This window comes from Mus musculus, chromosome 9 (genome assembly GCF_000001635.26).
Source record: "Mus musculus strain C57BL/6J chromosome 9, GRCm38.p6 C57BL/6J".
Classification (NCBI taxonomy): Eukaryota; Metazoa; Chordata; class Mammalia; order Rodentia; family Muridae; genus Mus; species Mus musculus.
In genome coordinates this window covers 50,451,313-50,521,183 of record NC_000075.6, presented here as the reverse complement: position 1 = coordinate 50,521,183, position 69,871 = coordinate 50,451,313, and the positions used below count along the sequence as shown (strand labels likewise).

The window sequence follows — 69,871 nt, the reverse complement described above, 5'->3', positions numbered from 1 at the left end:
GTTCTATATATTAATATATACATCATAAATATACTGTTTCTCTTATATAACATTACATATAGTATTGCATATAATTATATAACATACCACAGTTATATGTAATGCCACTACTGTGAATGACTATTTCCTGAAGAGGTGGGAGAGATAGAGGAACAAAACTGTTAGTGAGCAGTAGAGAGAGGCAGATCTAGACATGCAACTGTGGTGACGGGCGTGAGAGAAGCCTGCGGTATGGGAGACGAGTCATTGTGGTCGCTAAGTAGGGCTGACAGCATTGTGGTGTGCAGCAGCCTGGAGCTTCACTCCCATTCAGTCCTGGAATGCATGCCCAGCCACATGATCACCTTGGTTCTGAGCAGGGACAAGAAGACTAAGATGAAGAACAGATCATTTTCTGGACTCGACCTACTCCAAAGACCTCTATGGTCTGTGTTGCCCCTGGGGGCTACTTTGGTATTCGTGGTCCCCAGCCCCAGGCCATGTTGAAGCCTCAGGTTCATGTGCAATGCTGTGGTCTTACAGCAGCCAGGAGGTGTGTTGATGTCCCTGGCCCAAGTTACTACCAGAGACCATATAGATAGAAGTCCTTGGTCTGGGCCTCCACCTGAGGCCATGCTGATTTCTGGGTCTGTGCTGTTGGCAGAGGTGTGTGTGTGTGTGTGTGTGTGTGTGTGTGTGTGTGTGTGTGTGTATGTGCATCCTGATGGGAGTGGCCTATGGTGCCACCTGAGGCCTTGGTGATGTCCAGGTCTGTGCTGCCACCAAGGGCCATGTCTAGGTCCATGGTCCTACTCAGCCAGTGGGCCATGTTGATGTTGGTGGTCTGTATTGCCACAAGAGACCATGCTGGGCACCATGGCATGTGCTGACTCCAGAGACCAAGTGTAAGTCCATGGTCTGTGTTCCTACTATAAAAGGCAAGGAACCTATTTTTGTAATGGTATTGATGACTGCAGACGAGGGTTGAGGCGGAGGGATATGGAAGGCTTCTGTGACAACCCCTGACCTCACCCCCTTTAAAAAAAAAAAGTAGCAGCTTAGACAGAAAGCCACTGAAGAGAACACTTAAAAATTGTGAAATGTAGCTCTCTGCAATTGATGGCGTCTGGTGGAGGTGGGGTGGCAGGTCAGGAAGGACTCAGTTTTCTGTTTGAGTCTATTCTCCATGTGTTTGATGATGCTCCAGTGAATATATGGGTAATGGACATGTTCTTGGTTTTGTATTGCTTTTTTTTTCTTTTTCATCTTTTTTTTTTTTTTTTTTTTTTTTTTTTGGTGGTGGTGGGGTAGAGGTCACAATGGTTGGGGGTTATGGACCTGGGAGGATTGAGAAGAGAGTGTTCTTGGAGTTCATGATGTAAAATTTCCAAGTAATCTATAAAAATATGAGAAAAAGAGAAAACTTAGAGGGGCACAAAGTCTGGATAACATATTTCTTTTTAAATGTTTATTTCCTTTTAATTGTATATTGTCTATTCTCTTTTAGTTTGTATTGGTGTACTTCCCATTTGCAATTTATTTATTAAGTGATCTTAAATAGCTTAAATTTTTTAAATTTAAACTTATCAATAAAATGGGAAAATGCCTTCTTTAGATGGTTCTTAAAACACAAAGTACCTTTTAAAGTAATAACAGCAATTTTACCTTTCAAGCAAACAATACAAAGTATTGCACACGAATGACATTTTTGACAGCTAAAACATACTAAAATTTAGCTAAATGGGCATTTGCATTGTCAACATTTGTAATAAAAGTCCCTGTTTACTGTCCACAGATCTGTTTTTCTGCAGATGTTTCTAGAGTCATAATCAGTGCATGAGGAATCATCAGGTGGCAATATTCTGAGAATCCAATGTGTACTAGTTATGATCTGAAGAGAAATACAAAGCCTTGTGTTTAAGAAGTGTAGAATATAAACAGGATGCAAGATAACAACTGCTTGTACAAAGCAAGCAAATACATTCTTGAGAATTCGATCATAATGAAAAGACAGTGAAGAATACCAGGAATATAGTTCAACTTTCACTGGAGATACTTGTGCCTCTAGCATAGCTAGAAGTCATCAGGGCACTCAATCTACTAAGAAAGTTCGTCTCTAGGGGCTGCAGAGGTGGCTCAGAGGTTAGGAGCACTTGCTGCTCTTGTTTGGTTCCCAACCTCTACATCACAACAACTTGTAACAGCAGCTCCATGGAATCCTGCGCCTCCTTCTGGCCTCCATGGGCATCTGCACCCAAGTCAGGCTTTGCAGCAAGTGCTTTTCCTTAGCAATCTTGCAGGCCCAAAGAGCCTTTTTCTATTTGCTCTCCCATTAAAATCTGTCTGTCTACTTTATATAATAGGTGTATGTATATAATATGTTTTTGCTAACATATGTAAACATGGAATTAGCATATGCCTATTTGTTAAATAGACAAATATATGGCAAAGTAACTGTTAAAATTTTATCTTGGCATATTTTTACACTTGGCATATATTTTTAGATTTGATTCATTAGAACAATTTGGAGCTCAAGCATTGGTCCCCAAGTGGCTACTATTTAGAGCAGTGTCCTCAACCTGTGGGTTGCAACTCCTTTAGATGGCGAATGACCTTTTCAGAGGGGTCACCTAAGACCATCAGAAAATACAGATATTTACATTATAATTCATAACAGTAGCAGAATTACAGTTATGAAGTAGCAATGAAAATCACTGTGCTGTCAGGGTGGCCACAACATGAGGAAGTGTGGCAGCATTAGGAAGGGTGAGAACTGCTGTGTTAGTCACACTCTCTACCTGTACACCGGAGCCTTAGACTAGATGCTTTCCAAAGTTTCTTCTTCCCCCTCTTCCTTCTTTTCATCCTCCCTCCCCCAACTCTGCCCAGACTCCTCCCCCAGCTGTGTATCTTCCCCACTCCTTTAAGACCAATTTGTGTCATCCAAGTATTCTTGGATATGTTGTTTCCCATTGGAGCATAGTTGACTTCCTTGGGGCAGCTCTCTTAGAGGAAACTGTCTCTCTCCCTCTCCTAGCAAGTAACAACTGCCAATAGTCCTACAGCGAGGGGTGAGATTGTGTACCCACTCCCCTCTCCATGCAGGGATTTGGTCTGGCTTGGGCTTGCGCAAGGTTTATGTATACCGTTGCAGTTGCTGTGAGCTCACATGTGTAGCCCCGCGTGTCCAAAGGCAATGTTTCCTTATGGTCATTGACTACATCCAGTTCTTACACTCTATCTTCTCCTGCAATGATTCCTGAGCTCTGTGTGTGTGTGTGTGTGTGTGTGTGTGTGTGTGTGTGTGTGTGTGTGTGTGTGTGTATTTCATCTGGACCTGAACATTCTGCAGTCCCTTATTCTCTGCACCTTGGCTAGTTGTGGGTCTGTGCTAATCACCATTTCCTATAAAGAGAAGCTTTTCAGATGAAGGCTGAGAAATGCATTGATTTATGGGTATAGCAATAAGTCATTAGGGGAGTTTAATGCTGTCTATTTAGTAGAATAAAATAATGAGTTCTCTCCTAGGGCCTATGACCTGTCTAACCATAGCCTGATAATGGTGCCAGGGTTGGGTTTTATCTTGTAGAACAGGACTTAAATTCAATTGGAAAGTCATTGATTATTGTCTTGGTTACTGTTCTATTGCTATGAAGAGAAACCTTGACCAAGGAAACACTTTTAAAAACGCATTTATTTGGGGACTTGCTTACATTTCAGAGAGTTAGCCCAGGGTCATCATGTCAAGGAACATGGTAGCAGGAAAGCAGGTGACTGAGAGCTCTATATCCAGACCTGCAGGCAAGAGTGGGGGAGGGACAGAGGAAGGGAGGTAGAGGGAGATGGAAAGGGAGAGGGAGAGGGGACGGGAGAGGGAGAGAGAAAAAGGAGAGCTGAGGACTTTTGAAATCTCAAAGCCCTAGTGACACACCTCCAACAAGGCCACACCTACTACTACATCTCTAACAGTACCCAGCCAACTGGGGACTAAGGGCCTATGGGGGCCATTCTCATTCAAACCACCACAGTTTCTCTCAGTGCACCAATGGATGTTTGTGGGTCTATTGCACCAATGTGTGTCTTTCTAGGACAGTCATTTTTATAGCTTGCAGGGTTCACAGCTGGGTGTGATGCATAATGGCTTCTTCCCTCCGGTAGTGCGCACAGCACCTTCCAGCAATGGGAGAGTAGATGGTAGGGATGAAGCTTCCGGGTCAGACCCAGTTTGATTTCATCGTGTCTTATGACTCAGCATGTTGTGTCTTTAGCAATAGGGTTTTACCATCAAGTTTTGGAGGTTACCAAGAGCAATGACAATATCCTATAATGTTTAGGGGTGAGGGTTGGAGCTATGGGGGTCACTGACCAACAACTACAAAGGAAGTAACCCACTCCAGCACCAGGCTTTTAATTTGTTAGTCTGTGGTGTTTAGCAGGGCATGTACTGCCAGATCCCCTGGAACTGGAGTTTCATATGGTTATGAGCCACCATGAGGCTGCTGGGAATCAGACCCAGGTCTCCTGGAAGAGCACCCAGTGTTATTAACCACTGAGCCATCTCTCCAGGCCCTCTGCTTTTATTACATGGTTTAAAAAATGTTAACATAGACATAATCACTTATGTAGTTTTGGGGGCACACATGCCACGATGTGCATGATCAGGAATCACTGTGTAGGTTCTGGGGGTCAAAATGCAGGCCATCATGCTTGCCAAGAAGTATCTTTATCCCCTGGTCCCTGTATCAGATGGCTTTCAATGCCAAATAAGTAAATGTCCTTAATTTAGAGAAGAAAGTCCTTGATGATACTTAGTGTGGGTGTTAGGAGATGGTGTTTAGAATCCAGGACAAGAGAGGTAATGGACAGAAGAAGCATAAGTGGTGGTCAGCAGAGTTGCTAGGGTGAGGATGTGAGACGCATACCTGATCTGCCTGAGATTGATTTTAACAGAGTGGTGCCCCGTAAGAGCATCATGGGAAGTAAGCTAGAAATACAGGACAGGGCAGCCTGCAGGGCTTTGAGTGGAAACAGTCTATTTCCTTTCAGGAGTAGGGAAGTTTTTGGAGATTTTGTTTCACTATTATATTTTTAAAAGATAACTAGATGACAAGGAAGAAAAAAAAGCTGTGTGAAGTGAATCTAGCCGTGAAGCCGAGGGGTGTCGGTACTGTGGTGGTGGCAGGAGATACAGATGGGGAAGAGAACTGAGCGGTGCTGTGAAATGCCTTCTGTGGTGCCGAGTATTTTCTTAGATGATTTTTTTTTCTGGTTTTAAGACCTTGTTTCAAAAATGAAATTTTAGACATGACAAGGCTTCCCACGGTAGTCATGAATGACCTTGAATACTGGATCTAACCTTCACCTCCCAAGTGTTGGGAGCACAGGCATGTGGCTGTACCTGGCCTAGGTGCTTTGTATTATTTTATCCTTGTAACCATCCTGTTGGGCCAGCAAGCTAGTTATCTACTGTTGCATAACAAATAACATAGCTTACCCATGACTCAACGCAGTGCAGCGCTGTTATCTCAGTTTCGGTGGGCCAGCAAGTCAGGGATGGTTAGCTTGTGACTTCTGGTCCAGGGTTCCATCCCAGACCTGACCAGGAAGGAGCTACTTCCCTGCTCACTCGGGCAGTGGACGGCTGAACCCAGTTCCTCAGCTTGGTTGAACTTAGACCTCAGGCTCTCCCTCTTTTGAAGCCATGTCCTATCCTGATGACTGCTTCCCCAGAGTGAACAAGGGAGGCTCTGTCAAAAAGCCAGAGTCACCATTGTGTGAATCTCCTAACCATTTCTGTATTCTACTCTTTTGAAGCAGATCACTAGGTCTGGCCTATACTCAAGAGGAAGGAATCACACATGCATTGCTAGTGGGTGAACTATCACCCAGAGATAACTAGGAGTGAGGCTGGAAAGGGGAGGAAAGCTCATTTCTCTGAGTAGGTGTCTCTTTGGTAGTGGTTGTTTGCAGAGGGAATTGTGGGGGGTTGAAATAGAAAGTTCTTGAAGGCACAGTTCTTGGGAATGAACGGTCCTCAGCCTGAGCATGGGGGCACCATACTTTTAACCTTGGTGAGGGTGGGGAGGATGACAAAACAAAACAAAACAGAACAGCCACCAAAAGCTCTAGGGGAGAAATTGAGAAAAAGTAATCACTACATCGTGGGTTGAATTTTTTTGTTTGAGGGCGTTCTGGCTCACGCGCATGCATACTCACGCACAAGAGCAAGCACACTTGGGGAAGCCAGAAGACAACCTCAAGGGTTGTTTCTGAGACAAGGTCTCTCACTGACTGAGGCTTGTCAAGTAGGCTAGGCCTGTGAGTCCCAGGAATCTGCCTGTCTTTTCCTCCCTAGTGCTGGGATTGCCAATGTGTGCCACCACCCCTGACTTATTTTTATGTGAGTTCTGGGTTGGGTCTCCATGCTTGTGTGGCAGGCGCCTTATAGACTGAGCTATTTCCTTATGCCTTTCCCATCCCCAAAACTTCTCTCAAACTCATGGTGTTCCTCTCCCTTGAGCTCTGAGGCTACAGGTATGAGCCACGCTGCCTGGCTTCTTAACAGATCTTGTGAGCATAATGAATGAAGGTTTACCCATCACTTGTATTATTTTGCGGCAACCAGCATTGAGTTATAAAAATGGCCAAACAGAGCTCTGCACGGTGGCACATGGCTTTAATCCCAATGCTTGGGAAGCAGAGCCAGACAGATCTTTAGTGAAACCTGGTCTCAAGCAGCCAAACAAACAAATACAAACAAACAAAACCAGGTGGGTCTGCTCAGTGGTATACCAGTGGCCACTAGTATGCAGTTGCTTACGTTTTCAAACTCCTAGATCTTAGATTCTTCCTGGAAGTAAAGTACCTTAAAGATGGGAAACAGATTGGGAGAGACAGTGTTTTCTTTCCCTTTCCCTTTTCCTTTTCCCTTTCCCTCCCCACCCCCCCTTTCTTTCTACCTCTTGTTTTTATCTGAACACAGAACTACAAATGGATATCTCACAGATGTGTCAGGCTTAGCCTTTCCCAACACAGGGCTCTAATTTCTCCTTGCCTGCCGGTCTTCCAAGGCCACTACCATCAATTCTTCTCTTCATGTCAGAAAGCTGGGCATTGTCTTTGATCCCCCAACCCTTCCCACACTGATGCTACCTTCTCACTTCTGTATGTGACCTATCAGAGTCCTATGAGCTCTGCCTCCCAAATGTGTAGTGTTTATTGTCTAGTTTTCTGATGCCATTACCCTAGTCAAACCTGCCACCACAGTAGGCATGGTAACACCTGCCTTTAATCTTAGCACTCAGAAGGAATGGCAGGCAGTTCTCTGAGAGTCCAAGGCTGGTCTCATTTACACAGCAAGTGTGAGGCCAGTCAGGGTTACATAGTGAGACCCTGTTTCAAAAACAAGACAAAACAACAGAACCTGCCGGCATTCTTGCTTGCTTAGATTCTGACGTTGCCTCTTAGTCTGCTTTCACTTGTTTCCCCTTCACACTTCCTTCTAAAGAGGATCTTCCTAAAAGAGTGACTCGGGGGCTGGAGAGATGTGGTTAGGAGCGCATCCTTCTCTTCCGGAGGACTGGAGTGTGATCTCCAGCACCCATGCACAGGCTTACACTTGCCTGTAACTCCAGCTCCAGAGAATCCGCCTTCCTCTTCTGGTGCTCACACATCCACTCGAGTGATTCTCAGCTTGCTCTCTCCTCCATTATTGCCCCCTGGAAGCACCCTCTTACTTTTGGAATACAATAAAACTCCACTCTGCTTCCCAAAGTCTGAATGGCTCAGCCATGGCCTAGCACTTCATGGAACCTATAAATATCCTCGCATGGACTTTAAGTCATCTGTAGGCTTGTAATATCTAATATAAAAATGTAGGTGAATAGCTGTTACACTGTTTTGTTTAGTGGGCCTGGATATATGTTCAAAACGGATGCAGTCCCTCCACCAAGGTATTTTTGATTAGTTCTTGGTAGGATCCATGGTTGTAGAACCCACAGACACAGGGCCTGACTACATTCACCCACTGAACAATGAACACAGCTGCCATCTCTGGGAGCCTGGTTGACCCTGGCTTGGTAGATGTTTGAGAACCATTTGGAGCATTAAGTAACTTTTTCTGTACTTTAGAGAACAGCCACCAAGACCTGTTTGTCCCACTCACTTGACCTTCCATTTCCATTCTGAGTCAAGCCTCTTTCCTTAACTACCAATGTGGAGTTTTCAGTCTCCTCTTTCACAGCCCTCCTCATGCCCACACCAGCCTTAGCAGCCCTGGCTCCTCTTACAGAGGAACACAGTGGGAGGGCTTCAGCGGTGGCAATGGCAAGCTCTTTTCCAGCTGTCCTTGTAGGTTTGCTTCAGGGTGAGCCCGGGATGATCTCTATTTCTGGCCTAGAGAAAGCAGGGAGTCTTGTGGAGAGCTGAGATGAAGACACTGTGCTTTGTCAGCAAAGATGGACCTGCTGTCTTCACTTAAGGACACCAAGGATGGTAATCTTGGTGATTTTCTAGTTAGTACTAATGAGAAGGCAGGAGCTCCAACCTTCTTTATTTGTATGTATATGAGTATCAGCCTGTATGTATAGATGTATTTATATGTATGCCTGGTACCTGTGGAGACCAGAAGATGGTGTCAGGTTACCTGGAATGGCGTTACAGATGTTTATGAGCCACCATTTGGGTGCTGAGAGCCACCCCCTGTCCTCTGGAAGAGCAAGTAACCACTGAGCCATTCCTCCAGGCCAGGGTGCCATTCTTGAAGGAGAAGTTTAGGGTGGAGTGGCTCAGTAGAGCGCTTACTAGACAAGCTTGTGGGTTGGACTTCAGATTCCAGATCCTATGTGCTAGGTGAACATGGTGGCCCATCTGGAATGGGATCTATCCCCAGAGTAAGCTGGGACTAGCAATATTGGTGAGCTTTGGTTTGATTGTGAGACCTTGCCTCGGTGGCTAGTACCTCAGTTAGTAAGAGCAGTCGGGGATGATTTCTGACATCAGCCTTGGGCCTCCACAGGCACCTGCTCAAATATGCCCACATATATGCAAAAACAGTTTTACACACACACACACACACACACACACACACACACACACACACACACACACCCCACATCAAACACACATGAGAAATGGAAAGAGAAAGAAAAAGGGGCTCTTGAGATGACTCAAGGTCAAGGCCCCTGTCACCAAGCGTGATTACCTGAGTTCAATACCCAGAACCCACATGGTGGGAACCAAATGGTTGTAGGAAAGAATGGACTGCTGCAAGTTGTCCTTTGATGTCCATGCACCTGCCAAGGACTCCCTACTGCCATGCGCACACAGAGTAAATACAATGCAAAGAAGAAGAAAAGGTAGGTTATACGATTCCATTCCCACTTGAGACTGCTGTTTCCATAGTTGCAACAGTTCAGGCTTTGGCACCATGGCTTGTGAATGAGTATTGTGCCCTCCATGGTACATTTGCTACACTTCAGCTAATCACTGATCTCTGGAGGGCAGTACTCCTTTCCAGTTCACTGACAAATCTGAGGTTCAAGCGGCGTAAGAACCTCTTCTTTTGGGGCAGGGTCTCCTGTAGTTTTGAGGTCCTGAGCCTCCTGCCTCTCCCTCCTTTGGGAATTACAGTGTACCGCCTCACCTCACCAAGTTCAGAATTTTGCTGAAGGTCATCCCATAAATGAAGAACCAAGGTTGAACTTGGGTCTTGTTTGCTTAAAACATGAGTGAGCTTGCACATATGTATGGGAATAGTCACACACACACACACACACACACACACACACACACACACACACAAATACACATGCACACATGCACACACAGGTACATGCACACTTTCCAAGGACATCAGGTAAAATGACTATTTAAAAACTTTCCAAGCTGTTTAAATTTGTATTACATGCATATTTTATTCCTTCAGAGGCCTTTTGAGTTTGTTGGGCTCCAGCTTCTGCCCACAGTTATTTTTACATAAGTCATATGTATAAACAGAAATGAACATGGAGATTTTGCATACATTGGTTTATTTCCCACTTCCATCAAGAGTACATATCTAATCGCAGTACACTGATTTGTATGGCTGCAATGTACATAAAATCAGTGTGGAATGGTGCACATGTGCTAGATTTACTGAGTTATAGCCATGGAAAAACAGCCCAGCAATCAGAAGTAAAATAATTTTCATTTTCATTTGTCTCCCTTGACTCTCATCAAGGGAGATGCAGTCTGTAACCCCGAGCGGCCTCTAGGAAGTCCCGGGACTTCTCCTTCAATGGTCCTGAACTCTGTGCCTCAGTTTCCAAAATACCCAGCCCAAAGTTTACTTTTGCTCATTTCTCTTGGCCCCCTGTTCTCACATGAGCTCTTAAATATATAGAACAACCTAATCTTCCTTCCCTATTATCCATTCTTTGAATTCGCTGTAAAAGGACAGATCTGGGAGCAGACCCAGACAGCTGGAAGACATTCTGCCTAGAAATGGGTGAAGAGGTGAAGCTGGGGCTGGAGGGAGGGACAATGGTGCAAAATCCTGCAGTAGCTACTTTCTCGAAAAGTCGCACATTTATCATTTTGGCCCTTGTTCCAGACACCATTTTGTGCGTATTTATATTGTCTGTAATGCTTGGTTGTCTTGTCCGTCAGTATTTACTTTGATATTGTTTGAGGCATCAAATAGCAACATTTGGATGGTGTACACTTGGTGCTAGTCACTGCCTTGGGTGTTTTGTGTGTATAAATTTACTTTCCCTTTACAGAAGCCTGTTAGATGGCCACTACTACCTATCCAACGAAGCCAAGTCACACAGAAATTAAGTCACTTTTACAGGGTTCCACAGCTAATAACAAGCAAATAAGACTGGACCCAGGCATGTGGCTACAGAAGTTTTTATTTAACCACTTAACATGCTGCTATACATTGGGGCTGGAGAGATGGCTCAGCAGTTAGGAGCACTGCCTGCTCTTCCAGCGGATCTGAGTTCAATTTCCAGCAACCACATGGTGGCTCACAACCATCTGTAATAGGAGCTGATGCTTTCTTCTGGCACATAGGTCTACATGCAGATAGAGCACTCATATACATAAAATAATTAAATAAACCTTAAAAAAAATCATGCTACCTGTCTTATGAAAGAGTAGATTTTCACTTAATTACTAGTACTGTAAGCATTTACTTTAAAAGTAGCCTTATATGGTGGTGCACCGTAATCTTAGCATTTAGTTAGATGAAAAACAATAAAAGTTAATAATCCACAATTTGCTGGGCAATTCATGGTGGCGCACGCCTTTAATCCCAGCACTCGGGAGGCGGATTTCTGAGTTTGAGGCCAGCCTGGTCTACAAAGTGAGTTCCAGGACAGCCAGGGCTACACAGAGATACCCTGTCTCGAAAAAAAAAAGTCCAAAATTCTAGATTTTCTACCTGCTTTTAATTATTGGCATAATAACTGGCCTGTTGACCTGGTTTGGGGCTTCTAAGATCTTATGAAGATCTTGGAAGTAATTGGGTTTGGAAGGCATTGGTCTTTTTTCTTTCTTTCTCAGACAGGAGGATCACACCCTTTAGGTGGGTAGATGATTTTGTTCCTAATGACTGAAATTATTGATTTTATAAAGCACAAAGCTATACACAAAGCACTCATGTGGGAAAACAAGGTTGAACAGTGAATGACAACTTTCTTCTCTTCTTCCCGTGGCCAAGGTGCTGCCCATGGGCTTCCTCACCGCTACGCTTATGCATTTGCAAGCTGTCAACATCCAACGAATGAGAAGAGTGAGTACAAATAAGAAACCAGGACCGTGTTCCTGAAGCTGCCCGTGCACAGACCACTTTACAGCTTTCCCATACTCTGCCGCCTGCTGAGCTTTACTGCTTATGAACCACTTCCTAGAACAACCAAGCATGGCAGTTACCTAGGTAGATCCTGGGCTGCTTCAGTTCTGCCTCCTGGGTCCACGGGTGATTCTCTTGTGGAATACTGCTTCCCTCTGAGCCTGGGCTCTGCTTTACAGTCTAACGCAGTGCTCCTGGCAGGAGTGCTCCCAGCAGGAGTGCTCCCGGTAGCCCTTGCTAGTCAGTCACATGTGCCATAAGGAAACACCTATTTACCTTCCCTGACTACATTTTAAAACTAGGTCTGAGGGTCTGGACAAAAGTGCTTGGGTCTGGGAATCACTGCACAAACCACTCAGACACCAATCTCAGTCAAACAGGGCTGGTTTATTGAAAGCATACCCCAAGACTGATCAATTGGGGGGGGGGGGGCGGGGGGAGGTGTAGTCAGACTTGGGAGCTAAACTTTGCCCTTGAGTCAAGATGCTCTAGGGCTTTTAAGACTAAAGTTTACAGACATCTGTGCCAAGTTATTCCACCAATCAGGATTTAGGGATAGAGGACGTCCTTAGGAACATGCCTTTGTGATACATTTATCCTGTTCTCATTGGTTGGGGGTATTCAACTGTGGCAGATTTGCCTTGCCTAACATTTATGTCTTAATCTGCCAACCAGGATGTCAGTTACCCACGTACATGTCTCTGCCAAATAGGATGTCGGTTCCTAGGGAGGTCTTGGGAACTTTACTCAACCCCTACTCAAAATGAGACCCTTATTTCAAATGACCTCTTATATTGGTGCAGGTGTCTCTCTTGTGTTGGGGTCCATTTGGGATCCATCCTATGGGCAGCAAGAACCACAAAAGCTCATACACAGGTACAGGAAGTACTGCCTGGCAGTTGGTTTGGATCCAAGCTTATTGTGGCAAACTATACAAAGCAGTTCTACCTGACGTCTATTGTGACTCGTTTCCAAGAACACCAAAGTACAGAACATAACAGAATATACAATCCACTTGGGATGAGAAAGTTTCCTAGCACAAAATGACCAGCTATGCAGCTAACAGTTACCTAGGCCTTAACAGAGAGACAGCTCTCAGTAGTTAAGAACATTTGTAGTTCTTGCGGAGGATCCAACGTCCTGTCCTGATCATCCACATTGTGGTTCACAACTATTCATGATTTCAGCTCCAAGGGATCTGACATTTTTCTAAGCTCTGTAGGTACCAGACATGCATATGGTGCACATACATTTGAATAGACAAACACTTATAGATGTAAAATAAAATAAAAATTGAGAAAAATAAAATATTTATTTATTTGAAAAAATCAGGATTGGGTAATGCAGAGAACCCCAGGTTGAGACCTGGAAGAGAGCTGAAACACTAGGGCTGAGCATTGTTTAACAGATAGGGAAACAAGGCAGAAGACAGCACAGAAGTTTGTCTACGGTCACCTTCCTACTTATCAGAAGGTCAGGCCTGTTGACTCAGATTTCCTAATCCCATTTCCTTGGTCAGCTGCCTGGCTGAATTCTGCTACCCAGATTTCTTTGCGTCTAAAAATGTTTTGAGAGTTTTTTTGCCACGACTGCACCCTGAGACAAAGTCAGTGTTTGTCACAACGTTCACGTTGAACCTGGCAGGAAGACAGGCTGAGCCACGAAAGGTAAATATGAAACTGCTCCCGGCTTGCTGGGTCAGGATTCACCAGTGTTTATTTTGGAGATGGTACCAAGCAGTGGGGCCTGGGAGAAAGAGTGCCAGAGAATACAGCTTGTGTATCAGCAAGGGACACCTGCTCATCATGTGACCTGGTGAGCTCTTTTTTTTTTTCTGGGCAGGAGAATCCCTGATAATTTAAGAGCTATTCAGGAATTCCAAGGTGTCTTCATTAAGGGGCAGGCTCAGAAGTGAGTAGAACAGCCTTTAAAAGCCAGCTTTACTGTCTTCTTATTGACTAAGCAATGTTCTCTCTTTGTCTCTGTCTTTGTCTCTCTCTCTCTGGTTTTTTTTGAGACAAGGTATTGCACTGTAGCCCAGGGTATTCCATGTAGCCTACTCTGGCCTCAAGTTCATGGCAATCCCCTCGTTTTAGCCTTTGGAGTGCTGGGAACCTGGAGATGCATCTCCACCCCTGGCTTGGTGTAAGGCTTGAATGAGATGATCCATGTACAGTCTATACTTGTTCAGGGGCCGGGCAGGGCTACCAGTAAGCACTTGGTGAGAAAAGAGAAACCAAGGAACAAGAGGTTCCAAGTACTGGTCTCTCCACCACACCAGCCATAAAGATGGCAACACCAGCCAAAACTTTAAAAATTCTGCAATCTATTATCAACAACAACAGCAAAGAAGAAGCAAGCAAGCAAGCAAGCAAACAAACAAACAAACACAAAAACCAGCTATCGGGCAAAAATGCTAAATTTGGCATTTAACAGAATCTTTAAGGTCACTGGTTAACTGCTAAGAAATCAGGAAAGAAAACTCTGTGGCCACACAAAGAATGCAGTCTGCAGTTATATTCAGTGGCAGCAGTCAACACCAGCAGTTGTACAACTGAGAGAATCAGGTTTCCAGAGTCAAGATACTGTAATAGTCGGAACACCCAGTTTACAACAGAAATTTACAAAGGGAAAAAACTGAAGCAGACATTGTTCCCAAGGAAGACCAGCCACTGGGCCTAAGAGGCAAAGACTTGATGTCAACATCTTAACTATGTTCAAAGTGGGGACTGAAACAGCGACAAAGACCAGAAGCCAGGAAAATGTTTCTGCACACAGAATAGAGGTGGGCAGAGAGAGATTATAGAAAGACGCCAAATAGAACTTTTGAAGCTGGAAGGTGTAACAGGTAATATATATAATATATATAATAATAATATATAATGTTGAGGTTCACCTGCAGACTTGAGGAGGCAGGACAATTGGAGAGCTTGAAGAGAGGTCAGTTGAAATGATCTAGTTTGAGGAGCAGGAAAAAAAGAAAAAAAGAAAAAAAATGGTCTCTGGGATGCAAACGCACTGACATATTTATAGTTGGAGTTTCAGAAGGAGACAGAGAAGGAAGCTGAAAGAGCAAAGAAATGTGGATTGAAAATGACCAAAGTTTATGAAAGGCAAGACTGTCTCCATTCAGAAAACAACAGACTACCAGAAAAATCAAAGACACACGCCGAGAGGCTGCGTGATCAGGGCTACAGTTGACTCTGTAGTTACTGCTTCTGCCGTGAACGATACTGTCATCATTCCACACTCCAGGAAGCAGGGGTGGCTCCCATTTCAGCCAGCTACGGGGGGACGGGGGGACGGGGGGACGGGACGGGACTCAAATCCTGGTGTACATGTGGAAACCAAGCATCTGCAGCAGGACTGTGTTCCTGCCCAGCCTCTCCCCATCTCCGCGGCCTCTCTCTCCTTTCCTGCCTCCTTCCCTCCTCCCAGGGTCTTGCTATGTATCCCTCGAACTTCCTCGAAGACCAGACTGTGCCCAAACTTCCCATTAGTCCTTTCTCCAGCCTCCAGAGAGCTGGGGCAAAGGGAGGACTGCTGTGCCCAGGTATTAGCTCTGTGCTTAGGGGTTTCAGAAGCTCTCTGACCCCTCAGACTTATCTTTAAAAGTGGACAGAATAACCAGGCGACTCTCAAGATAGCACATTTTGGTGAGGCTTGCCCGTGAGGCACACATTAAAGCAGCTAACAGACTCAGCACAGAGAAGAGACTAATGTTATGCGGGACCTTATGCACACTGTGAGCTGGTCAGACTTTTGTCAGCGTGACACAGGCCAGGGTAATCTGGGAGGAGAGAATGTAAGCAGAGGGACATTTTCTTGATTAATGATTGAGCTGGGTGGTGCTCACCCCTGGGTCCTGGACGGTATAGAAAAGGAATTATTAAAGGAAAACTTTTATTTCTTATTACAGGCTTATTGTTGGAAATAACTTTTTTTTTTTGGTTTCACGTTGTACTATAAATATTACAAGCATTTTCTTTTTTGGCCCATTTCCTGGTATAAATTATCATCAAGGAAGAAATGACCAGCTTTGACTGGACAAAACAAAACTGAGATAAATTAACCTTGCATCTGTCCTTGAAAACACACACACACACACACACACACACACACACACACACACACACACACTTTTATTCCTAGTTCTAAAAACAAAGTTAGGTAACACTTTGTATTTTATCACTCATTAAGGGTTATCTTTCAATTTAGCACATTTCGGTATTCTTGTTCAATATATTGTTTATTTGACTTAGAAAAAAAAAGTCATGTGTCCTGTCATTGGCTTCTGAGGCACAGTTTTCATATACTTCCTTCAAAACCTACCGACTGGTCTGGGCACAGTGGAAATCTGCTAGTAGCCACAGGATGATCACTCATTTCTCTTTTTCCTACAGTCACATAAGTCACATAAGTCCTTTGCAACCTGAGTAGGTTTGGCCAGAAATCTGAAATCAGTTTGAAAGTAAAGAAGGATCATTCCCTCCCCACCCCCACACCCAGGAGGCTCATGGGAATACCTTTGGCAAGAAACACAAGTTCAGATTGGCTGTCAACAGGTTAAACTGAGAGTCAGAACTTCAGGTTACACGCAGGATGGATGGACTAAGTATTTACAAGAAGCGGAATTTGTGCCCTGAAAGATCCAGGCAAGCATTTGTATCCCTCAAGTGCACTAGTGTTGCAGGTCTGTGGTCCAAGGTGGTGGAGCTGCGGACTGAGGACATAAAACCTTCATTCGGGTATGTTTAAGCACTGGCCTGAAATGAGCTCGGGAGGATGACCTGGAGGTTGGAGATCTGCTTCCCCAGTTTTCTTTAGAAGAGGAGTTTACTAATGAGAAAAACAAGCAGGATATGGAGGGCACCTGCCAGGGGGCTGCCGAGAGTGCGGATGGCCAGGCTTTTGGCTGTGGTCTTGGCTGTGGTCACGGCTGTGGTATTGGCTGTGGTATTGGCTGTGGTCACGGCTGTGGTGTTGGCTGTGTCCTTGGCTGTAGTCTTGGCTGTGTTCACAGTTGGAGTCGTGTTTATGGTCTGGCTGGTCTCAGAACTCTCAGGAATAGGGGTTGAGGCTGAGGGTTGTACTGGGGGAGAAACAAAAATCAAGGAAACAATTTATCAAGCCTCTGTTTGGAGGTGGGTGGGCCCTAGAGAAAGAGGCTAAAGACAGGCAAGATGGCTCAGCTGGTAAAGGCATTTGTCACTGAGTTCAACCTCATGTAAAAGTGGAAGAGAACTGACCTCAAAATGTTGACCTCTGACCTTCACACACGAGTCGCATATGTACACATATGTACACGTGTGAAAAAAAAATCTTTTTAAGACAGTAAAGCCAGAGATCACGAGCAAACGTCAGTCACCACTTCTCCAGTGCCACACAGGGAAGGGAACTGTAGTCGACTAAAAGGTACAGCTTGTTAAGCAATAAGTCACTAAGCCTCCGTCCTTAAGGTCTCCCTGATCTTTTCTCCTTCATTTTACTTTATTTGTTTTTTAAAATGCATCTTAAGTGTTTCCCTGCATGTCTGTATGCGCATCACACACATGTAGTGCCCTCAGAGGCTGGAAGAGTGTATCAGATTTTCTAGAGTTGGAGTTAGATCGTTGTGAGCGCCACTTGGGTAATGAACCTGGGTCCTCTGGGAGAGCAACTATATGTTCTCAACTGCTGAGCTGAGCCATCTCTTCAGCCCCTACAGAGTCTGTTGAGAAGAAGAAAAGATCCACCAAAGAATTAAAAAAAAAAACATGAATCTGTTAGTTGAGATATATCAAATATCTTGATACTCTTACCTGGAATGCAAATATGACCCAAGGTTGTACACTTTTTATAATTTACTTGCTTAATCAATGATGTGGGAGAAGTCAGTATCATGCAGAAGCAAGAATGGTGACCTCTGCTTTAGTTAGTGGCAGATGCCCTGTCTGAATCCTTGACTTTGTTTCTCTGGCCTGCAAGCCACAGGCTGTTTCCCACGTAGGTTCTGGCTACATGCTGGTACTCAGCAATGATCGCAGAGAAGCAAAGAGAGCCAGGCCTTCACTTTTAGGGACTTGTCTGATGCCAGAAAGCCTGGAGCTTGGAGCACAGACACTTCAAGGGTGTCTCACCCTTAGCTGGGAGTGGGGCCCACAACCCCAGCTCTGGGTAGAAGGGCACTTTGGGGGAGTGGAGTAAGGGCAGAGACAGGGGAATAGCTGGGGCTTGTTGGCCAACAGTGTAACTGAAAAAAAAAAAGGGAAGCTCTAGGTTCAATGAGAGCCTGTATTTTTAGTCACAAGAAGGAGAGCCATAGATGAAGGCATAGGATATCCTCCGTTTTCTTTCCCATGTGTACATACACACACACACACACACACACACACACACACACACACACACGCACACAGATGCACATGCACACATATTTTCTTCCTCTTTAAATCTTGGTTATAAGAGGAAGAAGGAGAATGCCACAGGCCCAGGCATCCTTCTGCCTCCTGGAGGAAGCCCATGTCTTTTCTCTCTAGCCTTTCTCCAGGACAAGTGTCTCTTTGGCATTCTATGCAGCAGAGAGCAGAGCACAGCCACATTCCCCCTTTCCTTTCCTTCTTTTGTTTTGTTTGAGACAGAGTCTTTCTCTAGGTAGCTCATGTTGGCCTTAACATTGTGACCTTCTGGCCTTAGCCTCTAACTGCTGGGAACGTAGGTAGGCCACCACTCTTGGCCTTTACTCACTCTGTAGACCAGGCTGGCCGCGAACTCAGAAATCCACCTGCCTCTGCCTCCTGAGTGCTGGGATTAAAGGCTTGCGCTAACACGCCTGGCTTCCCCTGATTTTTAAACTCTATTTTATTAGGATAGAGCTAAGGGGTCTTGATTAGAAATACACATTTTCCTCTATCTGCAAGTGTTTTTCTCAAAAAATGTCCTTGAAACCACCAACAGTAAACACTGTCATATATAATAGTTTGACTAGGCATAAGTGCTTTAAAATGTGCTTTTGGAAATAATTTTTCCATCTGTGCACTTTGTAGTAAACGACTTACAGGAAAACCAGCAGGATGCTGCGTGTCTTTTAGCTCTCTGTGGCTTGTGCGGAAGGCTTGGGATTTGGACATTGAGAGAGACTAATGGTTCTTGTTTGGGTCCGCCAACGCCCCCCCCCCCCCCCCCCCCCAATGCTGAAGATTTGAATCTAAGGCTTCACACATGAGCCCTTGGCTGAATCCTACAATAAAAAATACTGCCTTAAAATGATCTCTTTACCAGCACGCAGGAAGCAGAGACAGGAGGATTTCTGAGTTCAAGGCCAGCCTGGTCTACAAAGTGAGTTCCAGGACAGCCAGGGCTATACAGAGAAACCTTGTCTTGAAAAACCGAAAAACAAAACAAAATGATCTCTTTAGTTTTAATGTAAGTCTAAGAAAAGCAGACAAATGGGTAAGATGAGGAATTGAAGGCTCACAACCACCCGTAATGAGGTCTGACACCATCTTCTGGCTTCGTCTGAAGACAGCTACAGTGTACTTATGTATAATAATAAATAAATCCTTGGGCCAGAGTGAGCAGGTACTGAGCGAGCAGAGTTGACCAGAGTGAGTGGGGCCGACTGGAGAGATGGGTGGGGGAGTTGACCAGAGCGAGCAAGCAGAGGTCCTAAAAATTCAATTCCCAACAACGACATGAAGGCTCACAACCATCTGTTCAGCTGCATTGTACCCATATACATTAAATAAATAAATACATACATACATACATACATACATAAATCTTTTAAAAAATAAAAATAAATAAATCTAAAAAAAAAAGAAAGAAAACAATCTAACAAGAACTGATGATATTTCTGTGATACCAAGTCTTTTTTGTCCAGCTAGTGGCCTCAGTCTCCTCCCAGCCCCTGCATAATTAATTTCCTTAAAAACTGATTGGTTAAAGTTGACCACGTGAATGCCTTGTGTGAGCGTGGTTTCAGGTTACGTGGAAGCGGAGACTAACAGTGCCTTTTCATACGGGTGCCTATCTGGTACTGAACAGAAAGAGTCCCCGTTGAAGCAGGAGCCAGAGGTGACCACGGGGATTGCTGAAAAACTGCACAAATCTTAGAGAGGGTTTTTGTTTTCCACATAACATAAAACAAAAGGCTGGGGGAGATCTCACATAGGTTCCCGGACAGTGGGAGACTCAGCTGATGCCTAAGTGACTGCCTGAGTTTAACGCCAAATGTTTGGAGCTTCTGCAACAGAACTCACCTTGTTCCATTTTCACGGATGACTTTGAGGCTGTGCGATTGACGACGATGAGGACCCTGGAGAACAAATCAGTAAGAGACATGGTGAGGACTTTGTCTCTGGAGCTCACAAGCCACACCTCTGCCTTTCTGGATCACCCCATCCTGTCCATCGCTTTCGAGCTTACTTCGTCTATGACACAGGAAGCAGATCTTTACCTATTGATCTGATTCGTATTGACTTGACTGAAGCCCTCCGGCTTTTAACGCCAATCACCTCTGCCATCGCCTAACCCCATTAAATTATCCTCATTTAATTATTGTCCTGTTGCTATTAAACCAACGAGTCCGTTGCAATACTAGCCGCTTGTCTACGCAGCCAGCAAGCCACTAATGAAAGGACACAGTCTGCGTGTCAGTCGCCGAGCTTAGTGTGAGCAGATAGCAGTGAATCCCACAGTCAGTGACTTCATGCTCGTGGCATTTTTAGTGTCTTCAGAGTCAGCTTTTGATGATGATTCAGATAATTAGTTAAGGAGTCAGTTGGAGTCATGATGTGTCTGATGAATTAGAGGAAAGCCAGAGGGTGTGACAGAGCTGTTTCTGAATCTATGTATCAGGGAAAGCAAGGCAAGCCCCTCACCTCAGTACTCACGTGTGTGGGGGATGGGTTCCCCAGCCTCACCATCGTAAATCCCATGGGCACCTTTGATGGTCATTTTGTGCCCTGCTTAGCATGGTGCCCTCCATGGTGGTGTTCCTTGTGTCACCTCCCCTTGAATCAGTCTTGCAGATCAAGACCATGAGTGTGCACACCATGAGCAAGAAGAGAATCTAGTGGATTGTAGTGAGTGTGCCTGTGAGGATGTGGAGTGCGTGGACAGTGGGATTTCACTATGTAACGACGATGTAGATTGTCATTGCTGTGTCACTGCAGACTGTACCTGCTAGAGCACAGGTGGTTACAACTGTTGCCACGGTAGGGTTGGCAATAGTTGCTCCCTTTGGATTCTGCTTTCATTCATCACTTTGGGGCATAATAGTTCCTCCCCCAAAGCTGATGAAGCCTGGCTACTCCTCAGAGTGGGAGACATCTGTTGTGAAAGTATAATGCTAGCCTCCAGGTAACCTTTTCTTAGAACCTCAGGGCATCTATTTTTTTTTTTTTTTTTTTTTTTTTTTTTGGTGACAGGAGGAAACTAGTGTTATTACTCAGTTGTCTCTTAGCTACCGGTTTCCCAAATGAGTGTATGTTTAACAAATGATGATCCACTAACGTTATATACACCTAAATATTTAATTATTTATTCCAATTATATAAGTATTACTATATTTAAATATTCAGTCTATTGATGCAATTATTAATTAATATGTTTAATTATTATATGACTAATTATGAACAACCTATTTAGTTAACTATACTTAATATATTATATATAGTGTGTGTATGTGATGGAGTCAGAAGAGGGGTTACTTACAGGAAGATAGATCACTGAAGGAACAGGGAACAAGGGAAGAATAGGAGAAAAGCACAATGGCGAACATGGTGAAAATGTCATAAGGAAGCCTAGCATTCTGTATGCTAACAAAAGAGGTTATTTTAAAAACGGATTCTCCAGTTTGAATACAGACAACTTGAAAGAAAGTGCTCAGTCTTCCTGATTACGTAGAGTATCGGAGTGTGTGTGTGTGTGTGTGTGTGTGTGTGTGTGTGTGTGTGTGTGTGTCAAGAAGTGCTACTGTGGGGTTCTCCACTCACACCCAGTTTAGGTTCAACCTTAGGTTAAGGCGAACTGTAGAAACCTGTTATAAACTTTCCAAAGCCCCAAGTGACAGGAGAGCAGTCCTTACTGCAGGTTGACTTTAGTCACATCCTCGGAAGTAGGAACTGTCCAGTTTGTCTGGAAGACCGACTGGCTTTGGGATGTCAAGTTATAGTAGACACTGCTGTCGTTGCACTTCTCATATGTTCCACTCCAGGTGCCCACTGGGCTGTCGTCCTCCTTCACTGCTTTCAGGATCACGGCACTGACTGAATCGTTCACGGGGACCGTCACTGGGGGAAAGGGTATGAGGAAGCAGTTAGCGTGAGCCAAGTGAAACCAAGGAGGTGTGTGAGCAAGGGAAGCCACGGAGTGCGGACGGACGGCATGCACCCGCTTCTGTAAAACAAAGTACAGAGATCCTGACTGGGAACCCAGGGTGCCACAGGCCTGTGACTCCAGGTGAGCGATGTAGGAGCGTGAGATTAGTGTCCACTTCAGCTACAGGGAAGCTTAAAGCCCGCCTGGGCTACAGACGATTTCAGTATTCATCTTTATGGGTTTTTTTTTTTTTTAAATTCTCCAAATAGTCTACAGTGAAAGGCAGCTATGAGCCCAACCACCCTCTGGCCCTGGTTTTGCTACAGGGGGATGGATCCTAAATGTGAAAAGCTAAATTTCTCCTCAAAGCTTGGTACCCCTGAAAGAGTTCGGAGGTCCCCTAGGAAGTGTTCTAGGGATACAAGGGAGTAATATTGCTAAGTAAAACCAAAGGCCTGCTCCTGACCTCAGAAATGTTGGTTCCTCCAGGTTATTGAAGGTGGGGGTTGGGAAGGACAGGGGTTTGACTAGGTATTAAGACACTGAGGCCTGAGCCACAGGGTCTTAATTCAAGGGCCAAATTACCTCTTAAGGTTTTTCTCTACTCAGATGAGGTCTATGACCCAGCCTGCCTACACTTACAGGGGACCTTGCTGACATTTTATTAATTTCAACATGAGGCTATTTTAGTGTGCCTGTTCCCCCCCCCCCCCCAGAAGAGCCTATACGAGTAAATTCCTCAATACTGGACCATTTCCGTCTTCTGAAACTCCTCCCAAAGCAAAGCAAGTGGATCCAGTAGCAGGTCAGACAGTCCTGGATCTGCATCCCAGCTCTGGTACTTAGGGGCAAGACTGGTCACTTCTTCGCTCTGGCTTCTTCTTGCTCAGTGGCTACTGTACACAATTTGTGTATTTCGAAACAGGATCTCATCCTAAGCTGGATTCAAACGTAACCGAGGCTGTCCTTGAACTCCCGACTCTCCTTCTTGTGTATAGACACTGCAGGTGTATGCTGCCACACCTGCTTTATAAAATGTAGAACAGTGAACCCAGAACGAGGTATGTGTCAGGCAAGCGTTCTACTAACTAAGCCACATCTCTGACTGCTACACTTTTATTTTTTTAAGTTTCCTCTTGGTGCTCACCATAGCTCTGTGTCTGGGAAATAACATTATCCCTCATAGTAAAAGCTCCTGTTAGGACTAAAAAGAAGATGCTAACACTTGTGGTTCATATCAGATAAACTGTGATTGTTATTACTAATTTAAGCACATTGTATTTCCTCGCCCTGGTTTGCTTTGTCAGGAAGGTCAGCTGGCCCAAATCCTACATGTTCTGAGTCACTCAGAGAGGAGGTGACTTTTGTCTCACATCTCTGCATGGTGGTGTAGCGGAAGGTGATACATAATGGTGTCATCTAGATAGCCCCAATCCTCTCAGCTCTCCATATGTTTTCTCCACAGTTCCTTTTCTGCTTCCCTTTTCACTGTGGGCTCAGCTTTCCTTCCTTCCTCCCTCCCTCCCTCCCTCCCTTCCTTCCTTGTACTTAGGGTCTTTGGATCTGTGACCTCAGTCTCCCTTGATTGGATGCCTTGAGCATTTGGCGGTCAGACCAGACTTCCTCATATAACCTGTTACGTGGGATGTATGCCCGTCTACCTAGAGAATCTAAACCCTCCTGCCATCTCATTCCTGTCTCTTGGCTGTCAGTGATAGTACCCAGCACACTTTCAGGAACCCAAGAGTCCAGCCTCCCTCCTCCAGCTGCTGTCTCCCACCTCCACCACCCTTGCCCCCAGCTGTTCTGCAAAGGCACCTGGCTCTTATCTGACCCACACCTGGGCCTGGTTTGTTCACGTCTGCAGCCTGTCTGGAACCTTCCTTCCCTGTTAGCATTCATCCCATACCCACTTCCACAGCCAGATCTCGCTCACATCCCCGCCTCTGGATTAGCTTACCCTCTTTCCTCCTCATATCTGAAACATTCACAGCCTTTCTCTAGGACTGAATACTTGATTATATTTCATGGTTTCATCAGTCAGCATGCAAGCAGCCCAGTGTTTGGCACCAAACACTTTTGATTGATTCTAACGCCCTGCTTCAGGGCTGGGGCGAACTGTTGCTTAGTAGTAGAGCATTTGTCCAGCATGTTTGAAGCCTTAGCTTCTGTCTCTGGCACTTAAAATAAAAGTCCTTTATCCAGTGGAACTCACTGTTCTAGAAGCTGGAGGGTTGAGGAAGTAGTGTTGACATCCTTGTCCAGAGAAGTGAGCAGAGGCTGACTTAAGCAGTGCCTCAGGCTTCTTTCTTACAGGTCTGAGGGGTAGGGGTGGGGCTGGGGTGAGCCCTCTGAGACGCTGGCTAAGCTGTGCTGTCTCTAGGGTCTGCCAAGCCGTTTATCTGTGGTTTGCTAGCGTTAACACTATGTTGAAACGGTAAAGGGTCTCAAACCAAAGCAAGGAAAGGTGGCTGTCTACAGTAAGCCTGAGTCGGGGCCACTGCACTCCGTAAAGGTATTTGTAAAGCCTTCTTTGTAACTGTAGGTGTGGAATTGGGTCCCTCTCACTCCCATGGACAGAGGATTTTTTTGACCCTCAATTTAGAGCTCAAACACATTTTGGATTGAAATGGAATCTGAAAAAGAGCAGAGCTAGCTTAGGCACTCGAGGAAGCTGAGGTCTTTCTCTTTCCCGAGGCTACTGGGACTTTTGCGGTTGCCCTTCCCCCACCTCCCCCCATTGTCTTGTGTTTTCTCCTTCTTGTCTCCCTCCTTTCAGAAAGGCTCCCACATCTTCATCTTATCTCTCCCTAGTAGACTTCTCTTTTTCTCATTTCAGCAGCAGGCCCTGTCTGTCTCCTGCTGTGCCATCTTACAATCAGGGGCCTGCGATCGCCCTGGCGGTAATGGATTCATACACACACTCACCTAGTGTTCATCTTGAATTACAGACTTATCTTCCCTGCTCTGATATGAAAAGGCCCACTTCCCAAGGGGATGGGACATAGTCCTGTTACAGCAGGAGCATTTGCTTAGTGACCGTCTCCAGGAAACAGGAGAGAGACAAGCAGCAGAGTGGGGAGGTCTGGTGTGGTGGCTCACCTTCCAGGCTGGGACTCTGCAGATCACGCGCACGCAGTCACCATAGTGACCTCTGCAAAGTTTGCTTAGACTAAGAGAGGAAGGGTGGCGTAGGAGCTAAGAAGGCTGGCTGGCTTTTGGCTAAGTTCCTTAGGTTCAAATATTAATTCTGTTGCGTTCTAGTGACCTTGGGTAAAAACTTTACTTCTGTATGCCTTCTTTCTCCCCTGGATAATGGAGGTTAATAATGGCATTTCCCCCTTAGATGTAAGTCATGTTAGCATTATAATGCAGATGTACATAGAGTGCCTCTGTTCCCACAGCACTCTATCTGGAGCAAGCAGGTGGCTGTGGGGGAGGTGGGGTGGGCAGGTGAGAGAGTAAAGGCACTTGCTATGGAAACCTGGTGAGTCTCAGACCCACATGCTCGTGGAAGGAGAGCAGCAACTCCACAACTCCTTCCGGCCTGCGCAAGAGTGAGGGGTCATGCGCATGACTGTGTGCACACACATGCACACACCATAAGGGTGTACACACTTATAATAATAAAAAAAATTTAAAAATCAACTGAAGTTGCTTTAAAAAAAAACCAAATAGATATATGAAGCTTGGTAGGAAAGCATATTTCTTGACTAACAGGTTTGACTAATTAGAAAGCGTGTTTTTAACTTGTAGGTTTGTTGAATCCCATAAGGGAAAGTTATGAAATACTTTCCAGATACTTCTAAGAAAAAAACCATTAGATTAAGATTGAACAACCAGGACTCAAAGATCTTCTACTCCTTGCTGGCAAGGGGTCTCCATCAAGTCAGGCAACACCTCTGCCTTTCAGGCCCCTCACATACAAGGCGGGCTACTGATATCTTCCTCTAGTTTAACTTGGCTTTTCCCATACACTAAGCTCAAGTTATCCTTCCTGGCGTCCCGCAGGGTACAGTCATTCTGTCAAGTGGCTGTAAAAGGACAGTAGACTGCAAGAATTCCCTCAAAAATAAACAATGTCCGCTTAACACAGCCTTATGTTGCCAGGGTGTGATCTGCCTGGGGCTCAGTTTACCCCACCTGCGATTCAGTTACGGACAGGAAACTAGAGAAAAAGTCCTCCGGGTCCACGCTGCCACCTATCAGTCACCACTCCCCACTTTCCATCCTGTCCACACACACATACGGACCGTAGGAAAGTCTGATTCAAGCTCCACCGAGAACAAAGGGGCAACAGAATGAGCGCCTTTGACATACCTGTATAGGTTACATCCCCACCAGAGACGTTAGCCATAGTGCTGATTTCCAAGATGTCGGAGGTGTAGATGTTATCAAGGACCACGCAGGACCCATTATCACTGGCAGAGAGGGAGGGGGATAAGTGCAGAGCCAGGCACAGGAACAGTCCCAGGTGTGGAAGCAAGGAGCGGAGCGACAGCATGGTCCCGGGCTGTTTGGGTTGCAGGGCCTGGCAGTAGTAAGACTAGGTGTGACAGGCTCCTGTTTATATGCTCTGGGGCTGGAGCTTCTGGGTGAGGTCATGCATGCAAATCACCCTCCCTCCCTCCCTCCTGAAAACATTGCCTTCTGGAATTTGGCTCAAGACATTACCTGGATGAATCACCCAGCCTCCACTTTTGTGACCAACGATCCTCTACCAATTCCAGTTTTGCTCAAGAAGAGTTCTGGCCAAATTATTTGACACGGACCCCCGTCTCAGCACCTGCTATCTGAAGAAGTGGGAAAGGCTGGTGAGGAGTGCTAAACACGCCCTAAATAAGTGGAAGTCCTAAATAAGTGGAAGTCCACAGTTGAGTAATTACCACGTAGGTGGTCTGCTTGGAAGGCGTGCTTTCCTCTGTCAGAAACTCAGGCTTGGGTGCCCTTTTTATCTCAGAACATTGCAGAGCTGTTTCTGATGTGACTCCAGTTTCCTCCTCATCTCATGACTAGCCTAGAGCTGGAAAGACTGGAAATTTATTTACCTATTTTTAAATTACATTTGTTGATTTTGTGTGTGGGTCAGGGAGATAGGAGGAGGTTGCAGAGGCCACTGTGTGTGTGTGTGTGTGTGTGTGTGCAGCAGGAGGTCAGAGAACAACTACTTTCAGGAGTCCTTTCTTTCCTTCCATTACATGGGGCCTTTAGGATTGAACTCAGGCTGTTAGGTATATTGGTAAATGTCTTCAGTCACAGCCTAGACACGTGCCTTACTTATTTATTCTTTAGACAGAGGGTCCAATGCACTCCATGCTTGCCTTGAGTTAGTTCTCTGTACATTCGTAGAACCTTGAATTCACACATACACACGCACACACGCACATATATATATATGTATAATTTAATTTTTGAGACAGGTTCTCACTATGTAGCCTTGGCTGGCCTGAAACTTGCCATGCAGCTCTGCTTCCCGAATGCTGGGATTAAAGGTGTGTACAACCACACTCAAGATGTATTTTATTTCTTTACTCCACGTTTGTGTGGGTGGGTGTGGCATCTGCATTGGAGAGCAGTTGCCCTGGAAGTCCAGAGGCACCAGATCTCCTAGAACTGGAGTTATCAGCATTTATGGATGGTTCTGAGAATGGTCCGCCTGTCCTCTACAAGGGCAGTTTAGCTCTTAACCACTGAGTCATAGCTGTGACCTTGAACTTCTGTTCCTCCAGCTTCAACATCCCAACGTTTGGGATTACAACGTGCACCATCACAACCAGTTGAAACCGGCACTGGTGACTGAATCCAGAACTTCCTAAAAGCTAGGCAGGTTTTACCGATGGAGACACATTTGCAGCACCTACAGTTTTATGTATTTATTTGGAAAGAAACATTTAGGTCCACATTGTTCCTGAAACTTCCCTCCATAGTACCAGAGCACAGGGAAATGATTTTTTAAAGTTGGGAAATAATTTTTTCATATCCCAACCTCTCCTAAAATGTTATAAATTACCCACTAAAGGAGATGAGGGAGAAGGAGGCTACTTTGTAAATAGAAAAGAAATAAAAATATTATTGAACCAAGGCAATAGCTTTTAAATTTTTAGTTAATTTGTGTATGCGCCCCCCCCCAGTGTGTGTATATGTGTGTGTGTATGTGTGTGTATGTGTGTTTATGTGTTTGTATATGTGTGTGCATGTGTGTGCATGTGTGTGTATGTGTGTGTAGATCAGAGGAGAACTCGTGGGAATTGGTTCTTTCCTTCCTCCATGTGGGTTCTGGGACTTGAACTCAGGTCATCAAGCTTGGTGGCAAATACCCTTTACCTGATGAAGCATTTATAGGACCTGAATCACAGTTATATTTTTAAGTGTCCCCTTAAGAGAAACATAGGGTCTTGGGTTGAGGAACTCTGGAAAATCTGTCTAACATTAGCAGTGGGAATATCCACAATAGTGGTCAAAATCTGCCTTTCAGAAACTTTTAGGGATTAACCAAAGGTTTTCAAATAATCTGGAAACATTAAAAAAAAAAAAAAAAAAGAGTGGCTGAGTGTCATTGGAAACGGTGACAGTAGCATCTTACTTAGCTTGTCTGGACCCACTCTCTAACCTCATCTCCATGGCGGCCACTGAAATTGACAAATCTACTACAGCAACTATGGAGACCAGAAGACTGTACCTAATGGAAAGATCAAGGAGAGAAGTCTCCTAAAATGGTCACGTAAGTCTCTGGGGGATGATCTGTGTGACCTTCCTGGAATCTGTTTGTAAAGTTGCTTTCTTAGAATTTACAATCAATCCTTTTGACTGGATTCTGAATTTTCTGTATGTTATTAATAGAGTGTTGGTCAAAGATAGTCAGTGGGAATTTTAAGCATTGTTACCAGACAGTGACTCCATGTGGGACCAAGAGATTGAATTTTTAAAAAACATATAAAAGAGTTTTGAATGCTGCAACAAGTCCCTGGGAAGCTAGGTTGTGTGCATACATGTGACTAGGGAAGCGCCGAGAAAATCCCTCTCACCTTTGACTCTGGTTGAGACAAGTGTCACAAACAGGAAGAGGAGGCTAAGGTTACAGTCATATAACAGCCTGGCTGGCCACAGAAGACATACCCCAAATACAGAGGGAGGGAAGCATACAGAGAAGCCTGGGGAGGATTCTCATTTAAAAGACTGAAGGGAATTTCTTCTGTCTGTTCACTAGACCACACCTAAGTTAACTAAATGGAGACTGGGTGGGGGTGGGGGGGGTACAAGTGCTAAGGAATTGAGTCTCATAGAATCAATTTCAGAAACTCAGTAGCCAATAGCGATAGCAGCAACAGCAGACAACAGCTGCAGAGGGTGGAGGAAGTCAGAGTTTAGAGTTGATGCATCATAGTTTTTGAATGTTCAGTCTTCAACAGAGAGTTCCGAGATGGGGGCTGGGAGTGTAGCTCACTGATTGATAGAATGTATGTCTGATTTACACAAGAACTTGAGTTTGAGTCTCAGCACTGGAAAAACAAAACAAAACAAAACAAAACAAAACACAACAAAACACAACAAAACCAAAACCAACCAACCAAACAAAACTACAGTACATATGTTTTAAAAAAAAGGTCCAGAAAGAAGGAAAAATTTAGCAGTAAACAGAAACTGTACTTGATGAATCCAGTTATTGGATTTAGTAGATAGTATATTAGTGTATTTAAAGGATTAGGAATTGTGTCTAAAGAGTTAAAGGAAGGTATGTAATGTTGGTTCTGAGCAATAAAGAGTAATCATAAAGAGACAGAAATGTTTTAAAAATATAAGCAAACCAATAGAAATTCTGCTGTTAAAAGTCCAATAGTAAATTAAATTAATTAATTTTTGAGATAGGATCTTATTTTATAGCCCTGGCTGGCCTTGAGTTCCCAGAGATTACTTGTTTCTGCCTCCTGAGTGGGGGAGATTAAAGACATGCTCCACCATAGACTGTCCCTGTGGCAGTTTGACTAGGAATGGCCCCATAGTCTTACACAGTTAAATGCTTGGTCATTAGGGAGTGGTGCTTCTTTGACCTGGATTAGGGGGTGTGGCCTTGTTGAAGGAAGTGTGACACTGGGGGTAGGCTTTGAGGTTTCAGACACTCAAACCAGGCCCATTGTCTCTTTCTTCCTACTGCCTGCCAATCCAGATGTAGAACTCTCAGCTACTCTCCAGCACCTCTGTGAAGCCTTGCTCTCTGCCATGAAGAGAATAGACTAGAACTCTGAAACTGTAAGAGTTGCCATGGTCATGGTGTCTCTTCACAGCAATAGAACACTGACTAAGACAACTCCTGATAAGTTGTTTAAAAACTACTAAGATTGGAAAAACAGATTTCAACTGACTGTAGGGAGTATCGATAAACTTTAAGATTGCTGACCTGAATAGAGTTAACAAGCGGGGTGTAAGGTTTATATAGTGAAAACGGCAACTACCCAGAACAGCCAAAATGGTCTGGGAAAAAACAAAACAAAGCAGTATTCACACTCTCTGATTTGAAAACTCACTACAAAGCTACAATGGGGCAGGGTGGTAATGGCCTATGAAAGGCCACACAGGCCAATGCAGAAGAAGTAAGTCCTGTGTTTATGAGCAGATTACTTACTCAGTAGTTTCTGGTTTTCAGACTTACACCCAGGGTTTGAACAGGCTGGGTAAGTGCTGTACCACGGAGTCATGTAACCAGACCCCAGCCAACTGGTGTTTTAAGGAAGGGAGCAAAAGAGTTCAATGGAGGAAGAACAATGTTTTTCATGTTGTTAATAATTGGATATTCGTATGCAAAAGAATGAGGTCCTGCCATAAACGTTAACTCTTGATGGACCAAACTTGAATCTAAATGTAAAACTAGAAAACTTGTAGGAAATGTGTCACCTTTCTGGCCTTGGTTGGGACGATAGCTCCTTAGATGTGCTGCCCAAGAAAAGGTAGGAGAAGAAGAAGAAGAAGAAGAAGAAGAAGAAGAAGAAGAAGAAGAAGAAGAAGAAGAAGAAGAAGAGTGAACTTTATCAGAACTGAAATGTTTGCTTTACAAAGGACACTGTAAAGGAAAGAAAAGATAGCTCACATAATTGGAGAAAATATTAATGAATCTTATATACCTGATACCTATAAATCTCTCTCTCTCTCTCTCTCTCTCTCTCTCTCTCTCTCTCTCTCTCTCTGTATGTGGGTGTCTATAGATGGGCAGAGAGTTTGAACACTTTCTTCCAAGAGAGTTGTATTCCATATGTAGAAGGGCACTCAGAAGCATTAGTCATTGGAGAAACACAAATGAAACCCACAGGGGCATCCTGCACTGCAGACACAGCAATAATGGTACCAAACTTGGGAGCAGACAGCCTGAGCCCCACGTCAGGTCTGGCCACCTGCCTTCAATAAGCCAATAAGAGCTAATTAAAAATGGAAAATAGGCAAAGGAGATTTATTCAATGTAGTCACATTGGGAAGAGAGACAAGGAGAGTCATTGCCCCCCAAGTTTGTGTTTTCAATATGGTCTTGGTAAGTAATCATCCCTTTCTAATATGTACTTTTAATTTTATTTTTAATTTGTCTTATTGCAGGTGGATGGCTGGACCCGGATTTGGGCACAATTGTAACCCTAAGATGGGTAACGGGGACTCAATTGTTGGAATGGTATTGAAACCTTCCCTGGAACACTTGTGCATTTCTCGCAAGAATATAAAATGATGTAGCTGCCTTTTGAAACTGTTTGGCATCTAATCAACTAAACAGAGTCACTACTGTATGGCCCAGGAACCCCACTCCTGGGTATTTATCTAAAGGAATAAAAACCTTGACTCCCCACAAAAATCTCTACACAACTGTTTATAAAAGAATTGTAACAGTAGCTCCAAATCGACTTTGAATAAAGAAAATGTGGTCTACTTTTACAATGGACTGTCACTTCAAAACAGGAATGAAGTATGGATTCCCGAACTGCCATCAGAGAGACCTTGGATAGATTGCACTCTGTGAAAGAAGTGGACTCAGAAGGTCACGCACTGTCTAATCTGCCTTATGTGAAAGGTCCAGAATAGGCAACTCTGCAGATGCAGGAAGCAGGAAGCTGTGCCAGACCTGGGGGGAAGGTGTGAGAAGGAAGTGAAGTGAGTGTGAATTGGCTGCTGCTGCTTTGGAAGTGACCAAGATGTTCTGGAATAGTGATGACATCTAAGCCCTGGAATGAATCAAAGCCCACCAGGGTGAATTTTATGGCCTGAGAATTTCATCTCAATAAAACATTTTTGTTTGTTCTGTGTGCTATGCAGGGAGCTGGGGTGATTGACCACGGCAAGGCTTAGTATCCAGTGTTGTATTTAACATTGTTTTTTTTTTAAACCTACTTAAACTTTAGTTTCCATGTTTTTTTGGGGTAGGTAGGGGCTAGGAGTTAAAGCTAGGGTCTTGAGCTTGCTAAGTGTGGGGGTCCTACCCTAAGCCACCACCCCTCCAGCTCGTCTCCTTTTCTGGGAGTTAGGTGATAATACCAATTCTGGACATTTTTATGAATATTAAATGAAAACTATATGCAAATTATTTTGAGGAGTCGATAGGGAGGCAGAGGCAGGCAGATTTCTGATTTCAAGGCCAGCCTGGTCTAAAAAGTGAGTTCCTGGACAACCAGGGCTATACAGAGAAACCCTGTCTCAAAAAAAAAAAAGTTTTAAAGAGTTAGTTTGCTTTTTCTCTCTCCACCTTCCCTCTTCCTCCTTTCCTCTCTTTTCTGTAGAAAGCTCACCAATTACTGCAGTACCTACCTACCCCACTAGTGCCTCTGGGAAAGACCACTATCAGGAAACAGATAGCCTGTCCTCCCAAGGTCAAAGTTTAAAAGTAGAGTCCCTTAAATCCAGCAGAAGTGGCCAATGGTGGAGGCAGGAATTGCTGGTCTGAGGAGCCCTGGGGGATCTTGTCTCCTAAGTATGTCTACAGTGTGCTTAAGATGTGGCTAAGAGCACAGGCCTGAGAGAGAACCTGAGGCATGAGTTAGTTCCTGAGCCTTTTGTCTGATTCCTGTTAGAGTGCCACATTTGTAGGGGGATGGCATCCAGGTTTGAAGGCAATAATGCCATAGGCTTGCGGGTTTTTTGTTTTTTTATCCTCTATGGCAGTTCACTGCTCAGCCTAGGGAGAGAGGCCAAAGGAGATGGAGTCAGAGAACCTCTGCCTTCAAGTCCATCGATGCTGGTTTTAACTGTGCCTTTGACTGTTGGCGTCCAGTGGTACGTTTCGTGGTTCTGAGAACATCCTCTGTGCTTCAGAGGTGACAGTGGCCAGTGTTTTAGGAGACACAGACTAGACTTCTCATTCCCCAGTAAAGTTCACTATTAGATGTCACATCACAAAATTTCACCTCATCTTCTCCTAAAAAAATAACTGTCATGTATGATTGAGGGAGGAAACAGCACAGAAAGATGAATTTATGTCAAGCATAAAAGCACATGGATCCTGGTCTCTTCTTGCTGGCCAGAGTTCCTCTGCTGTGCAGTTCCCACACTATATAGCTCTGCCACTGTATGGCTCCCATACTGTATACCTTCCCTGTGATATAGCTCCAATGCTGTATAGCTCCCTTATGGTATAGTATCCTTATGATATAGCTCCATACTATAAAGATCCTGTACTGTATAGCTCTCCTGGTTCATTAGTCAGCATGTGTTTTATCTGCTTAGCAGTTTCTATTCAGATGTAGCCAAAATACAGCATATTTTAATTAGCCACGTGTGTGTTTCTAGTACATCTAAGACTCTTGCTTAGCCTACTTGTTTTCTGTGGGCCTTAAAGTTTACAGTTACAACTGTCAGTTGTGACATCTTTGCTCAAGGATTTCTCTGACCACACCTGTGTGTTCATTTTACCTGACTGTGCTTTCAGTCACAGTGGGACACATGATGATATATTTGGATGCTTGGGTTTGCGTCAGTGGTCCCTGGTTTGGTGTTGGGCATTATGTGAGCCGCTCAGGTTCATGATGTCTAAGGGGACATTATGGTCAGCTATCAAACTCAAGGCTGGCGGTGACCCAGAGAACCCGGGAAGCCCCTCATTCATCTCTGTAGAGTGAAGGACACTGGAGCAAAGCTGGGAGATTTCAGAAAGAATGCAGACCAGTCCTGTTGACTCCAAATGGCCAGCGTTTCACTGCCTTTTGTTCTGGTTTATTTCCTCTCTCTTCCCCTCTCTTCACTCCCCCCTCTCTCCAACTCTCTAATTCATCTGTATTTACCTTTTAAAACAGACTGTGACTTGGACAGGACACTTCCATTCATCATCCTGGCTCAGTTACTTCCCATCCGGTTTTACAGGTCATGGGGGAAGTTAGGGTTTTGTTCCTCAATACTTTACTGTGGAAAAGAAGCTGCGGGGGAATTGCTCCCACTCACTCGTTTCAGTTTAACGTGTTCCTAGAGTACTAATCCAGGCTAAAGTAACCACAGGAGACAGAAGATTTAACAGGATGAAACTCAAGCCAGCTTAACAGTTATTTTTATTTCCAAAAATTAAGATATATCTCAGAACATGTTGGTGACAAAAGATTTGATCTACCAAGAAATTCATCACTATCAAAACACTTTGGATCACAGGATAAATAAGATCTGATACTAAACTTTACAATAAAGGGGCTGGAAACCACATGGTTGCTCAAAATTATCTGGAAATCCAGTTTTAGGGGAGGTCTAAACACCTTCTAACTTTCACAGGCACCACGCATACATGTTAAACACAGACATGCATACAGGCATAAATGCTCATAAAATAAAATAAATCTATAAAAAAGAATTTACAACAAAGGAGGAGTTGAATATGATCTAAATACATTGTATAAAATTCTAAGAAAAATAAGCTACAGATATTTTAAAGGTAAATAAGCCAAGGCAAAACTGGAAAAACAAAAACAAAAACAAAAACAAAACAAAACAAGCCCATTACCAGCTTTGCTTTATTGCCATAGGCTTGGAGTGTTGCTTAAAAGAAGAAAGAAATCCTATCTGCCTTAGAGGACTTAGAAAGCTAGCACAAACCAGAACAAAGCATCCCGGGAAATGTGTCAGAGGGCAAGAAGGTAAGCTCCGAACAGGTATAAAGTTTCTCTCGGAGAACCTTAGTCTCCTCTTTCATGCATGAGGTGTTGTGTCTTTCAAGAGCTGCCACTCTTCAGTGAGGTTGTCCTTCTCAGTCTGAGAGCTGGTCTGACCAGCCTGTGGGGCCTGTCAGCAGAAGTCAGGGGATCTTCCACACGGAAGCCCGCGGACACGAAGTCAGTTCCAGACAGCATGATGGCGGAGGCCCTCCACAGCCTTGTCAGCTTCTCAGCTCTACCAAGCGTCTCTGTTGCCTGGTTACCCTTCGTTGCTCTTCACCTAACCATGCTTGTTTACAATACAGCAGGGGAATGTCACCAATCGGTTTGCTGTGATCTCCCCCTCCCCCACCCAAGAGGTCTTTGGCGATTGAGCAGAGGTTTTTACACTTGCTTTTTTAAATCTTCCTTTTCCTTCTCCGTCTTCTGGAAGTTCCAAGCCCTCTTTGGTGACTGACTCTAGGGTCTTTCCTTTAAATTTCTTCAGCCATTGAATACACTATGCATCAGTGTGCTCAGCTGTACAGATCACTTCTAAGCTACGGTTTGGGGTCATTCTGCAGCCGCCAACTTAGCCTTGTGATAAAATATACATATTCCTGGTTTTCCTTCCATCTGGATCTTCTCGCTATCAGAATTAGGTATGTAGCCAGAGACAGGATTATAGTTCTGAAACCTTCTTCTGACTTTAGGAGTCTCCATGAATTCCAGGGTTTTTAGAGAAATGCCCACAAAACTTGTAGTCCTGTTTATTTTCTCCAATTTCTGTGGACAGTTCTAAGCATTTATTTTCCCATTAAATTATTTCTGACAACTTTCAAAATGTTACTTTTTTTTCCCTCATCATTTCACGGGAATTCTTTAGAGGGAACTCCTTGGAACCTACCACCTCACTAACAAAATTCAGGTTCAAAGGAATTGGCTCCTCAAGATTACCTACAATTTGAACTCTGTGGACACAGAGCTTAATGCTGTTTCTCCTCCTCCTCCTCCTCCTCCTCCTCTTCCTCCTCCTCCTCCTCTTCCTCTTCCTCCTCCTCCTCCTCTTCTTCCTCCTCTTCCTCTTCTTCCTTTTCCTCTTCTTCCTCCTTCTGTTTACAAATGGATGAAAAGGATCACATCTTGAAACACACACACACACACACACACACACACACACACACACAAAGAATTTAGTATTTCAACTGTCCTTCAACAGAAAAATGTCCTGCCTCCAGAGGCTCGTCCCAGTGTAGGTCAGGCTCCTGCAGCGTACACCACACTTAGTGTCAGGGCATTTCTGGTCAGAACAGGCTTTGTTTCCTAGAGTTCTGTGCAGTCAGTGTGCTTTTCCTTAAACAGACCTTTCTCATCACCCTCCCCTCTTCCTCCTCCTCCTCCTTCAGGACCAGCACAATTTCAAGTTTAAATCAGAGGGGTTTCCCTTCTCCCCCTCCATCCTCTCCTTTTCTTTAACCTCTTCACCACTGATTTTTTAAATCCTGTTTGTTCTCCTTGAGAAGAGGAACGAGTGGGACAGCTAACAACCTGAGGACGTTTCCTCACAACCTCCTTTATTCTCCTTTCCTGCCAGTATTCAGTCCGGACTTCTTTCAGATAGGGGAACCTTTAGTTCCATGACCCATGTCTTAAGTGCAGGTCCTCACTGCAGATGGCCCCCTGCTAAGGACTCCCAGGCATGCTGCTCATCATCCTGTTTGGTGATCACAATCATTTATCCAGCAAACGAATACAGAGGATAAAAACCATCACCTAACAGGCCAGTCATAGAGATGCTGGCATCAGCCTGCCCTGTCTCCTCAAAGGCGTTGTTTCCGGGAGCGCTGGTGCTGCCAAGGTTATCAGCCAAATTGGCCTTGACACTCGAGTCTAGAATCCCCTGTAGTGAGGGTCTGAACTTGTTCATTGGGAGTGAGATTGATATGTGGCTTTCCCCAGACTGTAGGTACCTGGATCTGGCATGCTTTCTCATCTGCTTTTGTCTAGAATGTCTGGTGACTTTGAAATGAGTTCCCATGGAAAGATCTCTTTGAGTAGAAGGTATTGATGATCAATAGTGTTGGCGGGACAATTTCTGCCCGAAAGGCTAAAGTCTCAACCTCTTCGTCCTCATTAGTTGGTCTTGGGTCTGTGTTTCCTCAGGAGTCTTGGTAACTTCACAGGCTCTGTAGCGCAGCAACACCGGAAGTCTGAAGGAACTCTACTTCAACAACTGAAGTCAAAGGTTTTTGACCTTTAAAATCCTTTTTTCTTGCATTTATTGTATGTGTATATGGATCGGGGTGGGCATATAGACCATGGCATGAGTGTGATCAGAGGACAAGTTGGGGGACTTAATTCTCTCTTTGTACCATGTGGGTCTTAGGAGTCAAACTCTGGGCAGGCATCAGTTTTGCTGCCAGTCAGATTTACCCGCTGACCTTTCTCACTCTCCCCAGTTTTCCTGTTTGTTTAATTTTGAAATTGCTATTTAGTTACAATATTTCTCCCTCCACTTTCCTCCCCCAAACCCTCCTGGGTGCCCCTCCCCTTTCTCTCTTTTAAATCCCTGGCCTCATTTCTCATCAACTGTTACTGCATGGAAATAATACGTATTTGTATATGTATATATGGTCCTAAGCATAACCTGTTGAGTCCTTGTGAGTATGTTTTCAGGGTCGACCGTTTGACGCTTCACCTCAGCTTTTTGATGTTTTGTCTGATTGTCCCTTTTACATGAAGTTGTATCTATTGTAGGTGAAAGGTTTTCCCTCGTTTCAACTGTTTATTTTTTAATGTCCTTATTGGAAAAATAAAAAAAATTGGTGCCATATCTAGGTCTTTGATATCCCATAGTTTAGAAACCAGGAGCCTAAAAAGTCTGCCTTGTACCGTACTCAGAAATGCCACGTGTTGCTGTGGTAAAGGCATGAGGGACACTGAAGGAAGACCTGAAAGGCTGTGTCTCAGGAAGTGTTCGCTATCTGGTTAGTCACAAGGTTAGACTCCATTGCCTCAACAAAAGAAGAAGTTGATTTCATTCATTTCAAGGCAGACACTCAAGTGTTGAGGACACTGGTGGTCTGGCCGGGGTGGGTTGGCCGCCGAGGAAGTGAAATCGGACAAGAGAAGTCACAGTTCTGTGTTCCCAGAAGGAGGAAAGGTGTCTCCCACGAGGGGGAGCAGAAGTTAGGGTGGGAGAGGGTGCTCAGACACAGTAAGGCCAGTTGTCTGTGGCCCTCTCCCTGAGAGGCAGGAGTGTAAGAGAAGCCCATCGCAGCACCTTGCAGAGAGCTAAGCAAACCGGGAGCAGGAAATGGAAAAGCCAGGCTCCTCTTAGTTCCTGTTCAACTATGCTTAGAAATGTCTCCCGAAAGTATAGCATTTTATCAAGAAACTCCAGAAGAATGCTGCCCCAACTGTTTAAGCAGAAGGCTCCATGCTGAGAAAATATATGGCAGACTGGTCAGTGTGGTGTGTGTGTGTGTGCACTGGAACTCCTAGTTGAGCTGTGAGTTAGTAGGGGTACTGACAAGGTTGTGGTGGAGGCTCCTCTCCAGGCACAAAACCAAGGAAGGAGACTTCCCAGGGGGCTTCGCTCATTTCAATTCTTGAAGAATATACCCATCTTCTAATAACCTCTGAATGAACTGTTCAGGGAGTTGTCCTGATTGGTTTTATGTCAATTTGACATAAGCTAGAGCCATTTGGGAGGAGGGACTCTCAGTTGAGAAACTGCTTCATAGTACTGGCCTATAGGCAAGTCTGTCTGGCATTTTCTTGATTAATGTATGATCGACGTGGGAGGGTCCTGTCTGTTGTGGTTGGTCCCACCCCTGGGTAGGTGGACCTGAGTTTTATAAGAAAGCAGGCTGAGCAAGCCGTGAGAGCAAGCCAGTGAGCAGTGTTCCCCTGTGGCTTCTGCTTCAGTTCCTGCCTCCAGGTGCCTACCCAGACTTCCCTCAGTGGGCTGTAAGCTGAACTAAGCCCTTTCCTCCGCAAGATGCTTTTGGACATGGTGTTTTATCACAGAACCCCCTAGCTAGGACTGGTGGTATTTGGATATCTTAGAGAAACACCAGGTTAAAAAATATGAAGCTAAGAGTGTAAGGAAAAGAAAGAGAGAATAAGGATACGAGGGAAGGATGGGACTCATCCTGTCCAATGTTTGCCAAGTGTCTCTGCATTTGGTGCTGCTGTTGGCCCTGGGAGAAGAAGAGAAGCCTTTGTCCCAAGAGGTGTGCGATGTCATTTGCACACACTTGTCTATGAAAATCAGCCAAGTCTAGCCCCAAACCATCTCTGTTAAGTATCATTTGATGAACTGAATTACTGGAGGACACTTGAATTCATTTTATTACTTCAAAGGCTACTAGAGTTTGCCATTAGTGGTTAAGTGTGGTTTTCCCTTGGTACTGATATGGTACTATGTAGGAGCAATCAGATGGCATCACTGTGTGTGGTAGCTTAAGTCTCCTGAGAACCAGAACAAACAAAGCATCTACCTTCCTGATAAGAAACAGATCCTATTTTAGACACATGAACAGCTGCAATGTTTCTATATATAATTTGTTATTGATACACTAATTTCAGGATTATTTCAATCAAATATTGAGAAAGACTTAAATGAAAAAGTCATGTTCTGAGCATGTCCTCTGGTTTAAGATTACCACTTAAACAATACTTTTTAAACAGTGTATAAAATATTTAATAATTAAAAAATAACTTTATTTAAAAGCAATTCTTTATAATTTTTAATGCACTTAAAGCATTATTTTTATAAACATTGCTGTCTTAGGGTTTTACTGTTGTAAAGAGACACCATGAAAAAGGCAACATTTAGTTGGGCCTGGGTTACAGATTTAGAGGTTCAGTCCATTATCATCAAGGCGGGAACATGACAGCAACCAGGCAGACATGGTACAGGTAGAGCTGAGAATTCTACATCTTCATCAGAAGGCTTCTATGAGAAGACTGACTTTCAGGCAGCTAGGGTGAGGGTCTTAAAGCCCATGCTCACAGTGACACACTTCCTCTAACAAGGTCATACCTTCTAATAGTGCCACTCCCTGAAACCACCACAATTGCCATATAGACTATGTCTACCTTTGCTCAATAATATCATAACATTTTTGGATAATTATCAAACACTCTGACTGAGGATGTGGCTCAGTGGGTAGAGTGCTTCCTTAAGGAGCCCTAGGCTTGCTCCTCAGCAAACACATGCACTGACTATGGTAGTGCATGCCTATAATCCTGACACCAATTGGGAGATGAGGCAGGAGGATCAAAAGTTCTAGGTCCTCCTCATGTACACAGTGAATACATAAGACCCTCTCTAGGGACAGACAGCTAGATAGTCACACAAATATATAGACATTTTAGTGAAATATTTTCAGAATATAATAGGTGGCACAATGAAGATGCATTGATTCACATAGGTCATATACACTCTGCTGGTAATGTAGTATCATACTAATAGAATTAACACCAATATTATACTATCAACTTTTGTCATCAATAAAATTACATGAAAGAGAATAGTTTACTTATTATGAGTGAATATATTGGTAGTGATGCTATGCACCCCCAACAACAGAGATTTTCTGACTTAGTTCAGGTAAGAAGAGACCCAAACAAATCAGCAGTTCCTAGTGACCTCAAAGGTCTGGTGAGATGTGGGAGGAGGGGAAAGAGGTGAGTATTTTCAAGACTTCTTGAGCCAAACTGTACTTAAGTTGCTTTGATTCATTGCAGTTGTGAATCCTCATAGCAGCGGGCCATTGCAGGAATGGAGCTGAGAAGATACCCAGGGCCCTGAGCACAGCTAGCGTGTGCAGGGCTGATCAGACCGTGATTTCTGCCCCACCTCTTCACAGAGCGACTGGGGAGCGCACACTGGAACTTGAACCCAGGTTTGACTGGCTACACATTGCAACAAGCTTGTGACATCCCATCATGACATTTCCTACATATAGAAAGTGATCGGTTCAGGACAACAGGAAGGTTTGCCTTGGTTTTCTGAAATTGATGTTCTGGGGTTTTTATGATCATTTCCAAGAGTTTTCACTTACTGACTGTGAGTAAGAAGAGCTGTTTGGTCAGAGGTAGAGGAAGTAAGCTTTCTTGCTCTTTCATTCTGTTTATTTGTTTACTCAAGCAACTGTGCTCATCTGTGAGGGTGACTTTTTGCCACGGAGGGGGCATCTGGCAATGTCGGGGTGGGGGGTATTTGAGGCTGTCACATCTGCGGTATCTTAGGGTACAACTGGCATGTAGGAGGTAGAGATCAGGAGTGTTTCAACACAGACAAAAGCAGAACTGGCCTGAAATGTCAGTAATATGGAGATCACGAAACCCTGCTGTAGCGGAAAACCATTATCTGCCGAAATACTGTTTCAGTAGCAGCCAGTAAATCACCCTTATTAAATGTGTTTCCGTTCGTCAGAATTATGCTCCTGCCATCACTCCCAAGACACCATCAGAAAGTGGCTTCTAACCTTTGGAGGGGGAGATTCCGACGGGATTAAGAGGATTACCACCATCACCCATGCAGAGAAGAGGAGGCTCCTCTTCAGAGCGAGAAGGGTGGCCCCTGAGTGGTTGGCGACAGCCAGAGCTCTGATGTGGAGATGTGTGTTTGTGTCTCTGTGACTGTTGCCCTTGGTGAGTTCTCCAAATATCTCCCTGCCTTATTTCCTCTATTAGTGGGCACAAGGGGATTTCTCACTCCTTGTTTGTTGGGAGCTTTTAATGAGATAATATATGCAAAGACAAACCTCTCAATGAATGTTTGCCTTTCTTCTTATTACTGGAGAGACTCGACTGAGGTGGTGCCTGCGAGCTGCCCATTCCATCTCTGGAGGGGACTCCAAGTTTCCCAGGCTTCTTTCCCTTCTTGGGCAATGGAAGTTGAGTCAGGGCTGCATGTGCTTGTCACAGACACGGGGAGGAGGCTCGCCCAGCTGGGGCCCTTTACTGCAGCTGACATGGGGTGGAGCCGGGGAGGGGAGGTGGAAAGGAAGGCAACAAATTCCATTTCCTTGTGAAACTTTGTCAACAAAAGGCCATTATCTCAGTCTCAGAGGAAGATGGGGGGCAGAGAGGGGAGAATGAGCAGGGCCCAGGCTGGTGGAAGGTCCCAGAAATCTCATTAGTCTCCTCCAGGCAGGAGACACCTTCTCTGCCCCTAGGACCCTGGGTTTTAAAGCAAGACTATGACAGCTTGAGGAGATGAGACATTGGCTTGGCTGTCAAAGAATTAAGGACAGAGAGGGCCGGTAGGATGTTCTCAGCATGGACCTCTGGCTCCTCACTCACATCTGGCTTGGGTTTACAGGAGAAGGGCCCTTGTTACTTGCAAACCCCTGCCTTCCTTTGTGTTTTGTAGACATAAGATGATAGTTTTAGAGTTTTTTAAAGCTGGAATTATGCCAACCTATCACCCTTGTTTTTCTCTGCCAGAAGTATCACCTTCTGCACCATAAGACCACTGCAGGAAAGAGTGCAGGGGGTGGGGGCGTGGCAGGGCGGGGGTGTATTTCTGATGCGTGCAGGTGTGGGGTCATTGGCTCTAACTACCCCTCTCTTTTGCTGCTGCCTCGAAATACTGCATCATTTTCTGAGGTCTTGGGCTTCGGCGTTCTTTGGTTTGTCTCAGCCTCTTCATTCCTTTTCTTGTCTTCCCGCTGTATTCCGGTTGTAGGGGAGGCTGCTGGAAAGTCGGTCGGAGAGAAACAGAATCTTCTCCGTAGAGGCTGAGGGATGGCAGCTCTGGTCTACACAGGTCCATGTATACGTTCCTTCTATCCACTTGGATCATCTGTGGACACTCCCTGTCGTGATGTAAATGAGGAATCCCCTGGGAGCTTGTGTCAGAGAGGTGATGTCCGCTTGCTCAGCATGCCGGGGTTAAGCAAGTGCAAGGGTATGAGTGTACAGTAAGCTAAGTGCTGGTTGTGATTCAGGGTTGTAGATGTCCATGGGCATACTGGCTGTGTCTGGGCTGGCAGCATCTAGCGTTAGGTGGTGAGTAGGCCCTGTCTTGGAGTTCAGTGTCTCAAGGCTTAGCTGAATATGGTGACACATGCTTCAAATCTCAACAGTCAAGAGGTGGAGGCAAGGGGATCACAGGTTCTAGGCCTGCTTGGGGGCTACAGGGTAAAAACCTGTCTTTTTTTTTTTTTTTCAAAAAAAAAAGAAAAAAGAAAAAAGTCATCCATGGTGCCAAGGCCACAGTCTCTAGTCTCTCACTTGCTAGAATCTTCCCTAGAGTCCTTGGATTCCTATGGCGACTGCCTTCTGAGTCAGGGCCCTGACACCTCCATAGTTTTTACCTGTGGGCCTGTTCCATGTTTCCCAGGTTAAACTTGAAAGCACCCTGCCCTTCTGAGACCCAGTCTTTTCATGTGGAACACTACCTCACATCCTTGCCGTAAGAATGACCCAGTTTCATTTCTGTGAGGGCAAACTCTATGTCAGGCACTGTACCAACCAAGCCTCTCGAGTGCTCCTCCTCAATAGCTTTTGGTCTGGGGTTGTAACACAGGTCTATCAAGAGGTCGTTTTAAAATAGCAGGCCGTAGCTGAGGTAGAGAGGTAAGCAGAGAATGCCTCGGGGTGTACGGGACGGGAAGGGCTGCGATGCCTTTTAGATAAGCAGTAGGTGAGCTGGTTTGAAGGATGGAAGAGAAAGGGTGACTACGTGTTCCTGAAGAGAGAAGTGTGGGGTGTGGGATGGCAAGGTGTGAGCAGGGGGCTGAGTAACAGTCAGATGCTGGTGCTGGTGAGTGAAGGGACCAAGTCGTGGGAGGCCTCGTCGTCGGTCATCCCAAAGATTTTGAAGCCTATCCATAGACAACAGGGAGTTTTAAAGCAAGAAGATGACATATCCAGATCTGGGGTCAGATAATGGCTTTAGTGACTGTGTATAGGGAAGTGGGTAGCATAGGAGTGACTCTGGAACCAGGGGCTCAAGTTCCGAGGTTGCAGAGATTCTCCAGATGATTACACCAGTCAGGGAAGAGCCTGAGACTGGGAACGGAGGGAAAAGAATAGGGCTATTCAGAGAGCAGCAGCTCTTAGAGGTAGACTGCCAAACCGAGGGTGAAGTTACAGATGACTCACAGTGTCTTGGTTTGCCTGGATGGGTGGGTAGTGAGCAGAGCCACTGAGTAATACGGGGGATCCCGGGACGAGCAGGGTTAGGGCCAGGGTGGAGACTGTGAGTTCACTTCGAGGTAGTTCAGTTTGAGGTGACCTTGGCAAATATGACAGGGGTGTGCAGCTGCACATGCAAATGTGTCATTTGAGAAGAAAGTCCAAACAAGATAAATCTGGGAGTTAGAGGTGACAAGGAAAACTCTAGGAGTGCTACTGTCCACAAACAAACAAACAAACCCAGTTGTATAAACACTGATGGACAGGAAACCCCATGAATGAGCATCAGGTGGATACAGTGTCCCCGAGGGACCCACGGTGACAGACAGAGTAGCATTATCATGACTAGAGGGTGGACAGTTTGAAGACAGAGTGAGTGAGCACTACGGTTGGCTACAGTGAATTCCCCCACAGGATCTGACAATGGTGGACGTTGGCTTTGCCTGGGGGTGATTATGAGTTCAGACAGCAGTGGACTGAGCAGGTAAACTGAGGCAGAGAAGTGGGGAGAGCAGGTGTGGGGTTTAGCAGGGAAGGGAGGCAGCTGAGGAAGTGGGGTTGGGGATGTCACAGGGCAGACAGAAAACCACAGGGGCTGCAGCTACTGCAATCCCACGATCACATCTTGTGGACGATGAAGAACGAAGCTGGAGGACTCCAGGGTTGAGCACCACAACCAACCCTGTTGAAGTTAATTAGAAACGAAAGGGAAAGCGGCACTCCCAAGGCAGAAGGGGTTCCAGGAGAGAACACCACTCAGGTGGAAAGGGCTGTGTCTGTACACAGTTACGGAACAAAGAAAACAATGGTGGGTAAGCGGCGAAAGGAAAGGTGATTTGTCTCCTGCTGCACAGGGTGAGGGATCTCTTCCCTACAGTGGAGCTCCCTCGGAAGCTTGTATAATTTTCTAAAGGCTCTGGAGCAGAGCTGCCTTGACCCGTGGAGCACCTTAAGCAGAAGGCTTTGATCCGTGGAGCATCTGAAATTGGCATTGGGGAGTTTTCCAGATGATTGGGGTCAGAGTCACCCTGGGGCCAGTCCCTAACTTCCTTTCCTTTGTTTCACCTCCTTCTTTGGGAGCACACATAAAAAGAAATTCTTACACTTCATCTGAATGTCTGTCCATCCAACATCTCTGAGATAGGACCTTGCTATCTACCCCAGACTGGCCGTAAACTCACAATTCTCGAAGACGAACGTGCAGCAAGCGCATTCCTCCAGAGGACTGAAGAGAACACTGGATCCTTTGGAAGTAGACTCACAGTTGGGTGTGAGTTACCATGTGGGTGTTGGGAACAAAACCGGGCTCCTCTGCAAGAGCAGTGAGTGTTCTCAACCATCGAGCCAGCTCTCCAGCTCCTGTACTTGCTTTTGAGCATTGCAAACTGGAACACATCTCTAGGATATAATACAAAAGGAGAGATGGGAAGATAAGGCATGAAGCTGGGTAGTGGTGGTGCATGCCTTTAATCTCAGCTCTCAGGAAGCAGAAGCAAGTGGATCTCTGTGAGTTCAAGGCCAGCCTGGTTTACAGAGTTCCAAAAAGCCAAAAAGCACCCCGCAAACAAACAAACAAACAAACAAACAAATGCGTAAATAAATAAGGATGTTTTAGTGCTGAAAGAAAGAAAAGGGATGAAGAATGATCAGAGTGGTTCCAAGCAGGGAGAACACAGGCCCAACCTGGGTTGGATCAAGGACAGACTGAAGACACACAATGCCTGCCGCTGTCCTGTGAGGTCACAGGGCTCAGTGCCTATGCAGGGCTGCTGTGGTCAGTGGTGGCTATGATCTGCACTGGCACCCAGGAGGAGGTGTGTGAGAAGGTTATCAGTAAGAGAGCTTCATTTTCTTCTGAGACACATTAAGGGATGGGGTGTGCTATTCCCACACTCTTTACTTTGCGCCCTGGGCACTGGCTTCCCACTCTGGCGGTCTTCCCTCTTCCATGATCCTCTTAGTCCCTTCGCTACTGCAAGCTTCTCCAGAAGGGAGGTCCTACTAAACCGGAGAGGAATGAGGTCACCGTGTGGCATGCGTATGCCTGGAACCTCAGGCCCTTTTTATTTTCACAGAGGACCTCGAACAAGGTGCACACACCTGCCTGTCTCATCTCACAACCTTCACTGCAATGTTTTGTCAACAGGGATTGGTGCCCTGCCTCTGTATACTGACTGGCCTCTCCGAAGTACGTGGGAGAGAAGAGGAAAGGAAGAGATGTTGGAGCAAACCCGCTCACCTTATTATTTAGTTCTCAATCTTATTTACCCTTAAAGAGGTTTTTTGTTTGTTTGTTTGTTTAAAATTTATGTGTATAGGTGTTTTGCCTGCATGTATGCCCATGTACATGTATGTGTGCAGTGCCCTTGGAGGCCCAAAGCAGGTGTCAGATCCTCTGGAACTGGAGTCTCAGGGTTCTGAGCCACCATGTGAGCCTTTTTCTTTATACTTTTAAGTCGGGTTCAAATCTGGCAGTAGTGGCCAGTCCTTTCCATCCCTCCCTGCCCACATTCCCCCTCCCGTCCTTATGTGATGTTCTGTCATTCTGAGCGGAGGGATGCTCACTGACTTTGAGTTAAGGAAGCAGTCTGTTCAGTGGGCTGGTCCTAGAGGCGACACATTAGTAAGTACGTAAGGGGAAACTTGGGGGGGGGTCATCTTTAGTGATGTGGGACTTGTTTTTGAGAAAAGGAAAGGAGACCTCGAACTGGCTGGACCACAGTGACTCTGAGGGGACAGAGGGACAGAGAGGTGAGATACCTGAACGAGTTGAGCAAAGAAAAGGACAGAACACAACTACGCTGAAGGCTGTGACGTGGACTTGGTCCGAGGGCTCCCCTCCTAAGTGTTCTCGTGATGGTCACAAGTTCTAGGAATCGCAGCAGGCAGGGAGCTGGGGACACCAGTGAGTGATAAGAAATAGTAAAAAAAAAAATCAGAACTCTTAATCCCCCAGAATCTGCAGCGTCAACAGCTATCAGAGGGAAATCCCCCGAGTCTGCAGGGCAAACGGTTCAGCCAAACTGAAGGGAATGCTGCTGAGCGTGCTTTGGTGTCTGTTGTTGTCATATAAGGTCTGAGTACCCGGCCTGGGTTCCTGGTACTCTCAGGTGCACGGTGAACTAAGATGGCAGTGGGCAGCAGGGAGTGGACCGAGGACATGACAACTTGTCCCACGTGTACATCACTGAGTAATTAGGAAGGCATCATGAAACCACTCACGGACACGATGTGACACGTCTGTGAGTAAGATGCCATCCCTGCCCCTGGGCTCCCAGGTGATGTGAACAGGAGAGGCATGTGGATAACAAGAGTGGTTTCAGGTTGGTCCAACCAGGCCATAGAGGAGGTGGAAACCCAGCTCTTGGAAGGTGAGGCGAGAGGGCGACTAAGTTAAAACACCTTGGTGCTGTGTTTTCTTTCCCAACTCTCCTTTAAGTTCCTGGAGCATAGACATTGTGTCTCCTTTTGCGGTTCCTCTGGTGTTTAGAGTAAGTGCTCAGTACAGTGTAGGTGTCCCAAATTTACTTGTTTATACTCATTTTAATACCAGAAAGGGCTAGAATGTTCCCTTTCTAATCTCACTGAATATTAACACAAGTAAGATAATTCTCATTATCCATAGGTTGCAAACAAATGGAACACGTAAGTCGTTAAAGGAAGACGGTCCATCCAGTCTTGTTATTATGTTACCTGTGTTGAGAACACACAAACCCTTTGGGCAACATGTTCAAACTCTATGAATCTGCTCTAGAGAAATAGCCACCGCAGAGTGGAGGGAATTACATAGGAGGAAGATAATCACAGACCTCTTCAAGATCTCGAAAATGGAGAACATCTCAAATGTGTACCAGCCAGGGACTCTGTGGGTAACGGCTTGATGCCATTTGTAATAATGTGCCATGTAAGTATTGGAAAGTGAGAAGTTGTTTAAGAATCAGTGAGCACATGTTACAGAAGAAGACAGTACAGAGCTGGCTCGTAGGGATTCTAGTCTGTTCCTTACTGGTCCTGTGGCCTGCCCAAGTGTGGGGATTAAAGGCATGAGCCAGCACCATCAAACTCGGTGTTCTTGTTAAATGGATCCCTGGCTCTCTCCTGTGCACTGTTGGTGTGAAAGTTGGCTGAGTGTGTGTGTGTGTGTGGCATTTAGTTCAGTGTCTCACAGGTAGCAGAGATGCTTAGTTCTGGATGTTACTCCCCATTTCTCTGCAGAGGGTAGGGAAGAGGACACAGTCAAAGACACAGCAAGACATTAGAGTGCCATCACTAACTGTTACTGGAGTGATTTTTATTTCCTCTTTTGAGTTCTCCCTGTTAGTACCAGGACACTCCAAGCCCCGGCCTAACTATATGACCCTTGACCTGCATTGCCAGGCCAACGACCCTCAATTCCACAACCCACTTGGCTTAGTTCCTCACTGGTGTGACATCATTTTCTGTATAAATTAGGGGATCATCCCCTCCTCTCTCTCTTTTTCTTCTCTTTCTTCTCTCCCCCCCCTCTCTCTTTTTCCTTTTCTCTGCCCTTCTACCCGCTTCGCCGCCCCTCTACCTCTGCACAATAAACCTCTCCCACGTGGAACCACCTTGGCCTGGTCTGCTGTTTGGTTTATCCACCCAATGTATATATATTGGGTGGATAAACCAAAAGCAAAAAAAAAATATATATATATATATATATATATTATTGCTTGATATTAATTTATTCATAAAACTCCCTTGTTACCATTTTTTCACAATTAATATATGTAATATGTAAGCAAACCAATGTCTTTAGAAAAGACATAATTCTTGGGTGTACTTTAAGAAAACAAGGCTGGCGGTTATGTTAAGTGCTTGCCTAGAGAAAGAGTCAGGTTTCATCCTCAGTTTTTTTTGCAAAGGAAAAAAAGAAATCATTCACCCCGCCAAAAAAAATAACGATACGAGTTTGTTATTTACGTGTGTTAGCATTATGGAACCGTAGGGGCCGTCTGTGATTTTGTTTTTACAGTTTTACAGACTTGGAGAGGGAAAGTGTCTCTGCTAAGGAAACAGTGAGCAGATTTCAAGTGCGTTCCTTGAGCTGGTGTTTCACTTCCCCCACCCCATTCTGATTTATCTCTGAGAATGTGGGCCTGCAGAGGAGAGGTCCTGATAACCCTAAGTCCCTGGAGGCATGTCTCTTCCTGCCTCTCCCAGGAAGTGACTGCCGCCTCCTTCCCTTCTCCAGGCAGGACAGTGCAGATAAAAAAATCCACAGCTGCATTCTCTACAGGTTTCAACAAGTTACCTCTCCAATGTCTACTTTAAAAAAAAAAAATCACTAAGCGGGGACCCAAGTATCACTGAGAATTGTTTGTGTTGTTTCCAGGCGAGCCCTTTTTCCTGGTGTCAGGCCCACCTGCTCCTCGGAGGTGGGTGTCCCGTGAGTGTAACCAAGAGGCGTGTGTCGAAAAGGCAGCTGAGAACTTCCTTTCCAAACCTGTTTCTCCTCCTGCCTTCTGCCTTGCAAAATGGCAGCTGCAGAACTCGGGAGGCTGTCTCCACCCTTTGCCCTCTGAGATCTCAGGTGTTGACTTCTAAAAACCACTCTGGGGCTCCCCATAGCACTTTATGTGGGGTTTGGTGTTTTTAGCATTTTGGCACTTCTTGTTTTAGTCTACAGAACAGTGTCCTGTAACTGGTCTCTCTGCCTTTGGCTCCTTCTTATCTCCCATCCAGATGAAGAAAGGACATCTTCGGAGCCAAAGCTCAGGAGTCTTTATGTAGCCCCACATGGCTCTATAGAATAATCCAGAATCTGAAATGGAGCCAACAAACCCTCCACCAGTTATCTCTTCCTGCATCTCCCATCTGCCAGAGATCTCTTCTCCATGCCTGCCCTTTGGCTCTCAGCTCCGACATTTCTCCTTCCCCCCAGTGCTCTTTCGAAATAGGGCAGCTGGGTGGTAACTCATAGTATGTTTAGCCAAGCAGTAGAGAGCAGGGTGTCTCCTTGTGACATAAACTTTATCTAGTCTTTCAGTCAGCCGTCTCAGCTCCTTATCCTAAGGAATCTCTGTCTTTCTAAGAACAGAAAAAACCAGAGTCATGCCTTATAGCAGAGCATAAGGTATGGATATTATATTTTTACATAATCACTGACTGAGTCACCTTGGGGAAATAGCTTTCTCACCCTCATCGTGAGAGTCAGAGTTGGCTTGCACTGGTGAGTGGCTCCAGGTCTGACGTAATTCCCCTGTGTATGTCTGTCTTAGCCAATATTTGCCTTAAGGTAAGCCATCAGGAGTGTTCTGAGTGGAGCAGTGCTTGGCCATTTCCTGGTATAAGACACTGGGTGGGGAGGGGGATGCTGTTGATGTTATCAACTCTGAGGCATGTAGAACTCTGCCCTGTTTCCTCCAGAGGGATCTGCTTAGTAGCTAAAGTCTGCACTAACAGGATGTGGCAGCCAAATAACATAGCAAAAATCAACAGAAGAATGCCGTGGTTCTCAAAGGTGTAGATGAAGCGATGGGTTCGTCTGTTTCAGTGGTCAAGCCCACAGAACTCCCATGGCTTGACTTCTTGGCCCCTTGAATATCAGGATTTCTCAGGTTCACTTTGACCCACCAGAATCCCAATGGTCTGTCCCCGAGACTTTCCTCCGGGTCCCAGGGCTATACCAAAGCCCCTTCTTCAGTACTTCCCCCAGTTTCCTGGACAAACATATCTTGCTTGTTGATGCTTTTCTGGCACTCAACTCTTAAGGGTGTAGATGGAATGATCAACCCTTTGTATCAATGGTCCTTCATGTATCAGGATGATGCAAAAGAAGCTGCAAAATGGGGCCTAAAATGAGAAGGGTCTCAGCACACTGTAGGCTGGATCAGCGTTTACTGTCGGAGATTCTGATTGATGGGAAGGTGGTGCCTACCTTTGAACTCGCAACAATTTACCCAGAGACTGTAGCTTCCTGGTTCCTTGTTGGCTAGGACCTTGGGGATAGTTATAGGGTGTGCTAGTGAGGGGAAAGAACAGAGGACAGGTGGGTGGTAAGGAAGTTTTTGTGTTTCTGTGCTTCTCCTCCTGCCTTGTTTCAAGATCCAAAGGACACTGGAATGTAGGCCTCAGGCATCAGTGCCTGAGATAATCCCAGCTTCACCTTGGCCTACCAGCTCAGCTCCCAGGTCTATACCAAAGCCCTTTCTCAGTAGTTCCACAGTTTTCCTGACAAACACATTTTGTTTATTGTTTTCCGGCACTCAACTTTAAATGCATTTGTTTCACAATAAATACGATTCACAATAAACATTGTGAAACAAATAAATGGCCAGGCCCTTGGGGAGATCAGCAGTCATTTATTATTTTCTCACTCAGCCCTTCCCAGAGTTAATGAGAGCAAGACTCTCCATGCAGCTAGTGGTTAAGGTGGGAGGAAACAGAAGACACATCAGTGTCGTCCTCACGGAGCTTGTCCTTGGGAGACAGACATCTGTATTTGTAGAATTATATCTGAATATTTGCTCTTAGCCAAGAGGCCAGGAAGTGACAAGTCCATCTCTGTATGTGCTCCTCTCTTTTATTTTGTATACCTTAAATTCGGAACAACAAGAACATAGAAGCGCAATGCATACATCCCATCTCCTTGTCAAATTTGGAAGGGTACAAGGGCTCAAGTTTCCTGCTTTGGACACAAAGCCAGGAGTGGAAAAAAAGACAATAGCAACAACAGCCACCACAAACAACAAGCCCATCAAACCCAAGGTTGGTGGCTGGGCTGATCTCTGGAGGCCTTTGGCTATCCTGGAGTCTATGGTGAAGCTGCTGCAAGGTGCTGGTCACTGTGCAGCATGGTGAAGACATAGCTTATGCAGGCTTACTCAGAGGGGCTTAAGGAGCACAAATAACAATCGTTGTTGTAGTGGGCTCAAGAGGTTTGAGTACTTGGTCGAGAAGGAGGCTTTGAGATTGGGCCCTTGAGGAAGTACAGGATCTGGACATGCTGGGGGCTGAGGGAGAATTCCTGGTACCAGGGCGTACTGGTGAGAAGACAATGATGGAATTAAGGAGAGTGATAATGGGAGGCAACAGAGGAACACAAGGCGGGCATGAGAAGCAGGGATGCTGGCATCTCTGCATTGCTGAGCTCAGGGCCTTCGACCAGGGGTCTGAGAAAGGGCAGCAGTGTAGAAACCGGTCCCAAAGGCCTTACTTTTGCTTTGCGGAGCTGTGGTCTGTGTGCATGTGGTTTAGCCCTCGAGACTCACCCGCTGTGCTGTGCGGGGAGCAAAACGCAACTGCCCCTAACAGGACCAAACAGTGTAGTGGTGTAGACAGGCAAGTAACACTTTATTGCAATCGGTGATGAGCAGAGCTAGAAACAGAGTTATCACGAGACTAACGGTGCCTTGCCTTAGCACCTTCGCTTGCATCAGGCTTAACTGTTTTGAATTTGTAATTTTGGAAATTAAGAAAAAAGTTATTTTATTTTTGATGAACACATACTAACTGTACAGATTAGTGAAGTCCAGTGTTTGTATAGCCTAACACATGCATACACCATGCATTGATCAAACCTGAAATCCAGTCTCCCTTTGCCTTGTAAGACCCCCATTCACGGACTCTAGAAATCATGATTTCACATCAGGTAACTACTTTAATTTTTCTTTTTTAGTGTAAGTCTATAGCACAGGCTGGCTTCAAAAATTTCATCCACCTGCCTCAGCGTGCTGAATGCTAGGTTTACAGATGCGCACCATGGCACCCAGCTGGATTTGTAATTTCCACACACGAGAAGGAACATGTGGTATTCGTCGTATGTGCTTGGCTTATTTCACTTAGCACAGCATCTTTCAATTCCATCCAAACGACGACAAACAACAGGATTCTGTTCTTTAAGGCCAAATGGTGTGGAATCTTTCTGTAAAAGTAAGGAAGGTCCTTTAGGTCATCTGGATAAGCTTCAGGTCTCATGTCACCTGGATGCTACTGGCTCTATGGGATGCAGAATGAGGAAGTGGGGAGGGACATGCTTAGATGGGCATGTCACTAGCAGTGCCATTTGTACGTCATGAATCTGCCATCCACACTTACAGTTTCTCTGTACCCCACATTCCCACCTCATTCTGTTTTGCAGCGTCAGACACTGTTTCTTGTGGCTGATTGCTGCTCAGCTCTTCTCTTGGTTCCTCCAAAGCTTCTTGGAAGTGCTTCCCCCAGCTTCTCGAATCGAAGGCTTCTCAGTTTCCAGGTCCCTGGTTCAATGCCACTTCCTCCCAGAGGTGACTGTAGCACTCCACGGCTTTGTTAATTCTTGAAACTGTCAGACTTTAATTTTCAGAAAGCCTGTGCAAAGTAGGATCTTATTGTCTAAAGCGAATTTCCTTCGAGTAAATGAATGCATGCCTTATATGTTCTCTGCCAGATGATGTTGTAGTTTGGGTTCCTGTTTTACAAGGCACATACCTTTGTTTATTATTCTACTTGGATATGAAACACTAAACTTTTGTGAGTTATACCTCTCTTTAAAATGTGGATAATTTGTAAAAGCCTGTTGCTAGCCAGAACAACACTGAATGGACTCAGTAGCTTATGAACACATGCACACACACACACACACACACACACACAAATGTATATTAGTATTGTTAAACATATAGATGTGTGTGTGAGTGTATGTTTGATGTATGTATAAAAATGCCAATGAAAAAGTCATGAATTTGTGAGGGAGTAGGGTGGACACAGGAAGAGCTGGAGAGAAAGGGGCAGGAGATGATGTAAAAACAGTACTCATGTATGAAATTGTAAAAAAAAAATTAAATCACCTGACTTCTTTTTCTTTTTCTTTGTGGCATATATTTTGGAATAAGCATTTTCTTTCCCACACAAATCATATTTCTAACCTTTATTTCTATAGTCAGTGTTGTTCTGAGTTAATTTTTTTCTCTAATGATGTTTTAGAAAGCCATTTCTTTCTTTAAATCTCTGTAGACAGGGTCTTGTGTAGCCCAGGATGAAGTTGAGGTCTTCTGACCCAGGACTATAGGTGCACACTGTAGAGCCTGGTTTATATGGCGCTGGAAATGGAACCTGGGGCCTTGTGCATCAGTCCAGCGCTTTATAGCTGAGCTGAACCCCGGTCTCCTCTCCCCATTTTCTTTTAAAATTTAGAAATTTCACTTGAACTTATCAGAGATTTATTTTTGTGTTTGGTAATTATAGCCGAGAAGACTCTGATATTTTCTTCTATGGGTAACCATTTCGAGCAACAGCATTTACTTAAGAGGCCATTCTGTCATTTTCTGATTCCTAATGCCAGTGATAGGACCTGGGGTGGGCTGTTTACACAGAACAGGAAAGTCTTCTCTGGTGACGGGGTATGTGACCCAAGGGAACTCTTGCGGTGATTTGGAGGCTATTTCTTTCCAGGCAGAGGAAAGCCAATGGCGTACACCCTAAGATGGAGACTCAGTGCTGGCTGGAGGAGCAGCCCGGAAGTCAGTGCTGGTTGGAGGAGCAGCCCGGAAGTCAGAGCTTTAGAGCTGGGCCTCAGTGGGCTAGACCAGAGGAGTGGGAATGCTTATCTCAGCCGAACCAGGATGGAACCGGAGAGCATAGTGTATTAGTTACTTTTGTCTTGCTGTGACCATATACCTCAGCACAATGATGTAAAAGAGGAATGATTTATTTAACTCACGGTTTCAGTCTACCGCGGCGGGAAGGACCTGGGAGATTGTCACATTATAGCAGACAGGGTTCAGAGTAGAAAAGCAACCGGAAGGGGCCAAGGTGACACCAAGCCCCTTATGACATGTCCTCAGTGACTGACTTCTTCCAACTACTTCCTGACTTCCAGTTTCAATGGTTCCTAAATTCATTCGAATTTTCAATTCAACAGTGGGTTAAACCATTTATTAGGCCAGAGCCTTCTAATTTAGTTATCTGGATTCACCCTTATGGTTATACTACAGCCACTCTCAATCCAACCAAGTAGACAATCAAGTACCTTTGAATTTTACTACTACTACTACTACTACTACTATTATTATTATTATTATTATTTTGTGTATGGTTGTTTCATTGGCCTGTGTGGCTGTGACCATGTGCCTGGTGCTTGCAGAGGACACAAGAGGGCATTGGATCCTCTGTTATTGGAGTCACAGACAGTTGTGAGCCACCATGTGAGTTGGAAGTTGAACCCAGGTCCTAAGGAAGTGTTATGGTTTGTATATGCTTGGCACTATTAGAATGTGTGGCTCTGTTGGAGTAGGTGTGTCACTGTGGGTGTGGGCTTCAAGATCCTCATCCTAGCTGCCTGGAAGCCAGTATTCTGCCAGCAGCCTTCAGATGAAGATGTAGAACTCTTGGCTCTGCCTGTTCCATGCCTGCCTGGATGCTGCATGTTCCTGCCTTGATGATAATGGACTGAATCTCTGAACCTATAAGCCAGATCCAATTAAATGTTGTCCTTTATAAGACTTGCCTTTGGTCATGGTGTCTGTTCACAAGAGTAAAACCCTAACTAAGACAGCTGTTAATTTTAACAGCTGAGCCATCTCGTGAGTCCCTAAAATCAGAATTTAACTATTATGAATAGACCCAGACTTTGTTCTAACGTGAGAACAGTGTTTGAGGCCTTAGAGAAGAGAGCTGTGGCCAGAATTATGTTTCTAAGTGACCACGTTGGCTTCTGTGTGGACCCCAGACTATAAGAGGCTGGTATCACACAGATGTCAGAGATGGTGGTGGCAGAGATCAGAGGGGCAGTTGAGGTGGGAAGGACTTGTCCAACATGGAGTGCATTTTGAAGGGCTAGGCAAGAAAATCTGCTAGTGGATTGGAAGTGGGCAGAAAGACATTCAATCTTCCTTCCAGCTTCTTTTGGAACTTCTACGGGATGGTTAAGAGACTCTTAATCCACCTGCCCCTTTTAGATTTTCTTTTCTTCTCTTTTGAGGCTTGGGGGTCACCATGTAGTCCAGATAAAGCAGGATGGCCTGTGCCTCACAAGTGCTGGGACCATAGATGTGCACAATCTTGCTCAATTCCATCGTTTACACTTTTAACTCCTTGACTCTGTGGTTGGATTCTGGGAGATTCTGTGGTGACTATTCTATGTATTCATTTATTTTATTATTAAAGCTATGTATATATGTAAAGTAGGCATTCCTGAGTTTGGACTCCCTCAGAAGGCAGAAGAGGGCATCACATCCCCTGGAGCTGGAGCTCTAGATGGTTGTGAGCAGAGAGATGTCAGAGCTGGGATCTGAATTCAGGTCCTCCGAGGAACAGCTTTGACCTTTGACCTTTGACCACTGAGCATCTTTCTAGCCCTACCTTAAAAATATCAGCTACTACTCCAGTTATGACCAGTGTAGAGGTTTTTGGGTTTTTTTGTTTTTGTTTTTTTTTTGTTTTTTTTTTTGACAGGATCTTTCTACTTGGTTATCCTGGAACTCATGTTGTAGACCAGGCTGGCCTTGAACTCACAGAGATCCTCCTGCCTCTGTTTCCTGAGTGCTAGGATTAAAGGTATTTATCACCAGGCCCGGGCACTTTAGAGATTTTAAAAACTATTTTGTTTTTAAATGTAATGACAATTTTTTTTTTTTTTTTTTTTTGGTTTTTTCGAGACAGGGTTTCTCTGTGTATCTCTGGCTGTTCTGGAACTCATTTTGTAGACCAGGCTGGCCTCGAACTCAGAAATCCGCCTGCCTCTGCCTCCCAAGTGCTGGGATTAAAGGCGCGTGCCACCACTGCCCGGCTAAATGTAATGACATTTTTTTCTTTTCCAAAATTAATTTTTAAAAAAATCTGCGTGTTCTATTATTGGGTACTAAGCCAGAAGGGTCAACTTGCTTCAGTTGGATTCTTTTTAGATGAACCTCTCAGAAAAGTAGTTTGCTCCTGTAGGAAGCCACAGAAGTTGGTGCAATGCTGCAGCAGACAATCCTGGTTGACAATCAGGGCTGTCCCCTGCCCTGTGCCCTCAACACCCATCATGTCCAGAGAGCAAACCTGCCATGCTGCACCATGCAGCTGCAAACAAGAAGCTGGTTCCTCGGTATCTATGGCTTGGAGGAAATGTTTGCACTACCTCCTACTGAGAACGCTGGACCCAGTTTTGCCCTCTCCTGCAGATGCTGCACCCCACCTCCAGTTATTCCAGGAAGAGAATGATGTTTGCCCAGTCAACAGCTTCAAAGGCTCTCAGTTAGGGCCATGCTTCTTTGGCTATGCCCCCCAATAGAAATGAGCCACCAGGATTGGTTCCGTGTGTTTCTGGTCCTCTGAGTGGGTGGGCTCAGCCAACGGATGCTGCTCCAGCAGTCAGCTGTGCCAGCTGCGAATAGGTAGTTCACCTTCATATGACTCCGTATGACTGGGTCCATTTCATTTATGACTCAAACATCCTCAACACACTGCAGGCTGCTTCCTTGAACTCATTTCTTCGGTTTATCTGCTGCTGCTGCTGGCTGTTATACTTAACAGGAGGATTCTGTCATGGGAGGGAACCCAAAGCAGTTAACATGGCTGGCTGGCTGGTGCTTATTCTAGGAATAAGACAGCCTCTTTGGACTACCGTGTGCACCAGGCATGCGTGTGGTGCACACATATGCATGTGGGCAAAATATCCACACACATAAAATAAATGAGTTAAAAAAAAAAGAAAAAAGAAAAAAACAAAACAACAAAAACCCTACAGCAACTGCTTCTTTTGGAGCACCTGTGCCCCCTGGTGGCAGATAGTAGTACGGCCTATGAAGACCCAGGCAAGAATGGGCTCCAGATCACTTCTCAGAGCTAAAACAAAAACAAAAACAAAAACAAACAAAAAACTCCCTCAAAATCCAGCCAAAGCCCACTTATGTCCTGTATTGGTTACTTTTACTAGTTACTTTTGCTTAATTACGATGAAGTAGCCGACAGAGGAAGGATTTGTTTTGCCTCGGGGCTTCAGAAGGTCAAGAGAGTGGGGCGCTGCAGGTGGCAGAGCCGACCTGCTTGTGCCACAGGCAACCAGGAAGCAGAGGAAGGGGAATGCCCTCGCGGCCTGCGCCAGCTCCTTTCCTTCTTCCTTCTCTCCAGGCCTTCGACTCCTGCGCACCACCCGCATTTAAGGTGAAACTCCCCCTCAGTTAACTGCTCTCCGGAACCGGCACACCCACCCAGAGGTGTGGGTCTGTGATAGCTTGGTTGTAATGCAGCCAAGTTGACAACCATGATTTCCCATCACAGGCCCCATCTATTTCACACCCAAATGATGGCCTGCGTCAGCCCGATCAACTCTCGTTCCAACGATTCCTGTATTGAGCAACCAAGTTCCTCCTTGCAACTCTTGGCTATCGGTCTACCTCTGCTTAGAGAAGCAGCTGTAGGCACCCATGACCTTTCCCTGTGTCCTCTCAGTGGTTTGCAGGCTGACTTCTCTCAGATTTCTTTTTCTTTTCTTTAGAATACACTTTTATTTATGTGTGTGTGTGTGTGTGTGTGGTATGTTTATGTATGTTATGTTTGTGCGTGTGGTATGTGTGTGTGTGTGTGCACTGTTTGTGCTATGTATGATGTGTGTATGTATGGTATGTATGATGTGTAAATATGGTGTGTGTGTGTTTGGCAGGCAATGGCAGGTCAAAGGACAAATTTCAGGGGTCTCTTTTCTCCTTCTACCTTGCTGAGTCAGGGTAATTCTTATTCCTGTTACTCTGGTGGCCCATCTCTTACTGAAACTCATAGCTGGCCCACGACTTTCCAGGTATTCTGCTGTCTCCACTTTCAGTCTTACTTCAGGAGAGATGGGATTACAGATGTGAGACACCACATCTGGCTATGGAATCGAGGTTGAGACTCAGGTCATCAGGCCTTTTACCCACTGAGCCATCTCTGGATTTCTCCTTAATCTCCCCTAATCCCCCATACAGTGTTCACTCCTGTGGCCTGCTTCTGTGAACTGTGGTTATCATGTGAACCTTGTGAAACATCACCTTGCCTTGAAGGAGCCTACTTGGTTCCAGAAAGGATGCTGCTGCCTTGTGGCTCTCAAAGAGATGGAAGAGAAGCAACCCCTCCCAGCCCCTCCTTGTCTCAGCCTCAGACCCTTGCTGGGAGGCCTGACTTGCCAGGTCCTCACAAACCCACTCTAAGAATTTGCTCCCATTACACAGGGGAAGAAATCTTCAAGATACTGTGAGGATAACCAGGAGCCTGGGTCTGAAGGACATTAGAGCTCCAAACCACTGCATTTTATATACTGTGTTGAATTCACTTAAAAAAATTCATCAAGTTGGGTCTGGAGAGACGGCTCAGTACTTAAGAACACGTACTGCACTTGCAGAGGAGAGGGCTTGAGTCCAGTTCCTGAAACCCCTAACTCCTGTTCCAGGGGATCTGTTGCCTTCTTCTGGATTTTCTAGGCACCTGCACTCACCCACTATGCATACATAATTTAAAAAGTAAAAATAAAAAGTAAAAATTACCAAGCTGAAGGATCATCTTTCCCCAAGTTCTCTCTCTCTTTTTTTTTTCTTTCAGAATTTCCTGATTTGAGCAGCTGCCGAGGGAGCCGTGCTAGATTACACTCGTTTGAGGAGCAGATTTGTACCCTGTAGGATGCAAGCCCTCACTGTTTGCTTCCTTGGATGCTACCATTTGTCCCTAACACCTATTACCAGGCCATGTATGCAGATGCTGCTCCGTAGCCTTGTTGGAGAAATAGTGAACAATTTGATGCGGAGAAATGGGAACAATCTGACAAGTGCTGATCTAAGCTTATTTAAATACACATGGTAACAGTTTTACACATCCGGGTCCCCAGGCAACCAAGAGGACATTGAAGCTGATACATTTTGACAAGTGTTATAATAGTAAATATGTATAAGGCATTTGTCTTAGTCAGGGTTTCTATTCCTGGACAAACATGACCAAGAAGCAAGTTGGGGAGGAAAGGGTTTATTCAGCTTACATTTCCACGTTGTTGTTCATCACCAAGGAAGTCAGGACTGTAACTCAAGCAGGAAGCAGGAGCTGATGCAGAGGCCATGGAGGGATGTTACTTACTGGCTTGCTTCCCCTGGCTTGCTCAGCCTGCTCTCTTATAGAACCCAGGACTCTCAGCCCAGGGATGGCATCACCCACAAGGGGCCCTTTTCTCTTGATTACTAATTGAGAAAATGCCTTACAGCTGGATCTCATGGAGGCATTTCCCCAACTAAAGCTCCTTTCTCTGTGATAACTCCAGCCTGTGTCAAGTTGACACAAAGCCAGCCAGTACAACATTATAATAAATGGGAAGCATGGGACCCAGTGAGTTAGAGAATGGTGTGGTGAGGGGAAAAGTTTGAAGTATTCTATATGTCCCCCCTGGCCAGATGTGTTAGAAAAAGCCTAGTCCCTTTGAGCATGATAGCTTCCCTTCTGCTGGCTGAAGCACAGTGAGCAGTGTGGAGAGCTGAGCCTGGGCTGGCCTTCAGCCCTTGCACCCAAGCCTTCCCAAGTGCCTCTGGGCACTGAACCAGTTGCCCAGTGCTTGTGACCACCATGAGTGTAGCTTGTTCTTCAGTGAGGATTTCACTGTGTGGAGACGATTTGCAAAGGAAAACGTAAAAGGAAGAGGAAACCCAAGGTATTCTCCAGGGAGGAAATATTCCTTGGAATATGCTGACCATGGCTTGGTGGTTAATCCTAAACAGTGTTGGAGACTGTTGTATGTGGTAGACAGAATAATGACCTCATGCGATGGCCTCTTTCTAATCCCTGGAACCTGTGAAGGTGTTGGATGCTAGTGGGTCTATCAGAATATCTGAAATCAGAGTATCTGAAAAGATACTGGGGGAGTCCTGACACAACCACCAGTGTCCTAAAATGGGAAAGAGGAAGAGGCAGAAGGGCAACAGCCATGTCATGTTAGAGACCCTTGACTTGTTCAGGTGTCTCTGTCTTTAAGGACCAAAGAGGATGCTGGCCTACTTTGGAGGCTGAGAAAGGAGGATACTTCGAGTCCAAGAGTTTGAGGCCAGTCTGAGAAACACAGTGAGGTAGTGAGAGCTCTGCTTAAAGAGGGTGGGGGAGGGGGGAGAAAAGGGAGGAGAAAGAAAGAAGGCTAGAGCCAAGGGAAGTGAAAAGGGGAAGGAAATGGGGTTTTCCCTACAGTCACCAGAAAACACAGGTCGAATGACACTTTGGATCCAGCAAAGTGAAACCCTTTCTGGACTTAGGACCTGCAGAGCTCTAGTTATGTTTCTGTGGTGTAGAAGACTCACTACAGGAAGAATAAGAGCAAATGTCTATAGAGCCAGAGGCAGCCAGTGCTCAGGGGATTCATTCAAGGTCTGAGGGTCCTGGAGCCTGAGAGGCCAGTTAGGATGCTGATGGTGTATGTAGTCTAGCTTCCTAAACAGGCTATGGCCCATTGCATAGGCGCATGTGGAGTTGGAAGGGGACTTGGGAACAGTCAAAGGTGCCTCGAAGTACAGCAATCAAAAGTTAACTCAAAAAAGCATGCAGCAAATCTCGGTGTGTCTGGCTGTGCTGTTCCACGCTACATCAAGGGGCTGCACTGCGGTCTCCTGGAGAGTCAACACACACTCTTTGCACTGTACGTGCCATTACCGCACCAGCAAGTGCTGCCCGTGGCCCCTCTGCTCAGATTCGAATCTTCGTATGCTACCAGTGACAGGGTTTTTACTGTGGGACAGCTTCCGTTCTTTGAGAAAGGTAATGGTTTAGCTTTGGAAAACAAAGGCTTTTCTTCCTATTTCCTCAACTCCTCAGCTTCAAATATCAATCGTCTTGAGATTGTACTGTGTTAGGAAACTTGATTTGAAAAGTTGCTGCCGGATCTGGTGAATTTCATCAAAAAATCTTCTAGTGAACTTTGGCGTATGATTAAGACAGGACTTCCAATAGCTTCTGAAATGGCTCTAAACACACACTAGTGTAATGATAATAATAATAATAATAATAATAATAATGATAATTTTATTTTATTTTACATGAAGCAGACTCTCCACATTGGCAAGTGTAAGATCAAAATGTCAACCAACGCTGGAAAATGTTGAAAGTCCTCCATATTCTGAAGTATCAAGCATTCACTCAATATTTAATTTACTCTTGTTTGTTTGTTCGTTTGTTGTTTTTGCAGCAGGGTCTCATGTGGTACTATGTATGTAGCTGACGATGACATTGAACTTCCTGCTTCCACTTCCTGAGTGCTGGGATTATAGGTGTGGCCTACATACCTGGTCTATGTGGTTCTGGCGACAGGAGCCAAGGCTCCGTGCACATCAGGCAGGCCCTCTGCCAGCTGAGTTTTACCCCTAATCCTTGAAGCTCAATTTTAAGACCATTTCTACCAGGCTGATGATGACTCAGGCTTCAAAGTTGATAGCATTAAGGTTTGTAGGAGGCCATAGTGTGGACTGACTTTCTGCTCTGGGCCAACAAGTCAAACCAATATAGTTTAATATTGATACCAGGTCAGGATGCCTTTGGAGATCTTTGTAGTCACTGAACCCTTTGGACTGTCAACATTTAACAAATTAGGCTGCACTAACTGGCTGGTTGACCAGTTGGGTCATGTTCAGTGGCTCAATTTTGTTTTCCTTCAAGGGCTGTCTAATCTTATTGAAGTTCCCAGACCTGCCCTAGTTTTAGAGACAAGTTAATCATACATTGTTTTACTCAAACAAATGGCATTGAATTGAACTGGCCTAAAGAATTCCCCTCTAAACCCCAACTCCCACGCAGCCATGGAGCACCGTAGGGGAGTTGCCTCCCCTTACTTCGAAGGATGAGTTTTAAGACTGAGGTGGCGATCTGAAGCATGAAGACAGCAAATCTTAAATTCCACATTTTTCTTCCATGCAGAAACACCTGTTATAAAGTTCGCTTAAGTTTAGGTGCAGTAAGAGATCAGCAACAATAAAATACAACTGTTATAACTGTGTGCTGTGACAAATGTAGCCACTTAGGAGTTGTTCCTAGACTTTTGTGTGGTATTTTTGGGCCATGGATAAGTGAGAGAGAGAGAGACAGCTGCTGAGCTCAGGCATCGACTGGGAGCAGCTGAGGGAAAGGAGGATTTCTGAGTGATGGGGTGGACAGCTGGCACTGCTGGTCAACCATTGTCCCTAAAGCAAGTGATCGGAGGGGTGTATTTCTGAAGCTGTGCTATGGTGTGAGTGTGCGTGCGTGCGTGCGTGTGTGTGTGTGTGTGTGTGTGTGTGTGTGTGTGTGTGTGTGTGTAATGCAGACCTCAATATTAAGCTTATTGAGGAGATCAAGGTGGTGTATATGGGAGCGTTTGGAGGGAGGGAAGGGAGGGAGGGGATAATATAATTATATTATAATCTCAAAAATAAAGAAAAAAAAAAGAGACAAAATGACTTCAAGCCACAGCCCATGGTGAGAATGCCTCAGTTACACACCTTAGGAAAAAATGAAATTAGCTGAAAAATTAAATTCTGACAGCACACACCTCTCATACATGCTTGGAGCTTGATCTCTTTCAAGTTCATGGCCTCCTGTTTCATTAATTATGGTTAAGTGCATATATGTATACATATTCCTAAATATCACTCACTCCGTCTGTATGTCACTTGAGTGTATGTTCTCAGGCTGATCATTTGTTATTGATAACCCATGGGTGTGCTCTTTCCTGGGGAAGACCATTTCTCCCACTCTCCACATTCCTTAGCTGCTTGTAGCTCTTTGTGTAGGGTTGAGGCCCTATGGGATTTCCCCCTTCCTCTTTGTGTCTTTTATTCATCTCATACGTAGGCAGTCATGTTGATGAGGCTTTATGGGTGTAGCTTCTGACATCACTAAGAGACAATCTCATAGCAAACTCCCTCATCTTCTGGTTCTTATGATCTTTCCTCCCCTTCTTCCTCAGTGTTCCCTGAGCCTAGGTGAGGGAGTTGTTTTATAGATGTCTGTTCGTTCTTAAACTGGCCCTTGAAGGATGATCAACATGGTTTTCCCTCCACAATCACTGTGGTGCCTTATTATTTTAACATTCTGGACGTAGGTATTCAAGGCAGTGTTTGTTATATATGTTTCGAATTTTAAAAATAAATTTATTTATTTTAATTGTGTGTGTGTATGGGTGTTTTGCTCGCCTTTGTGCACGTACACAGAATGCATGCCCAGTGCTGGCAGATGTAGGAGGAGCAAGATGCATTAGAACTGGAGTTACAGACAGTTGTACTGAACTTCTTTTCTCTGCAAGGAACGATGCACTATTAACCCCTGAGTCCAGCTCCATACTTACTTTTAATGGTAAAGACATTTAAAATTCTTCCAGTGGTTTTCAATTCTTCCAGCTATTATAACCACAGTAGCTGTGCCCATTGTAATCTACACGAGATCCCTTGAACTTACTCTGTGTAACTCAACCTCATGTCTTCGGTTCCCCCTGCCTTCACCCCTACCGTCTCCTAACTCCATTCTACTGTCTGCCTCTGTGAGTCTGCTTCTTTTAGATTCCACACACGTGAAGTCATGAGGTCTTTGTCTTTCCTGCTCATTTTACCTAATGTAGTGGGTTCATCTGCATTGTTACCAATGCAGGATATTCTGTAAGGCTGGAGAAGATTGCATCGTGTGTGTGTGTATGTGTGTGTGTGTGTGTATGCAAATGTATGTATGTATGTATGTATATAAGTATGTATGTATGTATGCGTATGCAAATGTATATATGCAGGTATGTGTGTGCGTATGCAAATGTATGTATGTATGTGTGTATATGTGTGTGTGTGAATATATGTAAATGTATATATGAATCTACATTTCCTTGCCTATTCATCCTCTGGTAGACGGAGGTTGATTCTTTATCTTGGATATTGTGGGCAGTGTTGCAATGAAGCCGGGAGAGTGTATGTCTGTCTATAGGTACTGACTCCATGTAGGATGTTGCTTCTTCACATGGTTGCCCTTGTGTGTGCCTGTACTCTTGGTGTGTCTTTGTCTAAATGGCTTCTTAGAAAGGCTTCAATCTTGTTGGGTTAGACTCTGCCCTTGAGGACTCATTTTAACTTAGTTACTCCTTGTGGGGCCCTATCTCCAAACAGACACATCTTGAGTTACCAAGATTCAGGTCTTTATTGTAGGAGTCCCCCCCCCCCCCCGCAAACTCTCCTTTTTGATGTTGTTGAGATACGTGGTCTGACCATGTAACCCTGGCAGTCTTGGAACTTGCTCTGTAGATCAGGGTAGCCTTGAACTCATAGAGATCCTCCTGCCTCTGCCTCCCAAGTGCTAGGATTAAATGTGTGAGCCAACATGTCTGGACTTTTCCCTTCCTTTCTCCTCCTCCTCCTCCTCCTCCTCCTCCTCCTCCTCCTCCTCCTCCTCCTCTTCCCCCTCCTCCTCCTCCTCCTCCTCCTCTTCCTTCTCCTCCTCCTCCTTTTGAGACATGTTCTAACTGTTTTGCTAAGGTAGCTCTGAAGCTTGTGGTATCCTGCCTCAGCCTTCCAGACTCTGGGGTCACAGACATGCTGTGTCACCGCACCCTGCCAATGTAGGAACTTTGAGACGGAGGGGCACACAGCCCAGCCTGTAGAGCCATCCTACAGTAAGTTTCTGAAGCTTCACTCTTCTCTCCACGCTGCCAGGTTTGCAGGAAGCGCAGTACCGTGTGGTAACAGAGATACAGAGGCAGACCATAGGGTAAAGATGTGCTTGGAGCTGCCAAAACCGGATCTGGCAAGACTTTGGCTTTTCTTGTTCCGGTAAGTACATTTGTTTTGGATCAGGGCCTCTATTATATGATTTTATGACATTCTATACCTATAACAAAACAGTTATGTAGATAGCTGTTTCATGTTGGAGTTCTTGGCCAGACAGGAGCCACATCTATTGAGTTCCTTGCCTGATCTCACTCTCATTAGCTTGTATGACAGTGCTCATGGAAGGCACTCAGTAACTTACTTTGGTGAATGAGTCAGTCTGCTTTATAAGCTATTGCATTCTGAAGGAGGTGGACATGCCATTGTGGTAGTGTAGAATGGTCTTGTTCTGTCTTTGTGCTTGGGTTATTCCATTTGATGTAATTCCCAGGAGACCTGGTAGGGAAGGCTGTTTCTGCGTTCACCCTTGCAAGCAAGGTGGTATTTGTAGTTGCCATTTGTCTAGGATGAGGCTGAAACACTCTCACATCAAAAGGCTTTGGGTGATTGCAGAGTGCTTCCTGGAGTGTTGGCACTGTCCTTAGTAGCTGGTAGAACGGCTAAGGATTCATTTGCATCTCAGTTGCTTCTTTGGCCCTCATGGCTTCCACAAAATCATTGTCCCTGAACAATGACAGTCTTGTCCCAGGCACGACTACACTAATTGTTTCATTAATTCTACTTTTAAAAAGGCAGTGCCAAAGTAATTGTTTTAAATTATATTTTGTGGAGTGTGTGTGTGTGTGTGTGTGTGTGTGTGGCAGGGCAGGCACCCGGGTCACAGTGTATAGTGACAGTCAGAGGTAATTTATGAGGGCTGGTTTTCTCTTTCTATCACACGGATCTCACTCGGGGACCCTGGAACTCTATGTCTTCTCCGTTCAGCACCCCCCACTGAAAGCTGGGATTATACGCGTGCCCCTCCACACCCCGCCCCATCAGAGCCTTTTAACATTTTCATAGACACTGTAGGCACCTACGCCGTGGGAGGTGGCTGTAGTATTAAATGTGAACCTAAATTATTAGGGTGCAGATCTGCCCACGCTTGCTGGCCAATAGATTTAAAGGTCAACATGCTTAGCCAATACTTAAACTGTAACCTTGCTGATGTAACCTGTGCCCCTAAAAATATAAAAAAATGCTTGTAATAGCCATTTGGGGGTCGCCCTCTAGTTACTGGCCTCAAGGGACTAATTGAAGGTTGACCCCAATGCGCCAGAAAATAAACCTCTTGCTTTTGCATGGAAAAAAATTATTAGGGCACAGAATCACTGTCTTCAGTAGCATGCAGGCTGATGGAACTCATTACAGCAGACGCACTAACATTTAACAAAACACCTTTCTGTTTAGGATTGTCCCAGCCACCTCGATTTTGTCTTTCTCTTCCTGAAAATTGGAGAGTAAAGTATGAGTGTCTTGGAGATGCAAATGGATGGGGAAAATATGTTTTAAATTGTATTTTGATATGACAGCTAGAGGTGTGAGTTAATACAGATTAGAAACAAAATGGGTGTATTGAGGAAATGTCTTTCAGTGAATGGAAGTTGGATTCTGTGAAGATGTCAGTGTGGATTCAAGTTTGTCATTATTTGTCTATTTTTCTTTCTTGCTACAAAATGTCAGTGTAAAAAGAAACAGTGATGAAAAATGATCTGTGTTGTCCTGTTTGAAAGTCTTTAAATACAGTAACTATAAATGCTCAGTCAGTATAGCTGCATAGATCTAAGGTTTAAAGGATTTAAAAGGAGCCTGAGGCTGAGTTCCACTGTCCTGACTGATTTGGATGGATAAACCTTGAGATGAATTTGAGGATGATGGTGGTGATGGTGATGATGTAGGTGTGGTGTGTGTATGTGTATACATGTTCCACGGCACACGTGTAGAGGTCAGAAGACAACTTTGTGGAGCCAGTCATTTCCTTCCACCTTTATGTGGGTTCTGGGGATCAGACTCACATCACGAGCTTTGCACGGCAGGCACTTTTCCCAGTGGGACACCTCGCTGCCCCTCCCACAGCTTTTGCTATGTGAGCCTGGGTATTCAATAGGCAGAGATGCACTCGAGTATAATCTCTTCCTTGGCTTACCCTTGAAGAGGCTTTGGTCTTTCATGTTTTGTTGAAATAGTTATTAAAACGTTGTTACAACTAAATAACGTAAATACTATTGAGGTCAGCTACAGAATTACTCAGAATTGCCTATATCCTTACTCTAACTGCTATAGATAAGGGAACTTGCGACCTGTGGACCATAACATTTTAGAGAAATTTGATGCGAAGACTTTGATCTTATATTACACATGGCTTGAAAGGTAATTTTATAACTTGCAAAAATGTGGCTCTCAGAGAAAATTTCGAGAAGGCTGATGTGCAGTAACAATGTATACAACCACAGGTTATGTGACAGGTATGGCACAGCGCGGCCAGTGCATAGTCACTGCAAGTGTTACCGATCAGCTGGCTGGAGTCCTTTGGTCAGCCGGATGTTGTGGGTGGGCGAAGAGAGGCTCTTCCATGTTGGCCTGGGAGCCCAGTGTATCTATCTATTCCGCAGTGTGGCGCTGCAGTACTGAGCTGTAGGCAGGAGCAGCAGAAGCAGCTGGTGGCGCCCTCTAGTGTCAGACTCTCGTGAATGCTCTGCACATTGAGATCCTTGGCTGAAATGGTAGAGAGCCTAGGCTACTAAAACCCTTAGTTTCTCAAGTGTTGCACCTGTTGTGTGAGCCCAGGGAGTGGAGATTCCCGAGTGAGTGCCTGCCTGTTTCAGCTTCTTGGCAGGCCTGGTTACGGCTGTGTTACGGCAGTGCTACAGCTGGTTCCCAGGATTAGGGTGTCTGAGACCCAGACCTAAATGTTTTACAGCTTTCTGGTTTACACTCTTCCAGTGACCAGAGTCTGAAGCTTTTCCTCCCTGGGTCTTTACATCTTTCCATTCTTCCCTAGCCTCAGTTCACTGACCTTTCTACTTCTGTCGTCACCTTATTCCTGCTTTGTCCGGAACTCTCTAGCCACCCCTTGCTTGGCTGTCAAGTGGCCGGCTACCTCTTTTTGCTTTTGCAGACCAGTCTGACAGCTGCTTAGCTCCGGCTCTGAGCTAAGCTGCCCCTCCACCACCGTTGCCTCTTATTCTGTCTGTCACCCAGCTGTCATGGCTGCTGCCACTCCTCCGGCTCTGCCATCTGCCGCTTCTTCCTTTGTGGTTCTAGCTCAGTCCAAGAACTGATCACTCAAGAGAAGCATTTTGTGGTCTGATATTGCAACACTGGGGGAGGCTGCACAGAGAGGGTCTAGTAGGTAACTGACCGAGTGAGCTGAGAAGCCTGCTGGTATAGCAAGAGAGAGAGAGGGGGGGTAGAGGGAGGGAGAGAGAGGGAGGAGAGAGAGGAAGAGTGGGAGAGAGAGAGGGGGAGAGAGAGGGGGGAGGGAGAAGGAGAGAGGGAGGGAGAAGGAGAGAGGGAGGGAGAAGGAGAGAGGGAGGGAGAGGGAGAAAGGCAGAGAGGGAGAAATAGAGGGAGAGAGGGAGAGAGGGAGAGGGAGTTTGTACCAATCACAGCACACTCCACATGAAAATGACTGTTGTATTTGCACCAATCATGCCCTTTAGCATCAACCATAGCGTTCCCTTGTTGGGTCCTGGGGCTTTCTCTGGTCTAGGTGGAAATGTTTCTATCATTTAAAGTTCACTAAACCTTGTGACAGCTAAAAAATTCAGTGCAAGTGGCTTAAATCCATCCTGCGTGGAGCCACACGTTCAGGAGGCAGAGCTAGCAGCTGTGATGGACATATACCCTTCCTTAGGGCTCAGCAGGGTGTTCAAAATGGCCGTGGTAGTCTTGCTGTCTGTTTGAAATCTACTTGTTTTGCTCAAGGGCGTGGGGCAGCTAGG

General features: G+C 45.1%; 1 protein-coding gene, 2 long non-coding RNA genes and 1 pseudogene across 3 annotated transcripts; 2 read left to right on the top strand and 2 right to left on the bottom strand.

Annotated features, from left to right (window-relative positions):
* Positions 1-15,544: 15,544 nt before the first annotated feature.
* On the bottom strand, positions 15,545-26,659 carry Plet1 (placenta expressed transcript 1). Its single transcript, NM_029639.2, has 4 exons — positions 26,438-26,659; positions 21,885-22,089; positions 20,056-20,111; positions 15,545-16,907 (listed from the first exon to the last, which is right to left on the bottom strand). Exons 1-4 carry the CDS (start codon positions 26,619-26,621, stop codon positions 16,639-16,641), a joined length of 714 nt encoding a protein of 237 aa, NP_083915.2. The 5' UTR covers positions 26,622-26,659; the 3' UTR covers positions 15,545-16,638.
* On the top strand, positions 16,379-32,385 carry Plet1os (placenta expressed transcript 1, opposite strand). Its single transcript, NR_040714.2, has 3 exons — positions 16,379-16,563; positions 22,014-22,258; positions 31,697-32,385. It is a non-coding gene; the product is annotated as a placenta expressed transcript 1, opposite strand (long non-coding RNA).
* Positions 32,386-35,083: 2,698 nt separating this feature from the next.
* Gm32462 lies at positions 35,084-49,020 on the top strand. The gene is made up of 5 exons (XR_379369.2): positions 35,084-35,199; positions 40,954-41,111; positions 41,645-41,862; positions 42,902-43,078; positions 47,981-49,020. It is a non-coding gene; the product is annotated as a predicted gene, 32462 (long non-coding RNA).
* Positions 35,335-36,816, bottom strand: Gm9557 (predicted gene 9557; annotated as a pseudogene).
* Positions 49,021-69,871: the final 20,851 nt, after the last annotated feature.

What these genes read in the sequence shown, in the direction of transcription:
- Plet1 (NM_029639.2), bottom strand. Translation starts at nt 26,621, where the DNA reads ATGCTGTCGCTCCGCTCCTTGCTTCCACACCTGGGACTGTTCCTGTGC. An exon ending in TGGGGATGTAACCTATACAG is followed by an intron (nt 22,090 to 26,437) that starts GTATGTCAAAGG and finishes CCTTTCCCCCAG; the next exon opens with TGACGGTCCCCGTGAACGAT. An exon ending in ATCCGTGAAAATGGAACAAG is followed by an intron (nt 16,908 to 20,055) that starts GTGAGTTCTGTT and finishes TTTCTCCCCCAG; the next exon opens with TACAACCCTCAGCCTCAACC.